At 43.5% G+C, this 72,089-nt stretch overlaps 1 protein-coding gene across 2 annotated transcripts; it reads left to right on the forward strand.

The window, feature by feature from the left end:
- Nucleotides 1–15,028: 15,028 nt before the first annotated feature.
- On the forward strand, nt 15,029–49,347 carry FBXO32 (F-box protein 32). Of its 2 annotated transcripts, XM_059902090.1 has the most exons (9): nt 15,046–15,755; nt 21,605–21,717; nt 22,574–22,623; nt 23,794–23,886; nt 35,651–35,744; nt 36,589–36,773; nt 42,290–42,472; nt 43,415–43,558; nt 43,986–49,347. In XM_059902090.1, the coding sequence occupies exons 1-9, from the start codon at nt 15,640–15,642 to the stop codon at nt 44,073–44,075; spliced, it is 1,068 nt and encodes a 355-aa protein (XP_059758073.1). In that variant the 5' UTR covers nt 15,046–15,639; the 3' UTR covers nt 44,076–49,347. The 2 variants fall into 2 exon arrangements, with proteins under 2 accessions (XP_059758074.1, XP_059758073.1); XM_059902091.1 differs by lacking the exons at nt 35,651–35,744; nt 36,589–36,773 and having other exon boundaries at nt 15,029–15,755.
- Nucleotides 49,348–72,089: the final 22,742 nt, after the last annotated feature.

Below are 72,089 nucleotides of genomic sequence, written 5' to 3' on the forward strand. Positions count from 1 at the left end.
AAAGGTTGCAAGCAGATATTTTCATAATCCTCACTTCCATCTATGTAAAACTGTGCCAACAACAGTCGATAATGTCAGCTCAAACATATTGCTTGCATCTTGGAACTCTGCACAGCAGGGTTTTGGGTTTTTTTTTTTAATGTTAAAAAGTGGGGGCGTTGCAAAGCTGGACTGATACGATGATAGACTGTATGAAGCTGGAAGAGAATGTAAAAGTCATCCACCCGCTCGTCTTAAAGGTGGGAAAAATCAAGGCGTCCTGGAAGATTTTAGTGACTTGGTCAAAGCTACACAGATGCTCCTGTCCCCTAAGCTGTCCATTTCTGGCTCAGTCAGAACACATTTGGTTGTAAAGGGCAGAGCCAGTGAAAAGTCCACAGGCAGGGCTGGAACTGGGGGATCAGATGACGTCATCACGACACACTCCCACTCTCTACTTGAGGTAGAGACTGTCCTGATCTGCCCAGGACTGAGGGGGTTCCCAGGATGCAGGACTTTATGTTCCAAAATCAGGTCAGTCTGGGATGAGTTGGTCACTCTAGTCTATCTCTTCAGCTGTGCTGTCCTCTCCATCTTCTCTCACAGAGGCAAGATGGCTGCAGGGCTATGTCCCACCCTCTCAGGAACTCCTGCAGAAAAGGACTATCTGAGTATCACCAGCAGGAGTCCTGCAATCCTCTCTGATTGGCCAGATTTGGGTCACATGTACTGAATGCCTCACTATATCCAAGAGGTCAGGCTTGTGCTCAGCTTCTCCTAGACCTTGTAGAGAAATGACTACACAAGACCACACACTGGTCACTATTTCATTGCTGTAATTTGATGCCCATGTGCGATGCCTGGAACTGCATAACAAAATATATGTATATAAGTGCATAAAAGATGATTGATACGTAGATGACAAACATATAAACAACTGTATAATAAGATATATAACCTAGCAACTGTATAACAAGATGGTGCTGGTGACCCTGTAAGAAATTGTTCCCAGGACCTAGATTTCAGATCCAGATGACATACCCTGACAAAGGCACTTTTTGCAATCATATGAAATGATGCTACAGGAGTTTCAACCGGACCTCACCCTGGACAGGCAGAAGCCCATCACCACAAATCCAAATGTATCTCCTAGGAGGAAATGGGGTGACCTAAAGAAGCAGTCCTCCCTTGGGACTTCCCTGGTGGCACAGTGGTTAAGAAGCCGCCTGCCAATGCAGGCGACACGGGTTCGATCCCTGGTCCAGGAAGACCCCACGTGCTGTGGAGCAACTAAGCCTATGTGCCACGACTACTGAGCCTGCGCTTAGAGCCCTTGACCACAACTACTGAGCCCATGCACCGCAACTACTGAAGCCCGTGTGCCTACAGAGCCTGTGCTCCACAAGAGAAGCCACCGCAATGAGAAGCCCGCGCACCGCAACCAAGAGTAGCCCCCGCTCGCAACTAGAGAAAGCCCGCGCACAGCAACAAAGACCCAACGCAGCCAAAAAATTAATTAAAAAAAAAAAAACTTTATTAAAAGAAAAAAAATAAGAAGCAGTCCTCCCAGTGCATCCTCCAGCCTGAAACTTCCTGGTCCACTTTGCTGAGATTGTACCCTTTGTGCTATCTGTAAGATTCCGGGTTGGTTTTGTCAAGCCCCCAACCCTGTCCTGTGGAGAAATGCTTCACCTGGGCCAAGCGCCCACCCTGTCACCTGTAGGTGAGGCAGTCCCATACAACACAGGTAAGTTATGTATCAAGGACGGCGTGCTGTTGCCAAAAGAAGGAGGGCGATGGATTTAAGAGTCCCAAAACAACACACATCCACCTCATCATTTCGTGCTGTTTAATTCTGCTGACTTTTCATATCACGGTAGTCCCCTCTTATCCACGCTTTTCCTTTCTTCGGTTTCAGTGACCCGAGGCCAACCTCCATCCGAAAATATTAAATGGAAAATTCCAGAAATAAGCAAGTAATAAGGTTTAAATCGCACATTCTGAGCAGCGTGATGAAATCTTGCATCATCCTGCTCCATCCTGCCTGGGATGTGAATCATCCCTTTGTCCAGCGCATTCCATCCCTTAGTCACCTAGTAGCCGTTAGGGTTATCATCAGATCAACTGTCATGGTATCGCAGTGCTTGTGTTCAACTGACCCTTATTGTACTTAATAATGGCCCCACACCCTGGCACACTGCTGATGGGGTGCACATTGATTAAGCCTCTCTGAATAACATTTGGACATCCCTGTCAAATTTAAAATTCCTATACCCTTTGACTTGGGAATTATCCTCCCAGGAATTTATCCAACAAATATTTTGGTAAGTGGGGAAAGGGTGTATATTCAGGTTAATTACCGTGGCATGGTCAGAGAGGACTGGAAACCAACTGTTAACAGGGGGTCAGTGAAATATATTGTCGTGTGTCCGCAATGGAATAAGACTTGCTCAAGGCATAAGGCAGCTCTGTGTTTACTGATGTGTATCTCTAATATACATCGGTAAGTGCAGAAGAGCAAGGTGAAGAATGGCCATATAATTATTTTGTATTATTCCTGGCATGGCTGCATGTAAATCAAACACTTGTAGATCAAATTGATTTAAATATTGTAGAAACTCTTTTTCAAGAAACACTACTACATATCCTTTGAGAAAATGAAGACTGCTTCAATAAAATGAATAAAATGAAAATGTTATGCTTCAGTAAAATGAAATCAGCTCCCAATTTGTATCACAGGGACCCAGCAGGTTACAAAACTCTGCTCAAATGGTTTAATTTAAGAGGTTTTAATGAAGGGATCAGTTACGGAGGTGTGGATAGAGTTAAAGGAGCCTTCAAGAGATGAGGGCAGCAGGAAGCTGTTGCTAGCTCTGGGTCTTCAAGGGCAAGGGGAGAAGAGCAATTCTGCAGAACCCAATGAGAACTGAAATCAGGGCGGAGGAGCTGCCTGGCAGGAATCAAAGTCATGGAAGGGTCGAGCTGATGGTGCCAAAGCAAAGAGGGAGTGAGGAAGAAATACTCTGACTACTATGACTTCCTCCCACCCTCTAATTTTTTTGCCCATAACTTCCATTGACCAAATCAAAATGGAACCCAGAGGGCAAGGGAGCCCAGGTAAGGTGATCTGCAGGGCTCAGCCCTAGGCCTAGAGAAGGACAGCACATGGACTGAGGGGAGGCAAGGGGAGGGATGCTGACAGTCCCCTGCATGATCCACCCTGTTGCATCCTCTCAGCATCCATCTTGCCCCTCACTCGGATGAAGAAACTCTCACCCCAGCATTACTGAGACACCAAATTCCATAAACTGCCCTGTCGTGGAAAGGAGACGTCAATTCAGTCACACTGTCACTTGGAACCTAAATTGTAACACACCCTTCACGTGAGGTAGCAGAAAGGCAAGCAGAAAAAGGAAACTGTAATTGATTAGATGAGACATGTATAACAACTACCATCCACACCTTTCGGTCCCCTGCTGATCAAGGGACTGAAATCGACAACCAAGCCTCCTTCTTCCACCACCCAATCCACCTTCTCCCTACTCTCAGCACTGCAGATGACTAGAGTTTTATTTACTTGATAGGATGAGTCAACCTTTTATTTCCATAGGATTAGAGCCCTTAGTGACTCAATATTCACTGGGTTGTCATGGTTTTTCACTAACCATTATTACTGTATATGAGAGTGCTAAGAAGTGACCCAGTGAGTCTTCTGGGCTCTGGATATGTGTTTTATTTTTTGCCTTTGTTGGGTAGCAGTAACCTAATTTTCCTTGATGATAAGGATCGACCCCCCCGGTCAACACAGTAAGCTTCCATCTGCTTGTTGGTCCAGTGGCATGAGGAGCCTCAAATGGCCAGGGACACTTTCAGCTTCAGCTCTAATAGAACTATGCCTGTGGTCCCTGGTGGAAACCAGGACCTCCAAACTCACCAACCAGGGATTTCAGGGATGGGAAGCCAAAACACTCTAAGTGGGTTGTTAGGTGTAACAGTCTAAAAATGAGATGGGGTTACTCCCACCTCCCCCTTGGTTCCATGGCCTTGTATTTTGGATATGGAGGAAACACTATATTTACTATATTTCACAGGACAGAAGCCCCAAACTTTAAGGACGTTATGTCCCGGTGGTCTTTAGGTCATTCTACAGTTCTATCAAGCTTCTGAGTGGTGGGTCACACAGTAGTATCAGCTAATTTTGTCAGCAAGAGGCCAGTGCTGTACTTCCTCTGCCATAACGTGAGTTCCTTGGTTATTTAGAGGTGAGATGGTGTAGGACACCAAGGCAGTTGAGGTCCCTTCAGAGTCCACATGGCAGCTGTGTTAAAAACCACTCAGCTATGCCTCTGGTCCCGATTCTCCTCTACATGGAAGAAGAATTCTCTTCCCAAGGTCTAGCAGCCTACTCTCTGTTTTATCCTCCCTGCTGGTTTCCTGTAAACTTCAGGAGGCGGAATGGTGTCATAGGAAAGCACGTGAGTTTTAGAGTCAAAAGTCCCAGATTCAAATCCCAGCTCTGCCCCATATGACCTGTGAGATTCTAACTATGCAGTTTCCTTGTGAATAAAATAGGGATATTATACCTACCTTGCAGGTTTTGGGGTGAATTAAATAAACTAATGTAGATTAAAAAGTCAGGCACACAATACACATTCAATAAACATTCCTCCCTCCCTCCTGCCTTCAAACTAAACTCCACATCTGAAGCATCCATTTTAGAAACTGTTTATAACAAAACATGTACCTTAGGGAAATTTATAAAACAATACCGGTTGAATTTTCTCTGCCTCAGCCTTGCTGCCCTGATGATGTGCGTGGCATAGATTTATAATAAAAATCTACAGCTCTCAGCTTTTCAATTCCTCATCTTTTACTTTCACACATGGCCAGCTCAGCATTCTTCTCTGTCTCAATGTTTCTAAATCTGCCAGTTTTGTGCAAGCCAAAATCCCCTGTCTGGGCTTGAGTCCAGTTTTCTCAGCAGATGATTTCTTTTGGTAAGCCCTAATACTTACAAATCATCCTCTGGTCTAACTCAACCCTTGGCCCGAGTTATACACGTAAGCACATGAGACTGTAGGGGGTTAGAGGAGAGAAGGGTGGAGGGGAGAATGTGTATTTGTGTGTGACCCAGTCTTTGAATAACTTTCCTGCATGGGAGTTCCATACTGTCAAGATTGTTGTTTGCAAGCAACAGAAATCAGACTATCAGGGTCCATAGCATTGGAAAGAGGCTGAAGAAACAGATGTGGAAAACAGGTGGGAACCAAGACAGCCCAAGAGGACCAGACAGCAAGGACCATGCAAAGCTGCTGCAACAAAGACCACCTGAGTCAGCACCCCTTCCAGTGATGCTGGCCAGGAACGCCTTCCAGTGAGGAACCACCAGCTTCCTTCCATCTTTCCCCGGGAGAGTGTGATCAGTCAAGTCTAAGTCCATGCCTGTCCCTGGCCTGACCACAGCAGGGAGCAAGAAAATCTGGTCCCCTTAGGTTCTGTATCTGGAAATAAGCACTACCTCCCACCAAGACACAGTGGGGCCTCCCCCTAAATCAGGGGGCTAGCAGGAGGGTGCTACTAACTGGATGGTAAATATATACACACAACAAATTTTCAACAGACATTCATTCACTTGGTTTTAGGCAATTTACAGTCCTTGGCTGACTTGTTTAAAAGAAAGTTTGTTATAACTTATTTGTAGTGAGAAAGAGCACTACATATATTTTGTAACATTTTTTAAGGCCTGAAAATGGAACATTTCATCTCATGGTTACAGGGCTGTGTGCTGTAACCACTGGCAGAGAAATACCATCTCAGATGGATCAGATACAAGAGGGCAAAAGAGAAGGGTCCCTCTAAATGTTGTTCCAAATAGAGTTCCTGCCTCCTTCTGGGCAGGTCTGGGCAATTAGAAAGAAGTCCTTCCAGAAACACAGGCGACCTCCCCCCAGGCAGAGGAAATACAGAGTTTGCTCTGTTCTCGGCCCTAAAACCAGTGAAAGTGAGGCCTCACGCAAACAATGAGACTCTAGTCCTCAGCCTTCCATCCAACCATTCACTTCTCCTTTCACCTAAGCTAGAATCTTGAGAGCCCTCCTTGGTGCTTCCCTGACTTCATCCTTTGCATCCGACCGATCGCCAAATCCTGCAGTGTTTGCCTCCTACACACATCTCAAGTCCCTCTTCTCCTCACACCCCCGCTGCCTCTCTCTTGGCTCTGATGCTCATCAGCTGCTGTCTGGAAACAGCAACATCCTCTAACTTGTGTCCTGTCTCCTGTCCTTGTGCTTCTTCCATTCACCCCTCTGACACCCAAGAGAGAAGTACCTACAGCAAAATTGACCCATGTGATTCCCCTGCTTACAGCTCTTCCGTGGCTCCCACCGCTTCAGATCAAGCCCAGGCTTTCCAACAATCCTCACTGAGCCCTCTGCTGCCTGCCCGCAACCTCTTCATCCCCAGCTCTCCTCAGTCCCTGCCTCACATTCTGACCTTCACCGCACCCAGTGCTGTTCCCCTCCTCTTGTCATTGGTCCATCTGTCTCCTCCACCTGGGTGGCCACCCCACTCCCATCTTTATCTCCATTTGCTTCATCAGTTCTTACTCATCCTTTAAGACCCAGCTCAAGAGCAACTCCAGGAAGCCTTGCCTGACTGTTCCAGGTTGACTTAGGTGCTTTATCCCTGTGTGTGTCCCAACGACCTCTGTGCAAACCTCTCTCACTGTACACATCACATAGTTTTAGGAGAACATATTTATGTGTCTCTCTCTCCCCATGGCCTCTACACCCCTGAGGGTCAATGTTCATCTGTGTTCCCTAAGCTGCTTTAGATAGAAGAGGACCAGGAACATAGCAAGGGTGTGATATATCCCTGCTGAGACAATGAATGAATGACGTTCTATAATAAACTTTACAGCCTGTAAAATGATCAAAAACAGAACGAAAGATAACCACTCCTTTTGCTTAGTTGACAGAAGAGAGAAACAATCTAATTTATGTGCCATCTCTTCAATAAACACACAATTTGAAGATGCTTAGCAAAAGCTTTTATGGAATACCATTTTTAGCAAAGCAGATGTTTAAAAGACTAAATTATTTCTTAAATTACTATCAACAGTAAATTCTGGTTGAAAATATTAAGTCCCTTAAGGGACTGAATTTCTCAGGCAGTAGTCAGAATGGGAAAGAAGATGAACATTCTGTACTTCTTTTTAAATTACTTTCTTCTTCCTGAAATGAATGTACTGTTGTTTAAAAGAAATCGTGGGTTCATTTTATTTTTATTTTTATCGAATAACCTGAGACTAACAGTAAAATGGTTTTTAGGTCACAGACCACAGTTTCTAGGCTACAACTTAGAAATTCAATTCCACATACATGGAGACTCCATATGTGCCCGCTATTGGGCATACATCAGTGAACAGAATCCACTTACAGACTTCAGCTTTCTGGGGAAAATAATGGCTAAGACAGGCAGAGATATACAAATCACCCAAGAAAAGACAGGAGAGAATTGTTTTTCTATTTCCCGATGAAAATTTGTAATTATTGTTATTGATCACCTTTCAACCAATGATGTCATAGAATAATTTAATGATCTCTATAACATGTACATGTACATAAATGTGAAAACTGAACACCAAATAGGTTAAGTGACTTCTCCAGGATTTGACAAATCAGTAGCTGACTCATATGAGGAAACACACTTAACATGACTAACAAACTTCTTCTCCAATAACTAGGGTTGACAAGTCCAAATATGCAGTTATCACAATTTGTCAAAATACAACAAACTGGGGCTTCCCTCGTGGCACAGTGGTTGAGAGTCTGCCTGCTAATGCAGGGGACATGGGTTCGAGCCCTGGTCTGGGAAGATCCCACATGTCGTAGAACAGCTGGGCCCGTGAGCCACAATTACTGAGCCTGCGCATCTGGAGCCTGTGCTCCGCAAAAAGAGAGGCCGCGATAATGAGAGGCCCACGCACCGCGATGAAGAGTGGCCCCCGCTTGCCACAACTAGAGAAAGCCCTCGCACAGAAACGAAGACCCGGCACAGCCATAAATAAATAAATAAATAAATAATTTTAAAAAAAGAAAAACAACAAACTGTAGATCTGCATTCAATCTGACGGTCAGATAAGGACTTACAAGGCACCTGATTTTTCAAATCTTCTGTTTCTCTAAGGATCCTCGTTGACTTTGAAGAGGAGTCTCTTTAAGGGCTCAAATACCTGTTACTGTTTTTCTTCTACTCTTTGGACCAAACTCACTGATGAGAAGTCCTGATAAAATCCAATCATTGGAATGTGTGAATCAAAGGGTTTGAATTTTACTTTGAAATTTACTTTTCTCAGGGACATTGGTCAGTAGAAAAGGTTAATGGAATATTCTAACCTTATTGGTTTGGTCTCACGGTACCCAGTTCCCAGGACTGCTACTAACCAGCTCTGTGTTCCTGAGTGAGTTTTTCTTCTTTGGAATTGGACTAGGTAACCTCTAAAAGTTTGTTCTGATTTTTATAAGCAGAGTTTCAAGTAAGTGGTTAACATACCTGAGCCTCAGTCTCTTCATCTGTAAACTGGGAATAAAACACCATTTTTCAAAGTTATGTGAATGTGAGTGATAATATAAGTAAGTAAATCACAAGACACAATGTCTAGATGAATTTCAGTCTGAGCTATTTTTGTTATTTTTTTAAATCTCAGAATTAAAATTTGCTACTCAGGCATTCAAGATACCATTTGAAGAATTATAGATAGGCTAGTTTTAACCAATTTCAGGAACTAATACTGTATTTAAAGCTTTACATCTATAACAAATGTAACAAAAATTTAATATAACAAATTTAACATTCACATTTTAAAATCTGTGGATTTTTTAAAAAACACTAGAAGTCTGGGCTATTGGTGTAAATGCTGTGGTTTTATTCATTTCCCTATATTATACAAAAGTTAGTAGTTTTGTCTCCAAATCCTTTTTGTTACTTATCAAAAGAAAAAAAAGAATTTTCATTAAAATTGAGCCATTGAGCTATAAAAGGAGGTGGATTATAGCAAAATGTCCTTGACCCTCTCTCAGAAACAGAACCAGGCCCCCATTTGAGGAATAGCAAATGATTCTCATTAAAGTAATGAGAATATTCTCAGTGACATGTGTCTGACTGATTTTAATTTAGTTGGCAGGACTCCTGGCAGCCAGAGACCCAGAAATAACACACAGCTGGCAGTTCCTGCTCAAACACAACTAACGGACGTATTTCACACTGTTTCAAGGATGCCCTACCCTAGACAGCCAGGGCACAAGGTCATATGCAAATTGCTGTGGCATTAAACATTCCTCGTGACAGCACTAGCAGGTTGCGAATACACTAGCTCCTCCTTTATCAAATTTACTCTGACTTGAACAGGGTGAGCCAACAGATTTGGTTGATTCCAGTCCCTGCCCAACCCAACAAGCTAAAGTTATTTTTAACTTACAACTACTGCTGTTAAGTATTTTTCACACCAAAAAATACCTTTTTAGAAAGAGAAACTATGAAAAAACAAAATATCATTACATTTCAGTGAGAAGTAGTCAGTCCCTCGGCCAAAGCTATAAACAAATGTCGTTTTGGATTAGAAACGTATTTATCATATTTATTATACTTACCAAGTTTTTCACAGTCCTTTCTACAAACAATTTCTCTAAACAGCCTTATGAGGTAGCAGCCAGGCTAAAATTTTGTCAGCTTTACCTTTGAAAATGTAGTCTTTGGAACAGAATAAAGCCCACTTCCATAGTTCAAGTGCAACAAATAATAACTAATAATATGTAAACTATCATTTCATTGTACAATTTGCTCCAATAGACACATTTTCCCATATCTGGAAATTAGCTAAGCGAGCTGGGCTCCATGCCCTCAAAACTTAAAATCTGGTGGGGAAGACATAAATGGACTTAAGCAAGTTTTGCATAAAGATAAATAAGAATAACTACTACTGATGTTAGCACTGTTATAGGTACCTTTATACATATTACTTCAATCTCACAATACCCTCTGAGGTAGGTACTGTCATCATTCCCATTTCACAAATGAGGGAAAAGGAGCACAGAGAGGTTAAGTAACTTGCCCAAGGTCACACAGCTATTTAAGTAGGGAACTATGATTTGAACCCAGTCAATCTGGCTCCAGTTGGGGTTGAAGGTAGACTTGGGTACCAGCCTGGGTTCCACCACATACTAGCTGAGTTATCCTAGGCAAGCTATTTAACTTTTCTGAGCCTCAGTCTCCTCATCTATAAAATGGGAATAATGATACTTAGCTCACAGGCTTTTGTGAGGAGTGTTAAACAGGATTATGTTTGCAAAGTGCTTGGCACACATCTTTAGCATGGCTAATATCTGCCATCAAGGTAACAAGCACATTAAAACATCTTTTTCTAGGATTTTGACCACCTTCTCTATTTGTCTCACCGACTGGTAAGGCACCATTTTTGGAGAATTCAGATATGCAGGGCAGGACTGCATATCTGAACTCTCCCACCTCCCTATTATGCGATGTCCTTAGAAATAATATGTCAATAGGTAAAGACATGGGACTAACAGCATCCCACAGTAGTTCAACATTTATTGTGTTATTTATGGTTTATCTGTCATGTACCAAGCACCATGCTAGGCACTGTGATGACTAAACCACTAAGAAACAGCCCTGACAACAAGGAGCTCACAGTCCCATAGGGGAAAAGCACATGTAAATAATCAAATACCCAGCATGTGATCTGGTCAATCTGTTGCACAAAGCTGTTCAAGAGTGGCAGAGGCTCGGTATCTGTGCAATGGAACTCATGGCCAAACTATCCTGTGCGTTGCTCAAACCATCAGGCCTCACTTGTCCTCCCTAGTCTGTGCCTTGTGAAATTCTCAGAGTATCCTTCTGCCTCTATATCTTGAGTCCAAAGCCATTACACTGATATTTTGTCTTTGTGGTTCTCAAATGCTCAGCCATGATAAGGATTCCAATTCCAGAGGCTTTGCAAAGTCAAGTCAACATCTAATGTGAAGGTAACTGGTCTAGACATGGCCTAGCACATTCTTTATCTTGAAGGGCTCAGCATTACAAGGCTTCCTAGTTAGAAACCATGTGTTGGAAGAAGTGTCAAGTTGGATTTTTAATGGTGTGGGAAATCTAAAGCAGTCACTCATACTTCAGTAAAGGCTGAGCTAAGATATGATAGCCACATTTTTTTTTTTTTGAGAAGGAGAAAACCAAAGGACTAGAGACAAACACTGAGGCTTCCTGAGATTAGTTCTTCCCCAAAAAGACAAGGACCCAAAAACTGTGATTTCCTACTTGTGCTTGAATCTTGAATCTTTCAAATTAAAACTTTCACAAACTTTTATCTACTCAACCCTTTGTAGTAGTCAGCTATTGACACAATAATTCTGTATAATAAAAGATGACAATAATCTCAGAAGCATTCGATAATAAACATTTATTTCTTGTTAACATAACTGTAGGACAACTGGGGTGTTTGCTCCATGTGTCACATCCTAGGACCAAAGCTTGAGGAGCAGTGGCTACCCCAGGTATGCTCTTGCCAGGGTGCTGGTAGAAGTACAAGAGGACTAGCCCAATCAGACAAGCGCACACATCATATCCTCTATATTCTCTGCTCACATCATATCCACTAGCATCCCATTGGCCAAAGCAAGTTACATGGCCAAGGCTAATGTCAAGAATCAGGGAAGTACCAACTTTGGACTATAATAGAAAGCTACAGTAATCAAAACATCATGGTACTGGCAAGAAAAACAGACACATAGATCAATGGAACAGAATAGAGAGCCCAGAAATAAGCCTATGCACCTATGGTCAATTAATGTACAACAAAGGAGGCAAGAATATACAATGGAGAAAAGACAGTCTCTTCAATAATTAGTGGTGCTGGGAAAACTGGATAGCTACATGTAAAAGAATGAGAAAAGAACATTTCCTCATGCCATATACAAAAATGAGCTCAAAATTAAAGATATAAGACCTGAAACCATAAAACTTCTAGAAGAGAACATAGGCAGAACACTCTTTGACATAAATGGTAACAATATTTTTCGTATCTATCTCCTAAGGCAAAAGAAATAAAAGTAAAAATAAACAAATGGGACCTAATTAAACTTAAAAGCTTTTTCACAGTAAAGGAAACCATCAACAAAATGAAAAGACTGCCTACTGATTGGGAGAAAATATTTGCAAATGATACAATCGACAAGGGGTTAATATCCAAAAAATATATATAAACAGTTTATACAACTCAATATCAAAAAAACAAACAACCTGATTAAAAAATGGGCAGACTTGAGTAGACATTTTTCCAAAGAAGACATACAGATGGCTAACATGAAAAGATGCTCAACATCACTAACTATTAGAGACATGTAAATCAAAACAACAATAAGATATCACTCACAACTGTCAGAATGGCTATTATCTAAAAGTCTACAAATAACAAATGTTGGTGAGGTTGTGGATGTACACTGTTAGTGGGAATGTAAACTGGTGCAGCCACTATGGAAAATAGTATGGAGGTTCCTCAAAAAACTAAAAAATAGAGTTACCATATGATCCAGCAATCCCACTCCTGGCAATATATCCAAAAAAATGAAAACACTAATTTGAAAAGATACATGCACCCCAATGTTCATAGCAGCACTATTTACGATAGCCAAGATATGGAAGCAACCCAAGTGTCCATCAGCAGACAAATGGATAAAGAAGATGTGATATACACACACACACACACACACACACACACAAATGGAATGTTACTCAGCCATAAAAAAGAATAAAATTCTGCCATTTGCAGAAAGGTGGATAGACCTAGAAAGTAGTATGCTTAGTGAAATAAGTCAAAGACAAATATTTTACTTTATCACTTATATGTGGAATCTAAAAAATAAAAATGAATATACAGTATATAGCAAAACAGAAACAGACTCAGAGAACAAAATAATAGATATTAGTGGGGAGGGAGGGGCCAAGATAGGGGTAGGGGATTAAGAGACAGAAACTACTATATACAAAATAGATATGCAACAAGGATATATTGTACAGCACAGGGAATTACAGCCATTATTTTATAATAACTTTAAATGGAGTATAATCTATGAAAACACTGAATCATTACACTGAAACTAATATAATACTGTAAGTCAACTATACTTCAATTTTAAAAAAAGAATCAGGGAGTTACATATTATTAAGAGGCCATGGGCCATGTGAGTGCACTACACTACCAAAGAGGAAAGAACTGGTAACCATAATCCCATTTAACACACTTTCTAAACAATCCTGAAAGGTAGGCATTTATAGGCTCTACTCTTTCTTGACAGCTGAGGAAACTGTGCCTCCAGAATTTGTCATTCATGCAGGTCAGACAGACAGTATGTTGCTCTAGCAGAAATAGAATTCAAATCTTCTGACTTCTATAGTTTCTACAGAGATGTAGTTTGCTGACATGTAACTAGCATGCATCTTTAATAATCACATCTCTTAATTATGCTCCCTTACAGGAATCAATTCTCTCCAACAAAGGCCAGACCCAACACTGTCTCATCTGTCAGCATGATCGTAGTGACTATCATTTATTTGGGACCTTCTGCAGTGTTTTTACAAGATATTTTTACTATAACTATGCTAATAAATTATTTATGGTGGAAAACCTGAATCAGAAAACTCTGGCTACTTGAAAACAGACTTTATTAAAAACACCTCCTTTCCCCTCCAACATGTACCCTCCCAAGGCACACACAATTTCTTTGTCTACTCTGAGCCTTAAAGATTGCACAGAGTCGGTGGGAAATGTTGATGGCTGCAGAGGAAGGGGTGTGGAAGAATCAAGGAATCAAGTGGAAGCTAATTATTGAGCATGCAGATTTTACTCTGTTGTGACCACTCTTTGCAATCTAATTGACAAATGGAACAGACTGCAAAGCATCGTAACTAGAAGTCATGAAGAACAAGAAGATACCCTGATGTCAGCAGCTTCCCGTATGTATTCACCTACTCATTGGACAAATAGTTATCTAAGGCCTACTCTGGGCCTTGCAAGGTGCTGGAGCTGGGATACCCCCAAAACAAGACGGTTGATCTCTCCTGGAGATTACATTCTGCAGAGAGTGGTAGCTTGTTACCAAAAAGCAAACAGGATAATTTCCGATTGTACTGTGGATTGTGAAGAAACTAGCCTTGTGACCCTGAGTAAGTCACTGGTTTAACCCTTCTCAGCGGCCCTCGGTGCCCTCATCTGGAAAACCAGAACTGCCACACTGGGCCCCCCTCCCGCCCCCGCCCCCGCCCCCCGCCGCGGTTTCAAGGATTAGGTTAATAAACTGAGGTCTGTGAGGGCCTCGGACTCCCGGGCATCGCCTCCTCACTGTGGACTTTTACCGAACTTCCTTTAGTCCCCAGCAGTCGGGAGGAGGCGCATTCCGGGCCCCTCTCCCTAAACGCTCACCAAAACTAAAACAAAACTCCTGGCTTGATTATTTTCCCAAGAGAGCCTAATAGCCCAGAGGATGCCGAACAGCAGGAAGGGGAAAGGGGCTTCGCGGTTCTTCGTAATAAAATCCCATTCCCCGGCGCCCTAGACCCGGGCCAGGCGCCAGCGCTGCTCGCTTAGGGTGCCCACAGTGGGGTGGAGGACTGTCCCTGCTCTCCACTCCCACCGCGCGGGGACCAGCTGCCGCCTGGCCTCCTTCTCCTCCCTTTGCCACCTCGGAGACAGGCCTGACAGCCGACTCTTTAACAGTCCTGGGGCAGGGTGAGGTGGGGGGACTGTCCCCCCGCCCCATTCCCGCCTCGCGGTGGGTCCCCTCCTTCGCCCAAGAGCGGGTCTAGGCAGCGAGAGAGGCCAAGGAGGCTGCGCCCTCCTACCCGGCTCCGGGCCGCGCTGTGCCGGGCCCCGGCTCCTGCAGGGGTGCTCTGGATCGCGGGGCTCGATTGTGACAGCTCGCGGTTGGGAAGGGTGCCGTCCTTTCTTCCCACCCCCCGCCCCGCAGCGATCCAGACGCCACTCGGGCCTCCTCCTCCCTGCACCTCGCCAGGCCGGGAGCTGCAGGAGGACGGGGCGCAGTTTCCCGAGTGCCCGGCCTCAATCTCGCGGCTGCAGAAGCTGCGCCCTGGGGGCGGGGTGGGAGCGCAGAAGGGCCAGAGGCGAAGGGGCAGTGGGAGCCCCGGCCCCGCGGCGCGGCTTCAAGTTTCCACCAGCAAGCGGTTGTGCAACAGCCAGAAGACCAGGAGCCGAGGGCGCCTTGGAAAACAAGCCGAGCCTATAAACAAAGCCACGTGGCCTCCGGGCTGGGGGGGCCGGGCTAAGAGCAGGCGCCTCTTCCGGCAACAAAGAGCCGCGGCCAGCGGCCCGGGATAAATACGGCGGCCGGGAGAGCAGCGCAGCACTCCAGCGAGCCCCGCGCGCCCGGCGACCCTCCACAGCGCCCCCCGCGAGCGCAGGTACCCCGCTCCGCACCCCCGATCCTGCAGCCCTCCACTCGGGTTCCCTGCAGCCGCGCCCTCACCGGCCCCGGCACCCCGAGCATCCGCCCAGGGCGGCGCGTCCCCAAGGCCGCCGGGCCAGTCCCGTCCATCACTCCGTCGCGTCCATCCGTCGCGTCCGTTGGCAGTGCCATGCCATTCCTCGGGCAGGACTGGCGGTCCCCCGGGCAGAGCTGGGTGAAGACGGCCGATGGCTGGAAGCGCTTCCTGGATGAGAAGAGCGGCAGCTTCGTGAACGACCTCAGCAGGTGAGGGGATCGCCACTAATTTCAGCTGCGCAGAACTGACCCGGTTGGTCTCCGGGAGCGGGTCGGGTGACTGGGACGCAGGCCGGGCCGGAACAGGGTGAGGAGGGAGCCCCTGACCAGAAGGATGGAAGTGAATTGCCCCGGTTTCTGCAGAGGTCGCCAGAGCACGGGATTCGGGGTATTTGGTTTCTCTTATGGTTCAAGGTCAGAGTCTCCAAGTGGGCACGACTCTTTACAGAACCCCGTGTCCCTCTGAGAATCTGACGACAAACGCGGATCTAGTCCCCAAACGCTAAAGCTTAAACACACAACTTCAGGGGTCCCCTGCCTTAAAGGACACCGGTATCGCGCGGTTTGCGGGTCGGGGCGCCGGCGAGTGGGCTGCACAGCTTTCACTCTGAGGTGGCGGGGCTCCGAGCACAAGTCTGGAGACGGGATTGCACACGGGTCCCGTCCGGAGCACCTCCAGGCTCTTCCCACGCACAGGCGACCACAGAGTGGGCAGAGAGGATGAGTAACCAGGAAGGGGCAGCCAGATGGTCCCTGGGGCACCAGCGCTTGCGGGCGGACTTGCGGAGCCATGGTAAGGACTCAGAAACAGCCGCGGAGGAGGGAAGGGAGGCGGGGCATGGATCCCACAAGCCTTCTACTTCTGGAAGGACGGCGTCTTTGCACCTGTTTCCTCGGTGGCCCTTTCGGTCAGTTTTCTGTGTATAGTGAGTGCGCCCCCATTTCAAGTGATGCCTATCACCTGCAGAAAGCCCACCTGGCTTGGGTGAGCCTCTGGACTCAAGTTCCACCTGAGCTCTGTCAGTCTGGTGGAAAATCCGAGGTCCACCGTGCCTGATGCTCCGCTTCGTTAATAACACAGGGAAGCAGCGACTAATGAGTTAGGTGGTCTGGAGTCCGTCTGTCATGCTCTCCACAGATGGCTTCCGGATCGCTGCCATTTGGCCCAGAGGGGATCAGTGCAGACCGCTTACCCTTGGGTGCCTTTATCCCGGGCCTTTGCTGAAAACCACTGCTCCACACCCCCAGACCTTAAATTGACTTCAGTGGAGAGTTCTGTACCTGGGCCAGCTTCCCACTCAGATTTACCAGTGGTTGTTTGGCTGAGCCCCTGGCACTCACACGAAAACTATCAAGGAAAAATCGTTATTGCCTCGTCCTGACCTCCAGAGCCCCACACCTGTTTGTGATTTGTAAAGCATCACCTTTTGTCTTCCAAAGGGAAAAAAATATTTAATCTTGTGCGTCTGCCAGGAGAGACAAGAGCACATTGACCTTTATGTTAAAGACACTTTGAAGCAGTCCCTGGGGTGTTTGGGGAGCACTATAAAGAAATCTTATTTATGGAAAACCAGATAATTTACAGGAAAATAAAAAGACCAACTGCTGTCACTAGACTCTTTTAAGGGACTCTAGTTACCAATTAGGCCTAAATTATTCTCCCTAGACTAAAAGCTTATTTTTATTTTAGTAGAGTAGAAACTTCCTTCCTTCCTCCTCATTCCTAAGAAATGAGGATCTAATATTTTAGTGCTTTATTTTTGTGTAACAGTTTGGATTCTTTCTAGGGAGGTGCAGTCATGATCTGCTGAGCTGTGTCACAGTGGCCCACCCAGATACAACTGTAGGATGCTCCTCAGCAGGAAACAGGCCATGGGGTTCAGCAGGAGAGGCTCAAAATGCAGAGCCTCTGGTTCGCATAAACATTCACACTGTATCTGCTCCAGGAGATAAGCGGGTATCACTCCTATTTCCAAGTAAATAGTGGTGCCTCTCCCTCCACAGTAGGGGAGACCTGGAGAAGGTTTTACCTCACCACAAAAGTTTAACCCAGGCTGGAATCAGGTAGCTTCCCACCCCCTCTCCCCTTCTTGAATCGCCTTTCTTTCCTCCATTTTCACGCTTTCTGAGCTAGAACTGTCACCACCACCATCATCACAAACGGTGATCAATACAGTGACCACCGGTGGCTCTTTGATGAGTCATTTGAGGAATCATTTGGTAGCTCCTAGCAAAGCAGCTGGCTGTTTGTTTGCAGAGTGTTTTTTTCCCCCAGCAATTGTAAACAATTCCTTCCCTACTTAGCAATGAGAAGTCTGCCAACTTCTTAAAAGCAGTTGGCCTTCTGAGACCTGGGTTTGTAGTCTCGAATATCCCCACTGTTTTCAGTCTTGGTGATGTTTCCCTGTGATGTCAGGTTTGCGCTGAGCGCCTGCCTACTCAGGTGAAGTTGAATGCCTCCCCTGTTAGGAGCAAAGAAGGCAGGCCCTTTTGAAAGGGAGGGAGCGGGTGGATGTAAAACAGAGGCCTGCAGGGGCCTCATGCACTTACTCTGATTCCACCTACCATTCTGTGAGCTGCCTGAACAGGAGAGAGGGATGAGGGTGCACTTGGTGTAGTGCAGCCTGGGGACAGTGTTTTTGTGTTGACCACAGTTTGTCTGCCCCAGCGTACCTTCTCTGGACTCTGCTGGCCATTCTCTCTGTGGTCCAGGGCCCTGTCCTCTTCCAGCAGCAGAATGTTACAAAACCCCATCACAGCTAAGTGCCCTGAACTGAGATCATGGGAGGGTTTCAGATAAGCTTCAAGCAGGGCCCCTTGTGAAAAAGTTGAAACTACATAAGATGGAAGAGGAATGGCAAGTGTTACATTCGAGGAAAGAGTTCGGCATGAATTGGAGCGATCCAAGAATGCTTCAAGGAAGTGACGGTTGAGCCACCTCGCATGCAGTCTTCCTCACCAACAACCCCCAATCTCGCCCCAGCCCACCTCCAGGATGAGTAATCTCAGCTCCCTGAGCCTGGGCCACTCTTCTGCAAGCCTGCAGTTGAAAACTCCAATGTTGCTTTCCAGTACAGCTAAGGCTGAACCAGGAAGCAGGAAGTTTACTTCAGTGCCCTGGATGAGTTAGTGCCATAAGCAAATAAAAATAATAGTTAAGATTTTATGAGTGCTTACTGTGTGCAAGGCACTGTTCTAAGAGCTACATACACTAGGCTGTTTGTTTTGCCAGAACAATCTGGTTACTAGCCATGTGAGCTTGACAAATTGGGTATGTATTGGAGCAAATTAGCATAGAACTCATTGGCCTTAATCTACAACTAAGCCCTTTGGGGTAGGCCACAGCTTTCTTAAATGGCCTGTTATTACAAATGAAATGAGAAATAGGGCTTTTTTTTTTTTTTTCCTTCCCTCCCTTTATCTCTGCTGCCAAATGGGCTTATTTTGAAATCTTTCACTTTTTCTAAAGTTGTCTTTAAGTATCTTCGTATGTGTGTGTTGACAGTACGGGGCTGGATGAGCTCTTTTTTCTTATTCTAGGCCTGTGCCTATAAAAATCAAGATTAGTAAGAACTGACTATAATATAGCAACTTTCTGGTTATTATTGAATTTAATGAAGAAAGCAGCCTCTTTAAATGGTTTTGCTTATTTGAAAAAAAAAAAAAATGTCGTGGTTCCTAAATGGTGGTGGCTTTTCTTGTTCAAAATTTCAGTTGTAATTTTCCACTGGCTTTGCATTTCCTTGAAATGGACATAATTGAACTCTCAAAATAGCCTCTAACTGAAATATATTATTGCTTAAAAGAAAACATATAAGCAGGCAACACAAATAAACCCCATAGCCCTTCCTTCCAGGCCCTACCTCTGAAGTCCAAAACCTATTGTCTAAGTGAAAAGTGCAGGGTTTCTCTTCGGTTAAAGCTTTTCCACATTCTCCAGTGGGAGAGCATCATCAATTATGTCAAATTCTTCTTAAACTAGCTTTGGAAATGAGTCACTTGGGCTTAAAGCAGGTTATTGTTGTTTCTGTGAGGAAAGCAAGTGCTCAAATTCCTTTGAGGAATGTTTTCAATTAGAAAAGAATAAGATGAAATATAAATATTTAACATTGCTAAGGAATGGTCACAATCTATGGCCCAGGCTCCGAAAACGTTCTGCTAAACCTTAAATGTGTGATTGAGAATAAGGCAGCTTCATTTTATGGTTCTCTCTATGTGGAACTCAGGCTGTAGGCTTTTGTTCATGGTGCATGTGCGAGTTTCCTTTAAAAATAAGGCTTCGTGTGGTATTTTTACACAAAATGGCCTAACTTTGTTTTCTAAAGCTGTTCTCAGCTTTGGTACATCATGGACCAATCAAGTGACTTTCCATCGTTCTCCCTTCTCCTCAGCATTGATTGAAATTTCTTAAATTAGCTCTAAGGGCTCAGAGTTCTGCTCTCCCTTTCTTCTGCCCCTCTTTTCCTGCTGACCTTGGTGCAAGTCAACTGATTGGTCGGTGGTTTTGTGCCTCTATAGCTGTGCAAGCAGACAAACACACACTCACGTGTGACACAAAGCTGGACCCAAAACATTCACCCTGGGCTCACTTAAGAAAGTGCCTCTAAGAGAGCGCATTTCTGCAGTAATCGCTCCTGAAACCTAAAAATATCCTGTTTCCCTCAATGAAAAGGAGAAGGCTAATGATATTAGGAAACTCAGTAAATGGTATTAAGCATGGCCTTCTGAGGCAAGATTAACAAATGACTGATTATCTATCAAGCCTATCCCTATGGGTCCAGAAACACTGAGTATATTGTTGGTAATGTCACGTGTAAGCATGTTAGCAAGATACTTATTGTACTTATTGAAGTGCTACTGGAGAGACCATTGTAGCAACAGGATACTGGAAACTGTCTCAACCCCTCTTTTTTCTTTTACATAATATCCATACAATGGAGAAGTGCAGGTGTACCTCATCTTATCCAACAGATGTAGGTCCAAAAAAGATATAAATTAAATCATATTTTAAATTCAGCAGAAGAACTCAGAAAATTAAAGGCCTCTAATATATGGCTGATGTAAGGGGAAACAAACCCTAATTGATGTTTTACTGGTTGGCATTATAAATCCTGCCTGGCGCATGCCCACGGGGGTTGGGGGGATCGGGGAACCTATCTTCTCATTGTACCTCAGTATTTCTCCTGCATTCCTTCTGTGGAAGCTCTTCAGAGATTTACTCTGAAATCCCATTGCATAATAGAATAGAACTCAGCCCCCCAAATGACAGCTCAGCTCAGCTTACTGAAGGAAATATGCCCCTGACCCAAGTTGAACTGCACATCTTTAGTGACCTGTGAATTGGCCAGTTCTGTCTTTTCAGCTCTTATAAAGTATAAGTTGTAAATACAGCTTGTTTCATTTAGGACTCAAGGTCTTCACCTCACAGCATGATGCCTAGTGTTAGTCAAGGAATTATATAAAACCTAAACAACTAGTACTGTACACTAAACATCTCCTAGAAATGCAATCTGTAAGTCAGATTTTTGTAAATGTTTTAAAGACACGGGAGCATGCTCGTTAAAAGCAGCTTGGGTACACTGTAAATAGGTGAATTGTATGGTATGTGAATTATATCTCCATAAAGCGGTATTTTTGAAAAGCAGCTTGGGGTGGATGTTTTTGCAAAATGAAAATATTGTGTATTATAGTGATACCAGTAACCATTCCTCTCCCTCCCTCCCTCCCCATCCATTCATCATTTTTGCTTAAAATAACGTTGTTGTACCCTGCACGGCTCCTAAAGAGTGCAGGGCTGTGTGTCAAATACAATGGCGGACACTGTTGGGAATTCAAAAGAAGCAGAAGCCCCCGTCCCTGCCTTCCACAGAGATGTGACACTATTTCATCCCCGAAGAGGGAAGACTGGGCCCGTACAGACTTCTTTTGAGTGGTTACTTCATTGTTTTGTTTGAGGAGCATGTATGTTTGTGTTTTATAACGCAGTAAGCTATTTATAGAAACAGCTCATGTTAAAGTCTAGTTGTTAGAGCTCATCCCTTCTTGTCTCTTATTCCTAGTTACTGCAGCAAGGAAGTATACAATAAGGAGAATCTTTTCAACAGCCTGAACTATGATGTTGCAGCCAAGAAGAGAAAGAAGGACATGCTGAATAGCAAAACCAAAACTCAATGTAAGGTGTTTGTTGTGAACTTGAGAAGAAAGCTGTTTGAATATCATTATGATTGGGTTTTGGCAGGGGAACAAATCACACCTCACATGTTTGGCATCCGCTTTCATGTTGACTGTGTCATTCACAGAGGTTACCCGGATCTTTGCACTCAGAAACCTGGCTGTGCATTTTATGAGTGAGATTAATGTATTCTTTACAGTCGTGTTTATAAGTCAGTTGCTAGTTGGGGTGTTTTTTCCCTGCTTGTCACTTATATTTGACAGTTAATTTAGTTACTATTCAGTGGTATGGTCAGCTGAACCAGTTCCAGTGTGTGCTTTCGTTTGGAACTGTGTTTTGAGGCTTTGAACATAGATTTGTTTCTCCCTCTTCCCTTGTATAAATACTAGTAACATTTCTAGATGCTGGATGTAAGTATGAACAGAGAGTATAAAGTTCTATTAATAAGCAGGAATTACTGATCTTTAGTTTATTCCATCTGTACTGCATGGTTTCTTCATATTATCTGTTTTATTTCTACTTTTTATGGCCTTGTTTAACTTGTAAGCTTGGCATTTAACACAAACTCGTACCTTGGGTATTAGATTTTTTTCTTTAATTTGGAGCTCTGGTATACTCAATCTGAGTATCAAAGACTTGAAGTGCTTCTGACAAAGTAAATTACAACTCCAGTATTTATACACTGCAGAAGTTAGGCATTTGCCTCCCCTTAGATTGTCAGTAGAGTCTTTGTACTTTTTTGTCAAAACTTTTTTACGCTTTGGAATAAATGAAAACAAAACAAGTTTAAAATCTTGGGCATGTTATAAATTTTAAAGCTGTGGGGTTTTGGGTTGTTTTTATTTTGTCTTTGTAGATTTCCACCAAGAAAAATGGATCTATGTTCACAAAGGAAGTACTAAAGAGGTGAGCACCCATCAGTTTATTAAGGAGTATGCTTAGCTTTATGCCTCCCCTGACAGGGTAGGGGCGAGACTGGGAAACTACTTCACATCATGACTGTCTTCTTGGATGTGGGTGGTGGAGGCCTGCAGCCCACTACCTTAGCCAGGCATCAGAGTTTGGGGCTACAGAGAGAGATGCAAAAGTCACTAGGTGGGCTCCCCAATCATTCAGTGAGATGATGTATGTAGAAATGCTTTATAAAGATTAATATTCCCATCTCAAACACACTATTATAAAGCTCTAGCCTTTCCCTCAGGACAGTGCCTCCCTTTTGTTCTAAGACCTCTTTTAGACTTCAACTCAATTCATTTTAGCCCTGGAAGGGTTAATCACTAAATACAGGAGAAGTTTTCGTGCTCACCCAGTGTGAGGCTGCATGAGCTAGATGCAGAAGAGAATAAGACACTGTAATATCTAAATTTGCATGGCACTTTATAAAACCCTTTTATGTACATTTTCCCACTGCACAGGCATTTGCTCAGATAACTAGGATACAGGCAGTATGACAGATTGATAGAATTTCTATTGCTGTCAGGGACCTTGGAGAACATCTAGTTCGCTCTGTGACTTGAGGCCCTGAGAGGGCCAGGGATACACCCGAGACCACCCAGGTACTAGGAGCAGAGCTGGGACTGAGTCAGGGCTCTCTACACCCAGTGCCTTGTGTGTTCACAGAGAAAAGACCAAAACTTCTTTGGCTTCCTCATGAAGCCTTAAAAACACTTCTGATGATCACAGAGAGAAAAGCACTAGAGATATGGCAGACAGAGTTGACACACATGGGGCTAATTCTTCCCCCAGGAGTATGTTACAGTGACCAACACACATCACATACCCAGCTCCCAACCTTTCCTTGACAGGCAAGTACAAGTGCGTGCAGAGAAGAAGGGCCCAAATGGTACACGTCACGACTTTAGTCACTGACTAAAGCAGCTGTCGACTGTACTACCCATCTTTGTGGCTCATGGTGGGGCAGGGCGCCAGGGGCCCAGGGGCCCAGAAAGGGCTGATCATGGCAAAGGAAAGCAGCAGATAGCCATAGGTTACCTAACACAGCCACCAAGCTTGTCAGCAGGGTCCAGGCAGATTTTTCTGGAAAATTACCTCTGCACCCCCTGTTTTCACATTCAGCGCCATGGATATTGCACTTTGGGGGAAGCCTTCAACAGGCTGGACTTCTCAACTGCCATTCTGGATTCCAGAAGATTTAACTACGTCGTACGGGTAAGTCTCTGTAGATTATCCAGACTCTCAAGTGGATTTGTCTTTTCAGGTTGTCTTGAAGTAGTTCCCCGCCCCACCAAAAAAAAAAAAAAACAAACTTTTTAGGACCCTGGGGATTTTAAGGAAAGCAGAAAATGGATTCCTCAACTCCCCCCTCCCCCGATGTACTGCAGGTTCCTATATGGATACTGAGAGCCACATAGGATGGATCCATCCATATGGATGTCCCTGAGATTGGCCCCCGCAGACAGGGGCCGCCGTAATACCTCACGTGGGCCACAGTGCAGGCAGCACAGGCTCTGGCAGTAAGATCAGCAACAGAGAATTCAGCAGAAAGCAAGTTGTAAAGCACCTTGGCTTGTTTTAAAAACTCTGTGCACCTCTGACTGTTCTCACTGTTCTTCTTGCCCGGCTTTAGCTGACTCTAGGTGACCCTAAGCCATTCTTGGTTTAAGCCTCAAAACTGGATGAGTTCAAAGCACCCCAGAACTACTTCCTCGTGACCCCCTTCCCCCACCCGCATGTAGTAACAATATTCAGTCCCAGGTTCACTTAAAGCTTGAAACTACCTGTTTGGCTCAGTTGCTTCCCATTTTAAACCCTATGTTGGAAAAAAATAATTTTTTAATGAGCTTTAGCAAAATATTAATGATGAAGGTAGTAAAGCAAGGAAGTCAAACCATGACCTTCAAGTCACTGATTCTTTTTAGTTGGTTGGTGGTTGTTTTTCTCCCTAAGCTCCCTTGTGTGTTTTTGTCAGTGGTTCTACCTGGGGGGGTAGCAGCTGTTTGGGTTTTAGGATCAGAAGTAGGAGGGAATTTACCCGCTGTGGGTGCTAGTTGGTTGGGTTTTTATTTTCTTTTTCCTGGGTTGTGCTTCTCGGTGCCATGTCATTGAGTCAGATGATTGCGAAGGCTCAGCCAGAGCGATGACATTCAAGCCCCCTTGAGGCCTGGATCATTCACCTGTCATCTGGGCAGATGCAGGGCTGGCCGTCCCAACTGACCTGATAAAAAATCCAGGCCTCTTGTAGGTTAGAAGCTCTGAGCTGAGCCCATGACCAGACCGGTCTAGTCTTCAGCTGAGCCCTTATTCCAGTCCAAAAGGGATGAAAATAAGAGACCTTCTTGATGAAATGTTCATGTCATTTCATCAAGACTCTGCCGCTTCTGGGAGGTCACTGTGGCCAGCCACCCAGTGCAGGCCGTTTGGAGTCAAGCCCGGGAAGATCTGGAAACTTGTTGCTAAGACTATGAATAGTTTCCATCCTCTAGGTGTTAGAGGAAGACACCCAGATCTGATGTCTTGATTCCAAACTGATCAGCATTTGGTCAGTTTTAAGACGGTTCTCCTTCCTACCTGTTCTCCTTCTCACAAGAAACAAAGCAAAGGAACAAGGATTCAAATAGTGAAAATCTGTTTCATGCAATTATGTGCACTAACACCTTTCAGCCTTCCATTAACCCTGTAAAGTGTAGGTAATTTTATCATCTCTGTTTACATAAACAGAGGTACAGTGAGCTAAAAATGACCTGTCCAAGGTCACGAAGCTACAGAAGGGAAGAAATCCGGATCTGAAACCTGGGCAGTCTAAAGTCCACACTCTTTAGCTGCTACAATGAGTTCCATATAAGCAGAGGATTGAAAGTAAAATGGCCTGAGGTCAGATCCCAGCTCCACGGCTTTCATGCTGTTTCAGCCTCTCCAACACTCACGTTCCCGGGTGTAAGATGGACTTAGAATAACCTAACTTCACAGGGTATCTGTGAAACTCAGTAACGTGTATGGAAATACTCTGCAGACCAGAATATGTTATTCAAAGTCAGCTACTAATACTTATTATTACCTACTTATCAAAATTGTTGTTTATTCTCCCTAAAAAGTCTTTTCAATTTGGTTGATAAAAAATGTTTTTCTACTTAAAAAAAGAAAAATTACCTGGGGAATCATGCCCTTTGCCCTTGATTAAAACTCAGCATAGGGACTTCCCTGGTGGCGCAGTGGTTGAGAATCTGCCTGCCGATGCAGGGGACACGGGTTCGAGCCCTGGTCTGGGAAGAGCCCACATGCCACGGAGCAACTAGGCCTGTGAGCCACAATTACTGAGCCTGCGCGTCTAGAGCCTGTGCTCCGCAACAAGAGAGGTCGCGATAGTGAGAGGCCCGCGCACCGCGATGAAGAGTGGCCCCCGCTTGCCACAACTAGAGAAAGCCCTCGCACAGAAACTATGACCCAACACAGCCAAAAATAAATAAATAAATAAACTTAAAAAAAAAAAAAAAAAACTCAGCATAGAGGACTTGTGTCTGACAGTATCTGATTGTAAAATACATCCTGAGCACATTCTCCTAACCTTTAAGTTAAAGAAACTACTGAATGCTTTCAGTTATTAGGTTCAGAAAGAGGGGGGATATTTCCATTTTGGAAAGAACAATCTTTTTTTCCCCTTCACTGTTAAGAGTCCTCTGTAATTTGAGAAATGTCATTTTTATAAAGAGCTTAAAACATTTTAATGATAGGCACCACGTTTTGAGGGTTTTCTTCTAAGGAACTTAAGACACTTCTCAAATATTCTTCTTATCCTTAAACCAACTTTGCAAAGTAGCTTGCCAGTATGTTATCCTCATCTTACTACTTCAGCTTAATGGTTTTTTAATACTACAATGATTCCTCAGTCCCAGTAAGAAACCGAACCAACTTTGAAGCCTTAAAATCTGTTTAACCTCTTTAAAGACAAAGTACATTTTTTAAAAAGGCGTCATGTTCATGCTAGCTGTCAATGTTAATAAAAGAGACATGTAGAGGGAATAAAAGGGATAGCCAACACTCCTATCTCAATGTTATGATGTTTTATCAGCATGAAAATTTTGTGGAACTTTTGGAATCAAAATCTGAATATAAATTGGAGAGGTTTTTATACAGCCTTTGTACCTTTTTTTAATTGGCTTCAGGCTACACTCATTGCCTCTACCTGCTTCTCTACACACCTCCAATGGCTTAAACATAGTTTTAACTGGGTTTTAAAGATGATTTTAAATCTTTAAAAGCAGTAACTTATGAAAGGCCATTTTTAAAAAATGGGTTTACACCATGCCTCAAGACCAGCACATTTTGGAAAGTCCCCTGGGGAGCCAGCGAGGATTCCAGGGGCTGGGCCAGTGGTGGGGTTAGAACCGTAACCACAAGAAAGCAAGTGCTGACTAACCCACCCAGGGCACAGACAGGCCAGCGGAGAGAGTGGGTCTCCAGTAAACACATTAGAATCACATCTGCACAGTAGAATCACCTGTAAAGCTTGTTCCTCTAAGGAAGCCCACCTCTAGAGCATCCGAGTTCATTAGTTGAAGGTGATGCCCAGGCACTGCTACTTAAGTTTATCCACCAGGTGATCCCAGTGTGTTTTCAAGTTTGTAAACCAGCTCAGAAACTACTTGGGAGCCCAAATGTTGTATTTTGCATAATGAGTTTTTAAACAAGACACACCGAGGCACAAGTGCAAGAGAGGGCTTTAACGCTTTAATGCCAGAATGCTCTTTGATCTGGTCCTCCCAGCGGCTCTCTCTATGGGATGAGAATGTGGCCAAGTACGTGGTAACTGTAGATGCTGTCTTCAGACCAGGAAGAACCTTGAATAGCCGTTTCCTGACCTGAATGAAGTGACCCCTGTGTGCATCAGATCAGGAAGGACAAACAGAAGTTTTCAACCCCACTCTCTCTGTCCCTCTGCAGCAAAGAAGAACATCCACAACCTAAACCAGTGCACATTTTAATTTTTTTCTGCATTACCACCCTAAGTCCATTTGAATGTTTCCAGCAAGATACTGCATTCCTACCGCCCCTAAAAGTCTTTTCCAAAAACATGTTTTAGTTTAAGTTGACTGGTGGTTTGGCAAATGAAAGGCTGAAATATGGCACGATGACTCAAATTCAAACCCAATGCCTTAAATTAAGGGCGTGCTGTTGCCAAGCCCCTGATGGGTTGTGATGTGTAAGGGCAGCCTGGCCCCTTCACCAGGTCCCTCTGCCGCAGTGACCTTGGATTAATTTGGTGCTGCACAGCTTTCCTCTGATGGAATGCGGCCCCTGCCACCTGGGTCTTAAAACTGGTGGGTATCTTTTTCCATTGAGACTAAGAAGCTGGGGTGGAGGGAAGGCGGCCAGCCATTCCAATGGCAACAAAATCAAAAGAACAGGGCGCAAGCCCATTTGAAAGTGATTGGCAGAAATGGTTGGGAATTGTGAGAATTCACTGTGGGGTATTAACAGTGAGGGCCCTGAGCAGGTCCCTGAAATGAATGGTGATTAGGCTGCTAGTGATTTTACCGAAGAAATGCTGCAGCTCTTGGAATTCCGAGCCTTCTCAGTCACACTAAGCCTTTAGGCAAGCAGCAGATCCTGCAATTTCTGGGTGCCCACAGAAGTGGGGGACACTCACAGACCTTGAGGGTGTGACCACAGGATTGGGGGAGTGCTTGCAGAAGTAGGGGGTACCCAATAAAATGGAGGAAGGCTGAGAGACCAGAATAGGGGTATTTTCAACCATGGACACCTGACAGTACATTAATAATTTAAGCATGTATTCTCAATTTATGTATATTCATAAATTCATTTGTAAATCATACACCTATAAAAGGTGCTGATAATGGTACCTACCCCATCGTGTTGCTATAGAATTAAACTGAGTTGAAACACATGAAATGCTTTTAGACAGTGCCTGGTATATGGTGAGCATCAGTTGTTGCTGTAACTATTGTCATCTTTAGGGTCCTAATTACAGGAATTAGAAAATATATGAAAATAGAAATTAAAGATGAAATAAAATATAGAGATTGATTATTTTACCACTTTTCTACCTGATTTTCTTTCCCATCTGACTTCGGAGACCAGAAGATCAAAAATGTGCCCATTTTGTATAAATTTTTTTCTTGAGGATTCAGAATTTAAATATATCCCACCATGAGCCCAGAAATATATTTTATACTAAAACTCTACCTTGTTTCTAGGCTAAGTTAGGTGCTTATTATACAGGGGATATGCTAAATTGGATAGGTGAGCTGCGTTTTAATTGCCAGTTCAGCAGACTTTTTTCCCATCCAAGGAGGGATGTTCCTGAGAGCATGTGACATTGCTCTAAGTTGCTCTGGTTGAGGGTGAGACAGAGGTTTAAGTATCTGTGAGCTAGGATCCGAAGGCCCCTCGAGTCTTCTAAAGGAAGGGCTTTCCAAAGGCAAGGAGGTGACAACGTCCTCTGCTAGGTCCCCATACATCAATATTGCTTCAGGTGAACGTTTTCAAATCCCTAAGCAGGTGTTTTCTATATTAAGTCCATACCATATACCTAGTGTTGCCACAGTCACTTGAGAATCAACTTAGACCTGGCCTCTGCTGGCCAGGAGTTTCTGGGCTACTCTGGGAGACAAGGTACAAGGTACTGCAGTAGCAAACTGGGTTTGGTCCTGTCTAGAAGAACGGAAGAAGAAGCACTGGAGGCAGCTTCTTGGAAGAGGTAGAACCTGAGATTCTCCTTCCTTGAAGGATGGCCAGGATTTGGCCAGGTGGAGAGGCAGGTAGAAGGCTTTGCAGGGACAAATGGCGTGAGCAGAAACCTGCAGCTGGAAAGAACAGAAGTGGAGGGGAGTGATGGTGGGCCAGGGGCCAAGGGCAATGTGACATCCAACCTTGTAGAAGTGTAGGGTGGGGGTAAGGAGGCTAGAGCAGACAGGGAGCCCAATTTAAGCAGCCTCATTGAGGCAGACAGAGCTGCTCAGATCAATGCGACAGGGAATAGGGCATCATTCTAAGTTCAGAATTTTCTGGAATGGATGGAAGACAGAGAGGCAAGTTGTTCTCAGCTAAGAATACAATTAATTTGTGTAAACTTGGCCCTCAGTTAGAGGGATGTTTCACTTGCAAATAATATTTACCCAATCTTGACATGCCTGGAGATTATTAATGTAGCAGAAATGTTCCCTCTTTCAACCTGTCAGTGTTCAGGCTCAAAGTCAGGACAAAACTTTCCAGGTTTTAATCTGTGTTATCCATTGAGTAAATAAGGGTCTTGGAAGTACGTGGCACTCAGTGCAGGCAGAGGCACTGCCTGATGTAACCAAAGGTTTATTGCAAAAGACATAATTTTCCTATGGGCACCCAGCTGGCATATTGAGCATGTGAGAAATGGCAGGGGCTTCTTGAAGTTTTTTCCTACCTTTGATAATCCTATGGCTTGTTTTCTAATCAGACATATACCTTAAACTGCAGAGCTCACTGTCATAGGAGATAGAAGAATCAGGGATAAGTTACATTCTTAACAATATTCTATGCAAGATAGAGTATGCTTGGGCAACAGCTGCATGGGCAACCTTGAACTAACAGGGAGAGTAGCTGCTGTTTTTGTTGATGCTTCTGAAGCCCCAGTTGCTTAGTGTCCCTTTAAATCTCTTTAAATATGTGTGTGTATGTGTGTGTGTGTGTATATATATATCTACATATATATATAGATATAAATATATGTATTTGTTAAGTGCCTGCCGTGTGCCAGGTTGGGGTAGAGTGGTAAACAAGATAACCCCTTCTGTCTTGAGGTTTCCATCCCAATTAGACAGTCAGCAAGCAAGTAAACAAGATCATTTCAGACATGTATAAATGAAAGTGAAGAACACTGAAACCATAGTAAGATCTAGGATGGTCCGCAAAGGGCTCTCTGAACAGGTGACATTTGAACTGAGACCTGAGGGGTGGGATGGAGCTGGCATGTGAAGACGTGGCAGGACAAAGGCTGGGAGGTGGGAATGAGCTGAGCCTGCTCCGGGAACCAAAGGCGGGCTGTGTGGACAGAGCAGGGCGAGCTATGGAAGCACTGGGCAAAATGAAGCTGGACGAGGGGCGAAGACCAGGTCAGGGAGGACCTTGCCAGTCATGGTAAGGAGTCTGGATTTTTTTTCTAAGGGCAAAGGGAAGCCATTTGAGGGTTTCAAGCAGAGAAGTGACGTGAGCTAATTTATTTTTAAAAGTCTGAATGCTATGATGAAGGGAAGAGATGACAGGAAACGCGCATTTTCTGCGGGCAAAGTGAGACAAGAGGGCAGTCTCCTCTCCCCATTCATCTTCCACGCACCACTTCAAGCTGAGGTTGATATCCCTCCGAGACTGACTATAGGATATTGCTTGCAACGAGACTTTTCCTCTACTCAGTATGTCTAAGACTAGCACGAGCCAAAGCTGAAGGGCAGGATGTGGTTTCAGCATGCGGCAACCACCAGCCCTTCCTCCCGTGGCCCAGAACCGGTCCTGTTACTGCACAGCTAGTCACTGCGGATCCGGTCGTGCTGGATCCCCAGGCGGCCCCCACGGTAATGATAGCCTGGAATTCAGGAGGAGCTGAGAACCCTCTTCTCCAACCCCTAGCCCAGTCCCCCACCCCGCCTCTCCTTAAACACAGCCACAAATTACTGGCACCTGGGCTAAACTTTGCCCAGCAGAAAACAAACAGCCATTTTCAAACAATCCGTTTTCCTCTGCTTTTTCTCGTGTGGCTAGAGGCAAAGAATCCAACTGGCTAAGTCATCTTGGTAAATAAATTGCTAGATACAGCCCTACTCCCCCTAGGCACACAGCTCTCTTGACACTGAAGTAAAATTAATAAATTCTGTCTTCTTTACCACTAGTTCCACACAATACTGGTTCTGGGTCTGTAGAGTTATGCTGATGTGGAAAGTAGACCTAAATGATTTACCCAAAGCAACTGCCTCATCCTAAATGCGTTATTAACCCTTTCTGGGTATTATTTCTCCCTTAATGTGAAAAGCTGATTACCGGTCCCAGTGTAATACTGATTTAAGATTTCCAGACTCTTTCCTAGAACATAACACTACATGGCATTGCTACTATTTTTAGAGTAAAGTTTGGACCTAGATGCAAATTTGATTGGCCTTGACAAACTGAAGTCCTTTAACTATCAAAATATATGTTCTCCGTTAGACATATCTTGGTCCAAGTCCTGGCTCCACCACTTGCTACTGCTATATGTCTTCAGGTGAGTTGCTTAACTTCTCTGAGCCACAAAATCCTCTTTTGACTAGTGGAGAACCCACTTCAGTGGGCTGCCTCTGAAGATTAAACAAGATGACACATGTAAAATGCGTAGCATGTAGTAAACACCCATTATTGCTAGCAAAGTTAGACTTCATGGTAGATGCAACTATGTAAGCCACAGAATGTATCAACATTAACTTTTATCAACAGACAGGGAGCTACTAAATATATCAGAAACATAATAAAAATGACAGAGAGGAATATGAAAATTTGAAAGCATTTAAGCATTTGGTTGACAATACATAAAAGTGAAATACAGGGATTCTAAAGGTCTCTAAACCAGCTGTACTTTACCCTACTATTCACTATGCCTTCCCTGGCAGTAATTCTACCTAGTAATAGTCTCTGTACTATGATTAAAATGAATGATAATAATTTATTGAGTATATTCTTGCTATCAGGCACTGTTCTGAGTGCTTTATGAATGCATTTCATCTTCACAGCAACTCTAAAGTAGGTACTATTATTATGTATGTTTTACAGATGAGGAAACTGAGGCAGGCAGTTTGGCTCTGGAGCCCTCACTCTTGAACCCTATCATATACACATATACACACACACACACACACACACACACACATACTCTCTCTCTCTCTATCAGAAATTGACAAATTATGGCCCAAGGGCCAAATCTGCCCCCCATGCCTGTTTTTGTAAATAAAGTTTTATTGGAACACAGCCACACTTATTCATTTACATACTGTCCAAGGCTGCTTTTGTACTACAGTTGCTGAGTTAATTAGTTGCAACAGAGACCTTATGACCTCCAAAGGTTAAAATATTTACTATCTAGCCCTTTACAGAAAAAGCTTTACAGAAAAGATAACCCTTGATATCCACTTTAAATTTCACTAAAAGATTGGGGTTCAGAAGGGGAAGAAATAATACCTTATAATAATAATGCCTTGTATTTGGTATTTCCAGTGGGTTTTTACATACTGATCTCATTTAATTCTCATAACAACCCTGTGAAGTAGGTAGTCTTTTTTTATTTCCACTTTAGAAATGAAGAAACTGGGGTTCTGGGAGGTTAAATGACTTACACCACAGACTAGATGGTAAACTCAGTGAGTCTAGGGATCGTGTGTCCTTATCCGCATCACCTATCACAACACTAGGATAGAATGGGCATGCAGAAAATACTTGCTAAGTGAATGACAACTGTAAAGGTCACCCAGCTAGAGCATCCGGGTCTCCTCCTATTCTGGGGTTCTCTCTCCTGACCCCAAGGCTGCCGGACAGTGAAAAGAAGGACTTTCTCTTGACACCGGAATAAACAGAAGGTGGTTGACGTGTCATTCTCCTGACAGTTGATCGAGTTTTGCTTCTGTATCTTTCTCTTCCTTAGTCAAAGATCATCTCAGTCAGACCAAAGGGCTTTTTTGTTTCCCCTCAAATGCATAGTCACAGCCTTGAGAATTTTTGTGTCCTTGTGATTGGTGCATTTTTAGACAAGATTGAAACTGATGCCCTCGTGAGATGGTAGTCACATGAAATGGGGGTTTTGGATGGATTTCAGGCAGAGCTCTGCCCGCCCTCCTCCCACCCCATGATGAGTCACTACCCTTCCCAGAGCCGACTCAAGACTTTTGTTTTCTTTCATCTTGCTTTGTGCTGGTCATGTGAGGCTCAGGGTATTAATAGACCCTGGGCTTGGCCTTCTGAATCTTGTTGTTGGTCAAGAAGATAAATGAACGGTTTGGCCAGTCCCTTTGTGCCATTTTTCACTCCTCTCTTGACTGTCACGCGCTGGTTGGTGACAGAGCTGAACTGGAAAGGCAGAGGACAACGTGTCTGGTCACCGCCTGTGGACGTGGCCTCTGCTGATGTTTTGACTTCTTGCCTCTCTTTGTGGGCATTTGGTCAGTTCCTGACGTCCAGCCTTGGATCACCAGTACTAATCTTAAAAACCAGCCTCAATCTTTCTTTGCCACCTTCCCCCAGCCTGATGACAGCATCTCTCCCTGTGTGTGAGAGAGATACATAAGCCAGGCAGGAAAAGATTTGGGGTCTTTTTTTTTTTTTAACTTAGAGTAAAATTATGTTCAGGAAATTAAAAGTCTGTCCGTGGTTTGACAGGCTCCTAAGGGGCTCTATGGGGACAAAATTTTTAAACAAATGCCTTGGAAGCAGAGGTTCTTTGAATTGCCTGGGGCTTTGGTCCAAAAGTTTCAGTTCTTCTCTGCAGCCCAATTTTTAAAATGTCACTTTGCTAGTTCCCTCAGCCTTGATTCCAGCACCCAGCACAGTGTCATACTTGGTGTTTACTGACCTGAAGTGAAGTTGGGCTGGGGCCTGGCCAGGAGATGAAACTCCCTTGGAAGGTTTCCTAGGAGCAGAGATACAAGCTTTAACATAAAGGGAGGTCCTGGGTCTCTAAATCTAGTTTACTGGCTCTAAGGCTAGTGAGTTTTACTTAGCCTGGTGGGTTCTGGTGCAATTAATTATTTTCACTTTATATCAACCTCTTTTGTTCGATAACTCTGTGAAAGCATGAAGTGTGTTAAGAAGGATCCCGCTGAGCCCTGTCACTCCTTGTGGCATAGTTGGTAAAGTTTAGTTTCTTGAGCCTCACTTTGCTCATCTGTTAACTGGGTTGAACCACATGATCTCTAAGACCCCATTCCAGTCTAAAGTTTCATTTTTTCAATAATAGAATCTTTGATTTTTTTTTTTAAATCTTGCCACATCTATAAAGAATTTTGCTTTTGAAGGGAAGAAAGATTATGCTAAGGGTGCACCAACTTAAATTATTATCTTTATTTCTTTTTCTTTGGTGATAACATGGGTGGTGGGGAATGGGACATACTCCTTCAGGAAACCAACCAACCTTTACTTTCTACCTAATTTATGCCAGGCACTGTGCTAAGAGTTTTATGTGCATTCCCTCATTTAACACTCTCACCAATCTTGGACACTCTAAGTATTACAAGTAGAGATGAAGAAACTGGGGCACCAAGACATTCAGGAATTTACCCAGAGTCACAGAGCTGATAAGTGGTCAAAGCAAAACTTGCACATAAGTCTAAGAGCTACAGGGTTCCTAGCCTCTAAGTAGAAATATGAGTATACACTGTATATCCCTGAATGTCTCTTTCTTCCTGTTATTGGCTTCTTTCTACAGAAAGTTAAGTGCAGTGAAAGATTCTAATTAACAGACATTTTTATTGAATGCTACATAAGCAGGAGATATCTGGATAAGAATTGCCACTTCCTTGAAAAGTGCCCATCGTTGCTGAACTTGAGCTTTTAGGTGCCTTGAGAGCAGTCCCAGCCAGTGGGGAGAAGTTCAAGTAGGGGTAAAAGAATTCCCGCTGGGAGTGATTATGTACAACTCCAACATCACAGGTCATAGGAGGTTTTGTTCCCTTTGGAGAACCTCAGCTTCACTTGCTGAAGTAGGACAAGTAGAATGAATTAGCCCTGGCTGAAGCCAACCTCTTTATATTTAAAAGAAAAAAAGCAATTAAATATTCAGCTTGATGCCTAGGTTTTGAATTACCCCCATTTGTCTTTTACTCAGAGCATCTGCTTTTTATTGCATTGTGGCCCTGCCTGCCATTTATCTCTCCCCGTCAGTCTGTATCTACGTGTCATGTGACTCAAAAGTGAAGATTAGAGGAGAAAAATATCTCTGTAGTCTAAGCCTGGCAACTTCTATTTTTATCCACAGCTGTTGGAACTGATAGCAAAGTCACAGCTCACATCCCTGAGTGGCATTGCCCAAAAGAACTTCATGAACATTTTGGAAAAAGTGGTACTGAAAGGTGAGCTCTCTCTCTCACTCTCTCGCCCCTTTTTATAGACCTGGGGCCGGGCAGATGGGTTTTCCAATGCAGTGGACATGTCATTGGATTTAAGGGAATGTGAGCGGATGGAAATGAATGACTCCAGATGCATTTCAGGGGTGCTGGATTCCAGTTTAGAAAGGAGGGCCATTCATGCTCATGACAAAGGGTGAGACCATCACCCTCCTGTCCTTGTGTTGGGATCATCCATTTGTCCTGCTCTAAGCCTCTCAAGCTTCTTGGCGTAGGCATGTGTCCCAACCTTGGCTGCCGAACCTCTAGATTCCAAATTCCTAGAAAATTGAGCTGTGTACAAGGCAGAATAGATCCATAGACTCTCTGAGCTAGAAAGAACTTTACGTCTCTGGCTCAACTGACTCATTGTGTATACGGGAGAAAGAGTGATTTATCCATAATCACACAAAGAGTCAGCCAGACTGGATGAGAATCCAAGCTCCTGACCCCCAGACCTGTGCTTCTGCCACTGATCATCTAAAAGAGACATCACTGCTGGGCAAAAAGAAGCTGCTTTCAGATCAGGTGAGCTATTGGTGCTGGTAGGACAATGAAAAGAGAAAGAGTCTTTGTAGAAAGCGGGGAGAAGAGAACAAAGAGGGACCTAGATAATGGAAACTCTACCCAATAACCTCGAGTGCAGAAGCTCGGCCAAGTGTAGAATAAACACCAGTGAGAAAGAAAACCATATCCCCAGTGGGTGTACCCAGGTAACACGAGCAGAGTAGAGAAGAAGAAAGAACCACTTGTAAACTATGGAGTGTTCTAGTCTCATAAACGTTACTGCTTTTTTTCTTCCCCACTCAAGTCCTGGAAGACCAACAAAACATTAGACTAATAAGGGAACTACTCCAGACCCTCTACACGTCCTTATGTACACTGGTCCAAAGAGTCGGCAAGTCTGTGCTGGTCGGGAACATTAACATGTGGGTGTATCGAATGGAGACAATTCTACACTGGCAGCAGCAGCTGAACAACATCCAAATCACCAGGGTAAGCCGGAGCACCCCAGCCTCCTCCTAGCAGGAACGGCTGCAGCTGGTTCCTCTGCTGGGATGCTGGGAGGGCTCGCCAGGACTTTAAATCCTCTCTGGTGATGGAAGAGTCTGGACAGTTCTGATCGGATGCTTTCCGTTGGGTGCTGAGGGTGGGCTGGGGGACTTTCCGATACAGGGAGGGTGGGAAGAAGAACTTGGCAGAGCAGGATCAGAGTATATGAACAATGACAGCCAATGGAAACGTGGTGGGAAAACTAGAAACTTGACCTTGGGGCCGATGTAGGCTATTTCACTGAAATCTTTAGTGGGATCTGGAGATCTCTGCCCATTTCCTCTTAAAGTACAAGTTTGTTTATAGCTTTAGGATGCTGCCTTGTATACAACAGAGCTGTGATGGCAGTGGCTTGGAGAACTGGCACCAGCCTTCTAAAACTCTAGTTCCAATTATTAATAGTTATGATAAAGGAAGGCTTTGAGTAAAGGCTGTAAACATACAGGTAGGAAAAGACATGAGCAATTCTCACTCAAAGCAAACAAAAAATCCCCACATTACCAGCTAAACTACTACCAGTAGTTTCTTTTGGCTTTTAAAACGTAAGTTGGCCCCCAGCTCTTGGCCTCTTAAGAGTGAGCAGGAGGACTAAGGCACACAAAAAATGTGAGAAAGACGCTGGTGTAATCTCTCAAGGCTCCCTAATGGACAGACACACTTAGGCAGCTCACGTAGCACTTGGCTGACTTATCTAATCACTGACCATGGCTGTCTTAAGTGGTTCCGGGACCCAGGCTGATAAAGTTTGGGTCTGCCCCGTCTCTCGAGAAAGAAACATGAAAAAACTTCTTTGACCTCTTTTAAATATTTCACTATATGAAGTTTGCAAAATGCAGTGTCCTTGACTTTACTGTTAATAACCTCTCTGTGCCTTAGTTGTTTTTTTCTTAACTCTGAAACAGGGAATAATTAGAAGTCTCAGAGTTCTGTGACTTCCTTAGAATCACGTAGGCTACAGTACACACACACACACACACACCCCCAGTGATACCCAACCAGCGATATAAATGAGCAAGTCCCATTAGTCCCAAGGGCATCTTCCCTCCAGCAACTTCGAACACCCATTTAGATGGTCACACTTGCCCAGAACTTGCCTCTGTTCTCTCTGTCCACCTCACAGGAGGCCCCCCTTGGCCACATCTGCCCACATACCTTGCACTTCCATGGGCTTACTTCCCCGAAGCCCCCCTCTATTGATCTACAAACTCTCTTGGGAGGTACCCATTGTAGTTGCTATAACTCTTCATGGAGTGAGGGTAAAGGGGGATCAGAGAAGCCCAGTGACTCTCCCCAAGTGACACAGCTATCGGGGCCAGAGCTGAGGCCAGAACCCTGGGCTTCTTATTCCTAAAACAGCAAAGCTTTTAACATCAGTGGTTTCCAAACTTTTTTTCAATCTAGCTTTCTTCCAACTATTTATTCAATGACCCAGCCTTTTGCAAACCTTTTAAATCCAGTGAAATCCTATGCAGGACAGATCAAACACTGAAGTTCATCTCATCCTCCCCTCTGCTCACGGCACCCCAGCCAGACCAAGCTATTCTCTGCACACTCTAAGCTTGGGCCTGCCTCAGGGTTTTTAAGCCACCTCCCTCCCTGACCATCCAATCTCCTGAAGCCACTATCATCTTACCTTCTTCAGAGCCGCTATTATGATCTGAAATCATCGCATATGTATATTCACTTCCCTGTCTCCTCCACTGGCTTATAAACTCCACAAAGAAAGGACATCACCGTCTTGTTCCCTGCTCTATTCCTTGTCCCTGGACCAGAGCAGATGGCAGTCAGTCAGTTTTAGTTGAATAAATAAATGATTGAAGGGGACGCTCCTCCCACCACCTACCTTAAAACTTGTTCAATGTTCAGAGGAATACAGTTGGAAAATATTGCCCTGTATTTACAGATGAGCATGAAGATTTACCAACTGCAGGGTCTGGGACTAGTGATTCAAATTCTCTGTGCCTCAATTTCCTCATTTGGAAAATGGGGGCAGTCATGCCTATCTCAATGCCCTGGTGTGAGATTTAATCAGGTAATATATAGAAAGCACTTAGAACAGTGCCTGACACATAGTAAGTATTGTAAATGCGTCAGCTGTTACTATTATGAAGGGCTCACTCTGTGGCAGGCACTCTTCTAAGTCCTCTAATGTATTCATTAACTCATCTAGTGACTAATTGTAAGTAGGAGTCATCATAATAGCTAATATTTACTGGCCACTGTGCTCAGTACTTCCAGGCATTGTCTCATGAGAAAAATCACACTGAGTGGTTAAGAACAATCTGGCCGGGCCCTCCCCACCAATAAGATGTGGGTTGAACCCAGGCCTGTCTGCAGAGGCTCTACTTTTACCCATGACACTCTACTCCCTCATGCCCTCCTTCCCAACCCTCCTTGGCTCTGAGCTACATTATTTTGAGAGCAGTGCTGGAAGGAAAGATTGAGAGAGAGAGAAGGAACTTAATTACTTCAGTCTGGACGGTATTTTAAAACTTACTTTTTAACAGTTTGGACCAAAGAGAAGTATGTTATTAACGTGAAAATGTTAAGGTGACATTTACAGTAATTGCTTTCTATTTGCCAAAGTTCTATCAGTATTTTCCCAGCAGATAATCTTGTTTTCCTTCAAAATTTCCTATCTAATTCTATGGAGCCAATTTTTATTGGCAAAAATAATTTATATAATAAAGAATGAAGGGGGAAAAAAACTAAGAGAACTGGCTTGTAGGGGAAAAAAATCAAATAGAATCATAGTGTCCTGTGAGCAAGGCAGAGAGAGTTTGGAAGCATGGGGGGTGGGCAGGATGAATATAAAAAGATTTTCAGCAAAACACTTGATAAGGGGAGCAAGAGTAACTTCTTTTTCTTTTATATGTTTATATTCAAATAGAAGAAGGCATGCAAGCAGTTAATCATTTATCAGGAGTAAGGACTCAGCATGGGGTCTGGGCAAGGATTTTGGAAAAGTTCAGGTTTGAAAATTTGAGAGTGAATTCTGCCAAGTGGACTTTAATAGGAGTTCATGTAATAATTGGCCTGGGAGTTTTAACCAAAAAAGTAGATGCTTTGAAGTGCTGGAAACAAAAAGAAAATCTCATGGCAGTTTTATTGGCTCATACGATCAGCAGCAGATGATAAATGACAAATAGGTCTAGGACCTTCTGCAGTCCGGCAAAGTCCTGAATTTTGCAAACAATTGAAAGTTCAGCCCAGCAGCCTGAGCAATATAAATTGTCGAGTCATAGACACTTCTGACGAGTCAGGAGGCTGAAGCTACTCCAAGTCTGAGATTGTTGGAGCTGGAAGGGATCTTCAGAGACTTCTACTAAGCCAGTTCATTTTGGACACAGGGAAACTGAGACCCAGATTTCCCAAGGGCACTTGGGATCCGGATCTGCGGCTCGTGCATCCCGTGTCCCTCCCATGCCACCTCCCATTCTTCTCCATCGTCCAACTTCCCAAGCCGCCCTGCCACTGCCCACCTTCCCTCTGCACGCCTGTCCTGCTCTGCGGAGACGCGGGAGGGAACTGCTGAGACTGTGTGTCCCCCTGGAATCCTGTGTGTTCCAGCCTTGATGTGCCTCGTACAGAGTTTAGTTCCCTAAAATTTCGAGGAGGGAGCTCAGTACTCATTCCCAGGATATTTTCCCCTCAGCTAAGGAAGGGTTTCTTCATCCTGTTTTGTTTTTTTTTGTTTTTTTGTGTGACCTCCAGAGGTGATAGAACACTGAGCTAAAAATGTCAGTAGTTCAAATTCAAGAGCTCACCCAGGACTAGCATGGGAAGGACAAAGAACCATGGTCTCGAGCGATTTGTGCTGACTTCTTATCCAGATGGCAGCAGCCAGTTGCTGTTCAAGAAATAGCAACAAATACTACTGAGGACCTTCTGTACAGATTGTTCCCATAGCACTTGGCGCTTACATCCTTGATGGCATTTAACCTTTGTCCTCTAATGACTTGCTTATATTTCTGGGTCTCTCGCCCATTGCAGCAGCTCCGGTGCCAGGCATAATAGGTACTCAGGAGAGGGGTTTTGTGCTGGGCTAGTCTGCAAGGGATACAAGCTTAGACCTTGCCTTCCAGGATCTGGGTCTGGGTGGAATAACATGAGCTCATCAGAATTTAAACATTAAAGGGCTTAAATATAAACTCAAGGATATGTAGAAGCAACTTCTGCAGAAGCTCACGATTAACTGCCAGTGTGTTCTCCACAGACCAATAGTTATCAAAATGTTCCATGCAGCCCTAGGTTTGAATAGAGATGCCTCAATGGATGATGGATCTTAGGCTGAAAGGTTCTTGACCAGCCCTTCCCAAAGCGTGCATACACGTGTGTGTACACACACACACACACACACACACACACCAGTATAGAGTCTTTCTGTTGTTGCTGTTTGTACCTATTGAATTATTTGACTTTCATCATTCCACAAATATTTATGGAGTGCCTACTATATGCTAGCACACTTCTAGACTCTTCTAGACATAGCAACGAAAACACACAAAAATTTCTTCCTCCGTGGAGCTTAGATCCTAGCAGGAGTGTTCCATTCAAGCTTCCTTCTGCAGATGGGTTACATGACATGACAATAAGGAAGTTGTTGCAAAAGGCACCTGAAAGAGATCCTAGGAATTCTAGGAAGATGTAGTGGCTAAGGCTTGAGGGAGTCACCAAAGTAGAAAAGGCCTTTCAGAGGAAGTGAGTTTGAACTGGATGTGAAGAAGAGTCACATATGGACAAGCAGAGGCCTGGGCAGAGTGAGGGCCTTGTGGGCAGCGTGTTTGGGGGCCGGTGAGAAAACCTACTTGGGGAGATCAGTGGTCACAAGGAGGTGGGCAGTGAGACCCGAGGCTGGAGGTGCTCTGTCCAGGGTAGTGAGTCCTTTGGGGAGGTAGCGAATATTGTAATTGAGTGAAGCACAGGAATCCGACGTGCACTATTAGGGGAATCTTTCAGAGCAAAAGTGTAAATAGATGAAGGGGATTCAGAGGTACAAACCTCCAGGTATAAAATAAATGAGCCATTGGGGCTGTAATATACAATATAAAGAATATGGTCAGTAAAACTGTAATCACTTTATATGGGGACACATGGTTACTAGACTTATCGTGGTGATCATTTCATAATGCACGCAAATGTCAAATCACTATGCAGTACACCTGAAACTAATATAATATTGTATGTCAACTACAGTTCCATTTTTTTGAAAGCGTAAAGCCTTGTGCAACTTAGGAAAATCCCTCTGGCACCATCTGCTGGAGCCGCTCCAGACTGTTCTTTGCGGGTCTCAGTCATGGGTCCTGTGTCTGTACTTAGAGTAGAGAGAATTGCTGCTTTGATCTCTGATCAATAAACCACCTTGAGGCTGGAGGATGAGGGGACAGCTGCATCCTGGGTGTCACCTGGTACATAGCTACTCTCTGCCCTGCAACTTAACATAACCCTTCTCCCCACAGCCTCCCTTCAAAGGCCTCACCTTCACTGACCTGCCTTTGTGCTTACAACTGAACATCATGCAAAGGCTGAGCGACGGGCGAGACCTGGTCAGCCTGGGCCAGGCGGCCCCCGACCTGCACGTGCTCAGCGAGGACCGGCTCTTATGGAAGAAGCTCTGCCAGTACCACTTTTCCGAGCGGCAGGTCGGTGCAGCCCAGTGGTCGTTCTTCCTTCTCTTCCTCTCTGCTCGCCACCCTCAAGCTGCCTTGGCATCCTTCTCAAACCCACTCTCCAGGGCTCCCTGGTTTGACTAGAAAACAGTTCAAGGAGTTTCTAAATAATATCTGTGAGATTTTGTTTCTGTGTTTCAATAGGAAAAAAAAAAACCACCTTATATTCTTAACCTAGTCCCATGTTACAACTTGCTCCAAAAAAAATTCATAAATTGGCACCAGTCCTTCTTTTCTCTAACACAATAACTTACATTTTTATGAGATTTTACAGCTAAAGGACTTTTACTGATGTTATTTCATTTTGTGTTAATGGCCCAGGGAAGGGTAGATATCATTATGCCCACTTCAAACGGATGGAGGGACTAAGGCCACAAGTGACTAAGTGACATATCCAAATTAGTAGAGCGCTCTCTAGGCGGGGAAACTGGCCTTGGATTTGAATTTGGGCCTTCTGACACCAGCTCTAGGCCTCTTTCCCCTCCGCACACTGCCTCAGATTTTTTTTCCAACTTCTTTATACAGAAGTGTGAGCTCAACAAGCTCTGTTCACGAAACCACTAATATTTCGATATAAAATAGAGCCATTGTGCCGAGCAGTCACTGCATCTCCCTGGAAATAATCACTCGAGTCTACAGCAAAGAAAAGATTGAAGTGGTTTATTGAGATCACCTAAACTTTCAAGACAATCCAAATGCAATTTAGTACAGGTCACCAGTCAGGCGTCATCAGCCACCTGTTTCTTTTAAGGACTGGTTAAAAGCTATTGTTTCCTTCACTAGGTAGAGCTCAGAAGCTACTTCTTTATATCTTTGCTACTTTTTCCCTAGCTGTTGCCAGGGTATAGATGAAAAAGGTGGAAAGGGGGCAGGAGCAGAACTTTTCTGAACTACTTTTATTTGTTTGATATTTAGATCCGCAAGCGATTAATTTTGTCAGATAAAGGACAGCTGGATTGGAAGAAGATGTATTTTAAACTTGTGCGCTGTTACCCACGGAAAGAGCAGTATGGAGACACCCTTCAGCTTTGCAGACACTGCCATATTCTTTCCTGGAAGGTATATGTCTTGGAGGTCGTTGCCACACATCCCCAGCCCAGCCCCTAAGAGCCAATGGCGCCAGCACTGTGTCGCCAAATGCTTTCCTGCTCTTCACTGTTGTAGCCCCCAGCTGAAGGTGAAGGTAAAACTGATTCAGCCCCTGGGGAAAGAAACTTTCAAAGACCTTCATTTCCTTCACCCCGCTGTGTTTATTTTTTTCTGCACCCCCCCCCCAAAACTCCCCCATCGCTCTGTGCACAGGTGCGCGCGCGCGCACACACACACACACACACACACACACACACAGCTCTTTAGTTTTTCCATAACACAGGGCATTCTTGACAGAGGAATGTTGTTTTGAGGTTGGGCAATGCCTTACTTAGGGTGCTACAAGCCAATGAGATGCTGCCGAGAATGCCCACCTAACCATGATGTTCCTTTCTAGGGCACCGATCACCCGTGCACAGCCAATAACCCAGAGAGCTGCTCCGTTTCACTTTCACCCCAGGACTTTATCAACTTGTTCAAGTTCTGAATCCCAGCACATGACAACACTTCAGAAGGGTTCCCCTGCTGATTGGATGGTTGGAAATACAGAGTTTGGATGCTTCATTTGTAAATAGTGTACATTTTAGACACTGGCTCAAAACTTCTGAGATAAGCCATTGAGAGGACGTTGGAGGGGAGAGATGCAGTTGCTGGCTGCGAATTTAAGCATACGGACTTCTCATTAGAATTGGTATGGAAAAGCAGAAATACTGTAAATAAACTATTTTTCCTAATGATTTGCCAGCAAGACTATACGGCAGGAATTCTATTTCATCGGTGAAAATGGAATTCTCTTGACGTTCACTGAGACTCTTGTACAGTTCCCTAGAGATGTGGGAGAAAGGGGCAAAACTCAAATACAAGATAGAATGCTCTTTGTTTACAATGTGAAAATGTGTTGAAAAAAAGAAAAAAGAAGAAAAACTACATATGAGAAATCCCTGGGCTTTGGGTTTTGATCTGGGGTTTGTTTTGAAAAGGCAAAGGAAGCACCACTCATCTTAAACCCGCATGGGTATAGGGCCTTATCTTCTGAAGATACCACACAATAGTCTACCTCGGAAAGCTACAATACTCGCTCTGACAAAAGTGCGTGGTCCAGTAGGCAGTCTCTGTTTTTCTTGTTTCTTCATCATATAAAAAGTGATTTAAAACAGGAAGAGATATTGGAGGCAATCCTCATCATGCTTCAGGCTTCCTTTTTAGACAAATGGGACACTCTTTGGGGTTGCCTCTTTTCTAGAACAACCCCAAAGCATCGATGCCTTTTTTCCTTCCATGTTGTAGCTCATTCGGGACAACATAAGGCCAATTAAAAACAGTTCAAGAGGAAATCCTGCCACAGAAAAGATGGAATTAGTCACCCAATAGCTGTGAAGACTTTCTTATTCCTGTTTAACTTCTTGGCTTGTCTGGGCTTCCTGGGGTATCTTCACGGATAAGCCTATCCCTGGGGACTGTTTGGAGCCAGAGTACTGATAAAGGCTTGTAAAACAGGTTTTACATATCAGCTGCTGTTCCTCTTGGTGGGTGACGAGTTGAGGAGTTTTCTTTACATGCAACACCAAAATTTAGTCAACCTGAGGTAGGGCTTCTTGTAAGGATGATAAAGTAAAGCCTGGCGTTCCAGCCAGATGGGGAGCCAGAGGTACTATGAGTTCATCCTAAACTTGCTCCAAACCCCAGGGGAACTTGCTAGGCCAATACCAGCAGGTAACTATGTGGAAGAAGGAAATCTCAGGACTTAAGGAGTCAATATTCCTGGGAGGGAATGGGGGATGTTTTTGTTTTTTACTTTTTATAGAACTTTGCTTATCTACAACAATGTACATATTTTTGCAATTGTATTTGCTTTCCTTTTTTTCTGGTAAATAAAGTGGCCACCCAGCATGACCTTGGCACATAAGTGAAGCAGAAATAGGAACTTGGTTCACATTTACGTTGAGGAGCAGTGTATTCTTAGCGGTTGAATTTGGGGTGACCTGAAATGGGGAGAGATGGTTAAGAATGTACAGAGACAAGCCAAGGGACCAACTAGTGATGTAGGACCCCTTCACGCCCTTCCCTCAAAGCACAACCCAAGTACCAGCATCCGGAAGGGAACTCGACCACTAGTTGATGCTCCTCACTTTGCAAGGTCTGTGCCTACACCAGGATTTCTTAATATCTTTTTTCATCACCACCCCCCTGAAGAAGAAAAAAGTAAATTGTTTATTTCAATTCTGAGCAAAAGTAAATACTGAAGAATAAGATTTTGTTGGGTAAGGTTGAGCTTCGGAGGGCCACAAACTACTGTAACACCTCTTCTCCCCCCGAGTCAAGGTCACACTGAGAATGCAGGGTCCAGACCATGGAATAAAAAGCTCTGTCTTCCATAATTCAGGCAGTTTCTCGCAAAGGTCTCAGCTTCCTTAAAGATGTGAGTGGAGCTGGGATTGTCGTTGCTGTGAGGGCTCTGGAACCTTTGACTCTGGCATTTTTTGGCGTTCATGGCCTTCCACATCTTCCCCCCAACTCATGACCTCCACCCCTCCATGCTGATGGAGCAGATGGAGACTCCGCGGCACCTTCAGGTTTGCAGTCCCAGAAATGTCGCCCGCTTTGACTGTCAGCACGAAACTGGCGAACCAGCGTCACTTGGACTGTCCGTGGTGCTCACGACCGCATAGCGTGCCCCAGGCAGCAGGAGCGTCTGTGCAAAACGACCCTACCACAAGGGATAGGCTTAACGGTCTTCTGAAATGTCTACCCAGATGGTGACTCGGGGCTCTCACCATCTCCTTTGGCATAATTGGAGATGGTGTGTGACAGAGTCAAGGAAAATTTTTAAGGAAAAGAAAAGAAGAAACCAACATTTGTGGTTCCCTTTCATTGGAAGAGGAGAATAAGGAAGGAAATGGCAGGTGGAGAGGGAGAGGGGAAGGAATAGAAGTGGCGTGTCTTTGATGCTGTGGTTTGTGGGAGGGCAGTGGGGAAAAAGAGCACAGAGGGTGTGAGCATCTGTGTTGGTGCCACTGGGTGGCTGTGAAGCATGGCCAGAGCCTCACGTATAAGTAAAGCGAGTTAAAAAGAAAATGCTTGTTCCCTGGGCACTAATCATCTATAGAATTTCTATTGGCAAACCCTCCCAGGACAAAGTGACCTAAAAAACAAAAACAAAGAATCTCTGTCTCAGAACTGCTGTTCTAAAAGCCAGAAGGGACATGATAATGGAAAGTGCTGGAAGAGACAGAATGCTCTACTGTCTTTGCTGTACCTACCTACCCCCACCCCAACTCTGTAGAGGAGAATTTAAAATTGATGTCAAATATGAAAGTAATCTGGACTTCCAGAGAAGGAAAGAGTTTTGTCCAGGACAGTGGAAGCCGAGCCACGGGGATGTTATGCTTTGGTTCAACACGCAGGTTTCCGAGCAACGATCCTAGAGTTTCTTGAGAAGAAGGCACAGCATTTGAGGAAAGGAGAATATGAGAAGCTTAGGAGGGCTCAACTTATAACAAGATGAGACATTGTAAACTAGATGGTGTTATTACTCAACGCTGTTACTTTTAGTGGATGGACCAGTCATGTGGGAGGATTGTGGCAGAAACTACAATGTGAAAACGTCCCCAGTTTTGAGATCAAAAGGGTCAGCTGTAAGGTGACCTATGTTTAGTGATGATCCATTTTATATTGAAGTGGCTCAGAGGAGATATTGATATTTTAGATGCGCTGCAAAACTGTCAAGGCAAGAACGGGCTTCACTTGGCAATGGTGAAGGAAGGTAATAAGTGTGTATTGCCTTATTGCCACAGTTGTCTCTTCAAAAACTGTTTGGGAGCTTGCAATTAGCAGAGGCTCCTTGTTTCCAGTTGTTTTTATGTGGGAGAAGAGAAAGAGCTTGGAATTTCATTTGTCTAAGCAAGTGGTGTGATTTACAAGAAGTTCAATCATTTCAAAAGTATATCATTCTTAGTGTTCAATACAATGTTTATCATAAAATAGGCACCTGAGTTTATATATTCCTGCCAGGCTGAAGGGCAATTATGTCTTGCTATGCAAACACGCTATTTTACGTGTGAATTTTTTTAACAGTAATTTTATGTGTGAATTTTTTTTAAACTAAACTCTATCATCATTTTCTATGTTGACATCTGTTGTTTTTTGTGTTTTTTTGTTTTAATCTGTTTCCAACTCTCCGAGTCTGTGAACCATCCTCTGACTGGATGCTGGCCTAAAATCCTATTAGTGTTTAAACAGACCTCAGAAATACCCTGAACCTCTAGGCAAACGCAGAGATGGAGCTCTTTGATATATCTTGGGCCCTTGATGTCTTCAACAAACAAGATCGTAATTCCTTTAAACTCAATGTTTTCTGTAGATGCTTTCTTCTCCGTTTTGTTTAGGAGAGTTTTCCAAAGGAAGGAAACTCCTCCCCCAGACTTGAGCGCTGGGAGGGAGGTTAGAAACGCTGGAGTCTGGCATTTCTTCTGCCTTTCAAAATGAGGTAGTGGGTCCAGAATATTCAGGTGACATGCCTCAACCCACCTGGCGCTCAGCAGTGGACCTGAGCGTAAACTTGGGACTTTCTGAGGCCTTGACTTTGTACCCCCTGCCCCAGCACCTTTTGTTGTGGCTGGACACACGTGACAGCTGAGCTGATTCTTCTCAAGACCTTTGCTGTGGAAGGCACGTTCGTGTCCAGTGTTCGGTGTCTGGCCGTTAACTTTTAAAGACATTTTAAGTCCCTGATTCTTCCTGGAGAAGTTAAGGAGTTGCTTAACATTGTTACAGACCTCTGACTCTGCTGTGAGTACGGCATACTAGTGAGTACAATCTGCTTGCCACAAAGTAAGCAGCATATTTTGACAAATTTATTTTTCCCTGGATAATTAGATTTTAATTATAAAGGTGGCCCCTGAGACAGATAATGGCTGAGCAGCAGCTGGCTTGCTTTCTAGAAACTGAGGTTCTGATGGTAACCAAGCAGGTATTTCCTCTCCCCTTAGACTAAAAGGTACATTTAATCCATCCCTTCCATCTCCCTGGTACCTGCTGTGAGATCCAATAAGCTTCTACCCAGTGGAAGATCACTCTATGCTAAACCTCACAAGCAAAGGGGGATTGTTCCATGAGGCAGCAAGGAGCAAGGGACCACGATATTCATGACTTTGTCTGCTAGACATTTTTCAAAGTGTCCTTGAACTCAGCAAACAAAGCTTTCTGAGAGATCTCTCAAAACTCAGGCCCTGCTCCGTCTGGCCAAAAGTGGATGGCTGCTTCAAAACTCTGAACTTCTTGAAACTCCATCTGCTACAACATTACTTCTGGAGTTTGAACATGACATTTTCTGTCTTTGAGTGTAGAAATGTTTGTTTAACTAATGATACACAAGTCTGTTAAACAGAAGGCTCCAAGCAGTGCTCTACACTTGAGAACACTTGGCGCCATCTTTATTCTACCGAGTGCCAATCACCCTAGCCAGAGGGGGTGTATATTAAAGTCCATATCCTAAGCTTTAGAAGCTTTAAAGTACTTTTTTAATTAAAAATACAATAGGGGATTGAACATTTTAACTAAAAGTTTAAGGTTAGACCAATTACATGCAAAGATGTTTATTTAATATTGTGTGAGCTGAGTCCTTCTGTATAAATTATTTGCACTCTTTTCTTGCATGATGAACTGATTTCTTTTTTTATAGTTGTTTGTACCAGACGGTGGCGTATTTTTGTAAAAATTTTTTGACACTGAATTGCAATAAATGTTTTTCCAACAACACACACTGGTGCATTTTTGGTGCATGTCAATTCAAGTTGGTTTTTTATCGAACTGAGTATGTTTATCTTTTGCTGAGTGAAAGTTATATTCCTTCTCCCAGAAACTTATCATCGTTGTAAAAATTTCTAGGAATACATAGAAAACTAAGCTTGCTGCTGAGTACCAACCTGAATCAGAAATACAGTATTATGCTCAAATGGGGTATTTCCACTTACTATTCATATAATAGAATGCTTTGGGAATAATGAACTTTAAAGTCAGTATTAATTTACTCATCAACAGACATTTATTGAACAGCTACTATATGCTACACTGTGCAAGGCACTGGGTATAGGATGGTGAACAAGACAGATGGGGTCTCTATCCTAATGGAATTTAGATTCTAGTGGGAAGGAAAAAAACAAGTAGGGGATGAATTTAATTTGTAATAAGTGCTATGAAGGGAATAAACAAGGGACTGAGATGCAGAATAACAAGGTGGGTTGGGGGTAGGGGGGAGCTCTCTGAGGAAGTGATGTTGAAAGGTGAGAAGGAGCCAGCCTCAGAAGATGAGGGCATGAGCATTCCAGAAAGAGGAAACGGCTTGTGCAAGGTTCAGATCATGGTCCTGTCACTTACCTGCAGTGTGACTTTTGTCACCTTACTTAACACCCTTCTCTGTGTCAGTTTCCTCGACTCTGTTGATAATAAATCTATTGCTATGGCTGTGAGGGTTAAGTGAGCTAATACATGTAAAGTGCTAGGAGCTGGGCACATAAAATATGAGCTCAGTAAATGTTAATAATTATGATTTCCTGAGCAGCAAGAGAGAGAATCGGGTTAGGAATTGCACTGCATTCCTAGTTGGGTATAATATGCTCAGGTGACTAACTCATGGATGACAGACTTCCTCGACACGTTTACTCTGGAACCTGCCCTGATCCTGCCACTAACTCTCTATCAGAAAATGACATAAAATGCACCTGAGGATAATTAGAGATTTTTTTTTTTTTTTTAACTCCCAACAGGATCACAAAATCTCACCATTCCCTACATATCCCATGCATTCTTTGCTCAGGCCGTTCCACCTGCCTAGAATGCTTTTCCCAGCCCCTCTGTCTGATAAGCATCAATTGCTCCTTAGGACCACCTCCTGGCTGAAGCTTCCTCCAACTGAGAAAATCTGTATCACTTTTTTGCATATGGACTTTGTTACACTGTAATCTTATTTGTACCTAGCACAATGCCTGGGCTGAATCAATGAATAAACCCACGCACAGATTCATAAAATGCTTTTGAAAGTCTCAGGACCACAAACTTACCCTGGGCTAGAATAAGAATCAGCGTGAGCTTACGTGCATACAACTATTTATAGTGCCTTGGTTAAAAATTAATGGTAGTTGAAAAAGTAACAAATGTGGAAACCTAGTGTTCATTAAAGTTTCTTTTAAGTTCAACTAAACCTTTACAAGTCTAGTAAATTTTCATACGAAATAAGAGGGCCTTTTATTACTGTTTGATAAACTCACACTGGACAGACTAAACAAGTCCCTTTTACAAACAATAAAAATTCCTTTAAACATTTTAAAGCTGCAATTATAACTCTAATGCATTTGCTTTTTTAAAAAATAAGCACTTCAAATACCTGCTCAAAGAAGCTTCAACCCTAATAAGCAAAACATTCCCAAGTAAATTAATAACTTATAAATTTAGTAAACATAAATATATCTCAAATTCTCTAAAAAAAACCTAACATTGTTAAAGTTAGTGAAATTTTTATACCTTTCCATTAAAAATCATATCTTACACTAATAACTTATTTTAAAATGGAAAGCACAAGGCTGCTATGATGGGCAGAATAATGGTTCCCCAAAGACACAAGGAATGAGATCGAAGTCTATAATCTGGAAAAGACAAGGAAACCATCAACCCCTAGAGCCTACAGAAGGGAACCTTGCCCTGCTGACACCTTGACCTTGGCCCAGTGAGACCTGTGCCAGACTTCTGACCTTCTAATGAATTTGTATTAAGCCACTCAATTTGTGGTAACTTGTTACAGCCATACAGGAAGCCAGGACAGTGCATCAGACAGACACTCTAGCTCTGCCCCTTCAGACAAACTCCCACGGATCCTTCTGCATGTCCCCCATCCCACGCTGAGTGAGGGTCTGTCTGCAAATGAAAGGCACGGCCTAAATCAGCAGCAAGTTATCTTGGCCGCCCTGATACGCGGACCTGCAAAAACTGGACAGAAGGGCTCTGCCTGTCGGGGACAGGTGTCAAGTTGCCTCCCTCCCATTCTACATGGGCTTCATTGAGGCTGACGCCAATCATGTTTGTACCCAAGAAGCATCACAGAGAAGCAGCATTTCAAATTCTCGCCAATGTTTAAGCCATGTTTATGAAGCAGCAACGTCCTGGGCACCGGAACAGCCATTCAGAAGTGTGAACCCAGCACTTGCCCTCAGAGAACTTTACCGACCTGGTCCCCAGGCGGGCAAGAGAGTGGATGTCAACCACAACATACGATCCAAAGTTCCGAGTGCCCTAGTGAGGGACAAAGTACCAGAGGAATTCAGAGAGGAAGAACTGAGTTCGTGCTTCTGAGAAAGAGAACAGTGCAGCATCAGACACAAGCCTACTGTATGCTCTTCCTGAATCAGTATGAACAGGGCCTCCTCCTTTGAAATCTGGGAGCCAGGGACTGTGGCTTAAGAGCCAGAGACCAAGACTTACCACCCAAGCCCATTTGGTGGTTTCAAATGGTTTCTTGAAAACAAAAAACAAAACACAAAACACTGAAGTTTGGGCAGATTTCCCTTTTGGAGAGAACTAAAGCTCTATGTATTCCCTGGGGTCCCAGTGCCTGAGCCTCACCAGTGTTCTAGAAAACTAACAGAAGCTCAAATGAACCCCAGACCTCTTCAAGGAGCCCTATAGTGGGAATGTTATGTGTCAACCTGGCAAGGCCATGGTGCTCATTTGTTTGGCCAAACACCAATCTAGATATTGCTGTGAAGGTAATTTTTAGATGTGATTAACATTTAAATCAGTAGACCCTGAGTAAAGAAAATTACCCTCCACCATGTGGATGGGCCTCAGCCAATCAGCTGAAGGCCTCAAGAGGAAAAGCCTGTGCCCACCCCTCAAGGAAGGAATCCTGCCTCCAGACTCGAAACTGCAGCATCAGCTCTTCTCTGGGTTTCCAGCCTGCCGGCCTGCCCTGCAGATTGTGGACTTGCCAACGCCACCACGACTGCATGAGCCAATTCCTTAAAATAAATAAATTCTATAGATAGACAGATTTTAAAGAACAAAATATTTTATTTTAAAGAATAAAATCTATCTCTATGTTAGGGGAAACACTGACCGAAGCCGCCCGCCCTGGCCAGGCAAGATAGTAGCCACTTGCATGAGTCATCTTACAACAGGAGGTCCTGGTAAGGAACGCAGAACTAACAAGCTACCATCAACCGGAAGAATTCGGGAAAGGTCTCAAGGAGAGAGGAGACGCCAGTCCACGTGTCCTACCAACCTCCCAGAATCCTCCTCGCTGGAATCCATCTTGGCTGAGTGATGCAAGCGCCACCAGGAAGGACCCTGAGTCAGAATGACTGGCCTGAGACAACCTGGAAACTAACCCCATTCCCATAAAACCCGAGACTGCGAGCCACGTGGCCCAGCAGTTCTCCTGGGTTCCCTTACCCTGCTGCTCTCCACCCGGGTGCCCCTTCCCAATAACGTCTCTTGCTTTGTCAGCACATGTGTCTCCTCGGATAATTCATTTCTGAGTGTCAGACAAGAGCCCATTCTCGGGGCCTGGAAGGGGTCCCCTTTCCTGCAACATCTATATATCTATATCTGGGGGAGGGGGGTACTATATATATCTATACAGAGATGGAGAGAGAGAGACATCCTATTGGTTCTATTCCTCTGGAGAACCCTGACTAATAAATACAAGCTCCTAGAAAGAGAACAAGGGCAAGGAAAGTCTAGAGGAAGGCTTTAGAGGGCAAGGGAGAAAAACCAGAGGGAGAGCAGAATCTAGTGGCTACAAGAGGCAGTTAGCCAGCTACCACATTGTGAGAAATAACATTTGGCAGATGCCAAAGAGTGCAAGGAAACAGTCACTCTTAACCCACATAAGAGTACTTGAGTGACTCCCCTTTCTTTGTACTTTTTAAACTTGTATTCAATTGTTTTAATTTTACTTTGCAATTTCGTTTTTTCTTAATTTCAAAATTACTCCAAGGAGCCCCTACTTCCTTCAGAGAGGCAGCAAGGCATAGTGAGCAAAGAATCTGAAGCCAACCTGCCTGAGTCTGAACCCTGCCCTGCCTCTTCCTGGCTGTACCAGGCACTGTACTAAACCTTGACCTGCCTCAGTCCTCTTATCTGTAAAATGGGGATAATGACAGTACCTACATCATGGAATTGTTGTGAGGAGTAATTGAGTTGCTGCATTTTACATGATTAATACCTTTTGTGTGGTCAGAGCAGTGCTTAAGACATAAGAAGCTTTACATAAACATTTGTTATTATTCATAAGCCCACTATCTTTCTTTTTTTTTTTTTTTTGCATTATGTGCTCTAGGCAGAAAAACCATGTAGCCTTCACTGTCTCTAAAGAGAAACATAATAACTAAATCAATGACCCCCACAATTCTAGCCTTTGCTTATTGTTTAAAACCAGTGGTCTCCAACCATCCCATCAATAAACATTTTTTAAGCATGAACCCAATATATGTGTATTTATTTATCTATCTATGAAGTATTGGCAGGCACTACTATCATTAATATTTCAAAGCATAATGCACACATAGGAGGACAGTCATCATGAGTAATAATGGACGTAAATCGATATTTCAAGTAGTTGTGATCATTATGAACTTTTTGGCCAAATTTTAGTCAGATCTCATTAGCTTATCATTAAGCTAATGCAGCCAGTGAAGAGCCATATTAGTGCTCACATTTGTCTGTTCCTTTGCATCTGCAATAGTAGTATCGTCATTCTGCTGTTTCTTTGCGAGAAACTAGGAAACTTCTTAAACCATTTGTCCATTTTGTGAGATTTTGTTTATTTAAAACTAGATACTGTAATCCATAAATCCATTTAGTCAGGCATACAGAAGTTACAATATGTCACAGTACACTGAAAACAAACGATCAACTTTGGGTATCACTGGCCTCCGCTCCCCACTGAGGCCACGGTGCCTTGGGTACTGACTGACCGCTGATGGATGGACAGAAAGGACCACTGTCAATCCAGACATTAAACATTTGTAAAGCTTTTGTGCTGGTTGTTCTCTTCTTGTCCCCGAAGATCCATTCTCCGCTCCTCTGCCTAGCTCAGCACCCTAGAAGACTGACCACAAAGGGCTGCGTCCCCCAGACTCTTTTGCCAGTTGGCATCTGGTTGGGTTTGTCCAATGGGAGGTGCTGGCAGAGACCAGGGCAGAAAGAGAAAGAGTTCAGGGTCCTTCTTGCCTGCTCTCTCCTGACTGGCCCCTGGTCTCTGGCAGAAGCTGCAGCCCTCCTCCACATAAACCCTCCTTATGGCTCCAGCCATCACGAGGCCCCTCCTCAAACCTGGGAGAAGTAATTTTCCTTGTTGCTCATCTCTGGGGGCCTCAGCATCTTTTGTGTTCCCTTAACCCTGCCCACACCTGTCTGAGTAGTCCCTTCAATGGAATTACACGAGATTATTTCCTGCCAGAAGCCTCACAGATAATTTCTTTACTTCTTACTCTTTAACAGAGAAATCAATGGAAGTTTTCTTTTTTTTTTTTCCTTCCAGCACCTCACTTTGGAGACCACTGGTTTAAAGAGCTATTCTGATGACTGAGCCAAATCACTTTTCCTGACCAGTGTGAATGGAAGCCTTAGATTCCCATCACTCTTTACTCAAGCCAACAAATGCAGGCTGAAAAGAGGTGGGCTCACAAGATGAGCCCCGGACAGCCGGTCAGCAGACTCAGCTTCTACTCAGGGCTGTCACAGCAGGGCTGAACCTCAGGGAAGTCACTTCTGTTCTCTTAACTCAGTTTCCTCATCTTTAACAGGCAGGTGGGTTGGATTAGCTAGTCTCTAGGTCCCTTTTAGCTCATATAGCCTTTCGTGATTTTAGGAAATCATATAATAGTTCAGAGGAAACGATGTTATTTTGTCTTTTTATTTCTTGTTATTTTTCCTTCAACACTCTCTCCATCCCCTCCCAACTCCCACAACAGGCACATATACACTCTTTATCAGTTAGAATTTTTCTTGGGTGAAAGTCCTTTAAATTTTATAAACTCCAAGGTAATAAGAAATAAAGGAAGCCCAGCTGCAACATCAATAATAAATTGAATCCTACTCTTTCCCAAATGCTTTCAAATACATTTTTAACTGCCATAGCAACCCTGTAAGGTAGATACAAGTATCATCCTCACTTGACAAATGTGGAAACTGGGGATGCTCAGAGAAATTATATGATGTGTTCAATATCACACAGTGCGGCAGGCTGGAGCTGGCTCATGAGAGCTGAGCTGAATGGATTCATCTTTTTCCAACCTCACACTCAGTGGCATGTTGGTAAATTAAAATCAGCCATAGTGGGGATATTTATACCTCAGAAATCAGCAAGAGCTACAAATCAGAGCTTTTTTTTTTTTTTTGAGAGAGAGAGCTGATTTTTAAACATTTACTATCACCCACTCTCGACACACAGTTACTAAACCACAGAGGTAGGTTTTAAGCTCAGATCTGATCCTAAACCTGGTGTCCTTTTATGACTCTACAGCTGTCCTTCCCACACAGCATCTAGTACGATATTTTGTGAAGAGTCTTTGTGAAATACATATTTCCTGCACCAGGTGCCCCGGGGTCTCCAGGCTAAACCCTCATTAGCCTTGCCATCCAAATGGTCTTTCTTTTAGAGGAAGACTTGCCAGCAAATAGCTGAAAGACTGCTTGGCTTGTGTTCATAACCCTGGCCCTAGTAGACGGGAAGAGATCACGTACAGAGCACAGCCCTGCATCCGTTTCCCTCCTATGTACGAACACAGCCCCCTCTTCCCCTCTCCCAGTTAGGATGCGCCCCTCTTTCTAGGTCGGGCATTTCACAACTCTGAAGTGCTTTGACATGAATGCAATTTTTTTTGAACTATAATTGATTTACAATATTGTGTTAGTTTCAGGTATACAGCAAAGTGATTCAGTTATGCATATAAATATATATATATATTCTTTTTCAGGTTCTTTTCTATTATAGGTTATTACAAGATATTGAATATATAGTTCCCTGTGCTATACAGTAAATCCTTGTGGTTTATCTATTTTATGTATAGTGGTGTGCATCTGTTAATCCCATACTCCTAATTTATACTCCCCCATTGCTTCTTCTTTGGTAACCATAAGCTCATTTTCTATGTCTGTGAGTCTGTTTCTGTTTTGTAAATAAGTTCAGTTGTATTATCAAAAGTGATATTATATGATATTTGCCTTTCTCTTTCTGACTTACTTCACTTAGTGTGATAATATCTAGGTCCATCCATGTTGCTGCAAATGGCAATATTTCATTATTTTTTGTGCCTAATTAATATAATTTTAACTTGAAAAAAACAGAGACGGGAGAAACCCTGAATTCAGGCAACCCTAAAAGCATGAACTTCATAGATTTAAGGACATTAAACCTAACAGAGATCTCAAGATGTGATCTGGTCCCGCTTCTACCACCTTCCTAAGGCTTTACAGATGAGACAACTAAGGGTTAGAAATGCTAATTATCTGCTGAAAACAGGACCCTACTCTGTAATTTGCTAATTATAGTAACAGGATGTTGAGTATCTCTTGTCCCAGAACTTTGTTGTGGGTTTTTTTTTTCCCATTATGTGTTAATTTTAACTAGTTTAACTATCACAGGTTACCTCACTTCCTAGTTCAGGGGACAACTGTTTTTTTCAAGTACTTCTCACAGGGGCCACATTCCTTAACTCAAAGAGCAGTTGCCTGGGCATATAATTGAGGAAGAAACTCTAGTCACTCTTTTTAAATTTCTGAACACAGTTCACAGAGTCATAGGTACAGGGGTGAAGGGACATACATTAAAGAAACACATTAGACTTTGTGGTCTATTTCACAGAATCACTTATGACATAAAGTGTTGTGTCTCCTATATTATCCCTGGAAGATTTTTTTTAAGTTGGAAATGTCCCTACTTTTGTTTTGGTTTTTTCCCAGCTTTTTTGAGATATAATTAACATATAACATCATGTAAGGTTAAGGTAAAACAACATGATGAATTGATACACACATATATTGCTAAATGATACCACAATTAAGTTGATCATCTCACTTAATTACCATTTTTTGGTGTCTGTGGTGAAAACATTTAAGATCTACTCTCTGAGCAACTTTCAAGTATATAATACATTGTTAACTAGAGTCACCAGGCTGTACATTAGAGCCCCAGAACTTATTCATCTTATAACTGAAAGTTTGTACCCTTTGACCAACAGCTCCCCATTTCCTCCACCTCCCAGCCCCTGTCTGTTTCTATGAGTTTGGCTTTTTTAGATTCCACATAAGTGAGATCATATAGCATTTGTCTTTCTCTGTCTACTTATTTTACTTAGCATAATGCCCTCAAGGTCCATCCATGTTGTCACCAATGGCAAGATTTCCTTCTTTTTTGTGGCTGAATAACATTCCATTACATATTTTTAAATATATTATATTAAAATATATATTTCATATGTAATATATATATTATATATGTATATATTTATATATCACATATTCTTTATCCATTCGTATGTTGATGGACACTTAGTCTGCTTCCGTGTCTTGGCTATTGTGAACAATCCTGCAATGAAGTCCCAGAACTTGGGATAAAACCCAGTGCAGAGGACAAATGGTGCCGAGTATCCTGACATCCTAAGTTCAAGAGCTGGAGCCAGCCACCAACCTGAAGGGCTTATGGAGAGGCCAAAATCAACTCGACTCCCTCCATCCTCTGAATCAGTGTAATAGGAGGAGTGAAGAGAAGGGAGGACAGTGCTCATGGAAAGAGCCTATCCCCTCGCCTACATCACAGCAGGGACTCCAGGAGAATCATTCATAAAGCCCAGGAGTTCCAGTGATCTGCAAGACTGGCATTTCATTCCCCTACAGATGGCTGCTTGGGCAACAGGCTTGTAACTGTTACCTGGACAGCGGAAGAGAGACTTGGAGAGGACACTGGCCTGGGAGATGAAAGGGCAGCGAGGCACCTTGCCATGTCCCCAGCAGCATACAAGGGTGTGCAAGTTTCCCCTGGGTGGAGTGGACACTAAGAAGGTAGCTGGGCTTGAGTCATCTCCTCTGCAACTCGTTAAGAGGGTGTCTCCCACGTCAGTGCCTGCAGCAGCCACTGAGGGGGCGGGGACTGAAGCGGGGTCAGGGGAAGAGGTTGCACAGGAGGCAGCTCTCCACGCCGGGAAGTGGGGGGCGACAGACTCCCAAATGGAATTCCAAAGGACTGGCTCTCACAAGCCACGGGAGCCCCAGCTTCGGGCACCTGCCCCAGAGAGGACCAGCTGCAAATCAGCTGGAGATACAGCAACAACCCGTGTAGAGAGGACGGAAACCTCGTCCTGGACTGCTAAGTAAGGCGAAATCTCTGCCTACTCCCCAATGCCACCCTCCTACCCCCCCCCCACCTAAGCTCCAGGAGGAGAAACAGCCACGGGGAAACAAGCAGCCGCTGTGCCCACAGCCTCCCCTGCACTGGCGGGGAGGGGAGGGGAGCTACGCAGGGAGTCTGAGAGAGACGTTATCAAATAAACCAGGCTGAGGCTCAGGACCGGACTGAAACTGCTAATAACCAGCAGGAACTGAAAAGCTGCAGAATTTGGCCTGAAGGTCATCAAGGAAGCTGTTCCCATGAAGCCTCAGAAAGAGCCATATAAAACAGTTGGGAGCCAATACTGAAAAAATATGTATTTTCATGTTGATGCCCCAAAGTGACACTTCTCATTAAGCTACTTCCAATGTATTCAATATCATCGCCTACTGTATGCCTGGTACTAGGTCTATTGAGGCAAAAAAGACAGCTAGAGTCATTGTATTTGAGGAGCCCACATACTTACAGGGGAGAGCCGGCATACAAACCAGTAATTTTAATATTATACAGCCAGGTATACATGAGGTTCAGCAAAGACACAAGAATATTTATATTGAATAGGCTTTTTCTGTGTTTCAATTTCCTCATCTATAAAACAGGAACAGTGACAGCGCCTACCTCATAGGATGGTTGGTTGGATTAAATGAGCTATTTTATGCAGAAAAGTGCCTGGCACAGAGTAAGTTGAACACTTGTTAGTAGTCAATATTGTAGTTATTATTGTTACTTTTATACTGAATAGCAAGGCACTGTTCTAAGCGTGCCAAATGGTTGCTTAATCTCAACAATTCTGTGAAACAGGTACTACTTATTATTCCCATTTTACAGAGAGAACTGAGGCAAAGGAGGATGAGCAGCTTGCCCAAGGACACACAGTGGAACTGCAATTCAAACTTAGGCTGTCTAAATCCAGAACCCGCACTCACTGTGTAACATAGGAGTTAAGACTGCCCGATTTTGCTGGGCACTTCCAAGAATGCAAAGGCGAAAGTACTTTTTCCAAAACAGCAACCGATAAAATGTAGTCCTAAAATAACTTGCAACGAAAAAAGTCTGGCTCTGGACTCTTTAAAAACATTCGCACAAATTTTTAATCCAATTTTAAATTTGAAAAGGCAAAAATTATCATGGGGTCCTGTGCATGCAGACATGAGTTCGCTGGTCGATATGGCTGGGGCCCCTCCTGGCATGCTGATCTGTCAACACTGCCTCTGGCTCTGCTGCAGAAAGCTGCATGCTGCCCCTCGGCCAGGTGCCTGTTGTGATTTGGATGCCAAGCCCTCCAAAGGGGAATTTCAGGTCCTCAAAATGCAGCCTGGACAAGCTAGGCTTGCTCTCCACGTTTATATAACCATCCCAGCTCCAAAACAAGAGATGCCGGTACTCTGCAATTACAGGCTTGCAGGCCTCTCACTGGGGAGAGACAACATGGGTTATAGCTCCATCTGCCTGTGGGATCCAAACTCTGTCTGGAAGCCTAAGAAAGCTCCATGAAAAGCTCCATGAAATAGCACCACCATTCAAAACATCCTTTTTTATTAAATAAACAGAATTTGGCTGTCCCAAAACTGAGCATGGCTGTAGCATTGTAAATGATATCATCTCATCTGGGTAGCATTTTGTTAAAATTGAGAGGCTCCGATAAAAGTTCCTAGCCACAAAACCCACCCTTCAAACATGTTCTTTAATCAAGAACAGCAAGAAAAGAGTTCAACTTGAGAAGTATTAAAAAAAAAAAAAGTTCATTAACCCACACTATGCATCAGGATTCCAGATATCGAAATCTTGTTTCTCTTTTACGCACTAAATTGTGAGCTCGTGTTCACTGTTCCCATGGGGGGTTGGCGATCCCAGCTTTCAATTAATTCTACTGCATTTCATCAATCCTAAGATTAACATTCTTTTCATTTTTCATATCTTTGAATTCAGGCTGCATCTTACAATCCACGGCATCTTAGATATAATGGAACACAGACTCATGATTGAAAAACATGTAGCCCATCAAGTCTACTTTTAAATCTCTCCCTGGTCAGCCCCTCCTCTCCTTCTCCACTGCCTTCCCCCCGACTAGGGCTCTCAGCATCGCTTGCCTGGAAATTTACAAGAGGTGCTTAACTTGTCTCCCCATCTCCAGCCTGAACCCCTCCAACATATCTACCTTGCTGCCCAAGAGATCTTTCTAGAACACATTATCTAATCATAGCACTTCCCTGTTTATAATCATTCAATAGATAATTGTCGAATCTGAATAATAGGTAAATGAAGATTCTTTTTGCCACTTCTTCTGATTTTAGGTAGGTGTCTTAGTCTCAGGCTGCCATAACAAAATAACACAGTCTGGGGCCTTTAACAACAAAAATTAATTTTTTCACATTTCCAGAGCCTGGAAGGTCCGAGATCAAGGTCTGGTAGGGTCCAGTTTCTGGTGAGTGCTCTCTTCCAGACTTGCAGACACCCATCTTCTCACTGTGGCCTCGGATGACAGACACTTGACCTCATTTAATCTTAATTTCCTCCTAAAGACCCTATCTCCGAATACAGTCATGTTGGGGGTTAGGGCTGCAACATGTGAATTTCAGGGGGGGACACAATCCAGCCCATTGCAGTAGGTTTGAAAACATACATAATAAAATTTGTAATGCATCACCCAGACTATTAACAATGGCTACCTCCGGATGGGGGGAACGGGGGTGGGTGAGCGTGATTTCAATGGACCCAGAAGAGAGCAGTGAAAGGGGACTTTCACTCTTATTTTTTTTTAAATAAATTTATCTATTTATTTATTATTCATTTATTTTTTTATTTTTGGCTACGTTGGGTCTTCGTTGCTGCACGCGGGCTTTCTCTAGTTATGGCGAGCGGGGGCTACTCTTCCTTGCAGTGCGCATTGCGGTGGCTTCTCTTGTGGAGCACGGGCTCTAGGCGCGCAGGCTTCAGTAGTTGTGGCACGTGGACTCAGTAGTTGTGGCTCACGGTCTCTAGAGCACAGGCTCAGTAGTTGTGGCACACGGGCTTAGTTGCTCTGCAGCATGTGGGATCTTCCCGGACCAGGGCTCAAACCTGTGTCCCCTGCATTGGCAGGCGGATTCTTAACCACTGCGCCACCAGGGAAGCCCTGGACTAACTTTTAATTCACATCATTTGCTTTGGAAACTTGCTGCATCCCACTGAGGGGCAAATCAGATCTTAGAAACAGGTGCATTGACATCATTTATCTGCACTATAAAGATATGAGGCAAAACCAAAGAAGTTTTTGAAGGCTACGCCAGAGAGAACTCACAAAAGAGAGGGCTGAGATAAGCAAGGGCAGCATGCCAAACGTCCTACTTTATTATAAGCTCCAGATTAGGCGCAAACCACTCAGCTTGACAACCTGTAATGGGCTGGATATCTTCCATTTGCTGCTCCAGATCCACTCTCCACTCCTCTCCACCCTCTTTGTCACCTGAAAGGCTGACCCGTGCGAACGGCATCTGTGGATCTCTTGCCTGTGGCTTCTAGTTAGATCCGGCCAATGGAAGGAAGACAGAGATCTGGAGGCAGAGGCAGGGTGGAAGGCAGCTTATTTACTCCTGCCAACACCTCCCTGTGGTAATTAACTACCACAACCCTAGAGGCGTAGAGCAGCACACATTCATTATTTCACAGTGTTCTGCAGGCCACAAGTCTAGAATGGGTTGGCAGCGCTGGTTCCTCCTGGAGGCTCTAAGGGAGAATCCACTCCTTTGCCTTTTCCAGCTTCCAGAGGCTGCCTGCTTTCCTAGGCTCTTAGCCCCACATCTCTCTGACCTCTGCTTCCACCGTCGCACTTCCTTTTCTGCCTCTTGAGTGTCCATCCTCCACCCTAGAAAGGATGCTTGGTCCCAATGGCACTCTCATCCTGTCTAGCTCATTCTCCACGCAGCAGCAAATCAGATCATGTCACTTGTGTATTTAGGACCCTTTGGTGGGTTTCCGTTACACTTAGAATAAAACCTAATTTCTTACCAAGGGCTGGTAAGGCCCTCCATGATCTGTCCCGCCTATCTTTCTAGACTCATCTCACCCCACTCTCCTTGTTATACTCCAGCCACACTCACTCTCTATCAAGCCCTTGAACTTGTCAAGTTATTTCCCCACCTCAAAGCCTTTGTACTGTTTCTTCTTCCTAGGCTCTTTCTTATCATCAGGGCTTAAATGTCACGTACTCAAGGAAGCCTTCCTTTAGTTCCCCATGCAAAGTAGGGTCTGACCTTCCTCCCCCATCCCAACTCCATTATTCTATATTTCAACCCTTCGATTATTTCCTTGGTGGTGCCTATTACAATTTGTAATGATTTCACTTGCTTGTCTTTTTTAAAATATTTATTTATTTATCTGGCTGGGTCGGGTCTTAGTTGCAGCATGCAGGATCTCCATTGCCACGTGTGGGATCTTCGTTCTGGCATGCAGGCTCTTTAGTTGCGGCATGCGGGATCTAGTTCCCTGACCAGAGATCGAACCCGGGCCCCCCTGCATTGGGAGTGCGGAGTCTTAACCACTGGACCACCGGGGAAGTCCCTGTTTGTCTTTTTAATGTATTCTCTACTAGACTGTAAATCCATGAGCACAAGGATTATGTCTTACCTAATATTGTATCCCTAACATCTTGAGTGTGACAAAGCAGACCCTTAATGTAATATTTGCTGCGTGTGGTATACGGCCATTTCTCAGACTCTAAGAAGCAATGGTTAATAAAGCCAAAATTGTAGACTTTATTGCTGTGTGAGCCAGTTTCCTTTACTTGTTTACGAACTCTCTAACCTGACCAGCTGATGCCATCTTGTATCCCCAGCCCCACTATAATGCTGCAGGTAATAAATACATTAAATAAAAATCCTTACCATCACTATTCAATTCACTCGATTCAACAGCTACTTAGAAGCACTACACACTGTGTATCTTACAAGGAGAAGGGTGAGGGTGAGTGTCATCATCTACTTGTTTTTTGTTGGGTTTTTCAAGTTTAAATAATTTTTATTTGAGCACTGATTTTACTAAATGTGATAGATAGTTCAAAAGGTGAACTAAATTTACAACTTAATTTGTTCATGTAAATTGCTTTCAAAATACATTGGAGCTAGATGTGTATATAAGATTTTACATGTGTTTTGGAAGAAATCACACAGAAGCAGCTGCCTTTTTCAATAAAAACTTGGCCAGTTTCACATCTCTTTTCATCAGTCCACCACAGTCATGTGATTTGAGAGTTATCTGGACCTTGTTGTACACATTGAACCACTCCAGGTGATGATTCATCTTCTCTGTTTGTAGGGCAACTCAGGACATAAAGCCAAACGCCTTGGATAGTTACTCCTCCTTCTCAGACTTGGCTTCCTCACATGGGAGGAAGGGGGTGGACCAGTGATGTGTGTGACCCACTGTGTGACTCGATGACCAGCATAAGGAGATAAGTGCTGTGTTCCCTGATTAAAATTTTTGAAAAAGAACTCTTTGTAGATGGCCTCTCTCTTAGTTCCGACCATCCTGCTGCTTTAAGGTCAAGTGTAACTCGGTGCCTCTCCTCTGCTATCAACCAGCGTGCATCTGTGGACTTCATGGCCGCAAAACAGAGTGTTCATCTTCTCCATCATCGAGTTATTTTACATTTCTTCTATTAAAGAATTCCGAACTGCCAAATGGGCTCATGGCCACGAGGCTCTGGCTCCTGCCTCTCAGTGCAGCGAACCCTGTTTGTTTTGCCGTTGTCGCTGCTGTTGTTTATCTGGCCGCGCCACAGGGCATGCATGATCTTAGTTCCCAGACCAGGGATCGAACACGCGCCCCCTGCATTGGAAGCACGGAGTCTTAACCACTGGACCACCAGGGAAGTCCCCTGTCATCATCTACTTGTATTGAAGAATAGCATTACTTTACTTATACATGTAAATAATAGCAGGAATTAGTTACGATGCCTATTATGGGCCAGAAACCATGATAAATTTGTTATATACATCATCTCATTTAATCTTCAAAACAGCCCTACTACAGTATAGCATACCAACTAAGAACATAGGGTCTAGAATCATATTGATTTGGGTTCAAATGCCAGGTTTGCTACTCTTGCAAAGTTCCTTAACTTCTCTGTGCTTCCATTTCTTCATGGGTAAAATGGGGCTAATAGTAATAGCCACATCTTGTTAGGGTCGTTGAGAGGATTAAACGAGATCACGTATGTGAATGTGCTTAGTTCAGTGCCTGGCACATAGAAAGCATTCTACAGATGCCAGCTGCTTCTTCTTAACTTGCTCTTCTGGGGAACACTGTATGTCCTACAGCATCACACGATGCGACCAGCACACAGGGAGGGAGACTGGGTTAGCCAGGCTGAGTTCCTGCCCTTTAGAAGCACACCATCCGAGACAGCTGTGAGCACACACTCAGAATTCAGAAGACAGCAACATGTTCCTCCAAATGGCTGTTCATTTCATAGGCCAAGCCCAGTAAACCCATGTTCTCATTTCCTTTTCCACCAAAATAGCTATCTCTGGTCCCTGAAGAGGCCTTGGATTATTATAGTTCCCTAAATGCCCTGAAATTCTCAGGAGAGAAGGAATGTTCTTTTTTTTTTTTTAAAGCAGGCACAGCTTGGAGCTAGAAGACAAAAGGTTAAATTATCTTAAGCTACAACAATGTAACTCATTTCCTGTTTTTCTCAACTGTCTAGACGCAGATCTCATAAGCATTAGCCATGAATCCCACCATCAGGTTAAAAATAGAAGGTTTAAATATGAAATGCTCTTGAGGGGAAAGATTGTAGGTTTCTACCTTCATCCGCAAAATGACTACTTTGAAACAGGATATTTTGTCTTTGTTGTTAGTTTTTCCATAAGTTCTGTTGAGCTGTATTTCAACAAGCAGGAGTGGAGAACACCTTTTTTCTAAAGAATATATCTGCCCCTTGTTGAAGAAAATGTAATTTTCCCCATAGATTTTTAAAAGCCATCTGAAGACATACCTTATAGCAGCTTCTCTTAACAAGGAATGCGGTCACACTTACTTTAAAAATTTCATGTTATTGTGCAGACCAACATTTAGTCCCAAATAAATTTATACAATATTGCATATAAATCTGACGTTTTCTTCTTCTTTTATATCTTCTGCTTCTATAAAGTTTGTCTGATATTTTGTTTATAAAATATAATTTTTCTGGAAAACATATTTTTAAGAAAACTCCTTTAATAATCCCTGAGCAGTGCTACACAGGTGTGGGGGGATCTACCGTGACAAGTTTCCCAAATTCACTGGACCACAGAGCCCTTGCATCCTGATGAGCCTATTAACACCTCCCAAAACAGTATCCCATGGAATACCAGTTTAGGAAACACGAACTGGATACCTCTATGATTTTTTTTTCTGTTTTCAGAATTCTATGAGGTTAGGTCTCTTCTCTAATAACCTCAGCTATGTGAATCATAACATAAAACTGAAAGTAAACAAGTACTACTGACTTTATTTCAAGTAAACAAGCAATATTGTAATGTTCTCCTTATTTGGGGGAGACGAATAGAAGCGTAGCTTGCAGATACTCATGCATTTACTTTAGAATGAAAATATTCATTATGGCTTTTCATATTTATACAGATTCATACTGAAATAAACGTAGATGTGTGTGTGTTAGTATACATACACATATTTCCTAGCTCTGTCCACTGAGAGGACCTAGAAACAATGACACCCCAGTAGCAATGAGCACACCCACCACCAAGATCGTGGTTTCTAAATCCATTCTCCAACAGAAGGAACTAGTACTTTTCGGAAAAAAGGTTGATTCCAGGGTTGGGGCAAGGAAAATGCAAGATGAGCTTAGAAAAAGAAGGAAGTGCCATAACGTAAGATGGTACACACAAATGATAGAGTATGTTGAAAGGATACAGGAGCCAAGCTGATTATGCTCCTAGTGGCCAAAACTGGAACAATTTGAGCAACAAAATTAATAATGATAGTATTAGATTATAACCCATAAAATAAAATGTGTATAAGCTCATTCTAATATAAATAAGTGGGGGAGAAGGAACAACTCTTCCCTAGAGAGGAATTCCAATTAATAAATATAGTCATGAAGGAAATAGAAAATCTCCAGTAAGCAAATACCACGTTAGTAATTGTTGCTGGCAAGAATCCTCCACAGATGCTAAAACTAGTGTGCAAAAGTACGAGAAACAATATATTCATAGTCTCAAAGTATCTCCCCAAGATATTTGTTAGCTACAAAAGGTAAAACAGTAACTTAAAATGGAGAAACCTGACAAGTATCACTTTAACCAAGAGGTCAAGGTTAGCAACACCAGTTATAAAATATATTGGTGTCATGTACCTCCTGATATGGTACATGGTGGAAGATGTAACATTACTTCTGAGGTATCCTTGCCGAAACTGCATTACCTCAGTTTAATCAAAGAAAACACAGACAAACCCAAATTGAAGGACATTCCACAAAGTAACTGATGAGTTCTTTTCAAGTGTCGAGATCATGAAACACAATAAAAAACTACATTAGAGAAGACTAAGCTAGTCTCATCTCATAAATTCACTGGATTGCTATAGGAAATTGGAAAGTTAAACAGGAAAACAAGCAATTTCAAGTAAGATCTGTAATTTACTTAATAGTATTATATCAATCTTAATTTCCTGGTTTTGATCATCATACTGTGGTTAATTAAGATGTTAACATTAGGGAAAGCTAGTGAAGCATATACAGGAATTCTCTATACATATGATGAGATGTGCTCATCATAAACTATAAAAAAAAAAATTTTAAAGAAAAAGATGAGGTCATACTGGAGTAGGGTGGCCCTTAACCCAATATGGCTAGTCTCCTTAGAAGAAGAGGAAGCAGAAACACACAGGGAGAGGACAACAATGTGACTTTGGAGACAGAGACTAGAATGATGCATCTACACGCCAAGGAATGTAACCACCAGAAGCTAGAAAAGCCAAGAAAGGATTTTCCCCTACCGGTTTCAGAGGGAGCATGGCCCTGATGACACCTTGATTTCAGACTTCGAGCTTCCAGAATTGTTAGAATTTGTGTCAGTTATTTTAAGCCACTGAGTTTGTGGTACTTTGTTATGCATGCAGCCCTAGGAAATGTATACAATTGCTTTAACAAGGCTAAGTTTACAAAAAGGTCATGTTTCTGCCCTCCGAAAGTTTGCATTACTAAATAAACAGATACAGTCAACATAGGTACACTTTTAAGTATCTGTGCTGGTTATTCACCATTTACACACACTCTCCTCCATTCCCTACCTTTCTGTGTGGCCTGGAGGGGCTGATTCTGAAGGACTGCAGTGTCCAGGCTCCTTTGCCCTTAGCTTCTGGTTGGGTTTGGCCAAAGGGTGACAACAACTGGGAACTGGAGGAAAGGATATGGAAGGTTGGATATTTCCTGCTCTCTCCCTGCCTCAGTGTTCTGGCAATGTCTTCATCTCTCTACTACTACAGCTCCTGCTGGGCCCCCTGCCCAACTCACAACTGCCACCTGCAGCTCTGAGATCCATGATACAACTTCCTCCCCTGCTCCTTCAGGCCTTGGCGCGGAACAGCTTCCCTCTGCTGCCAGCCCCTGAGAGCCTCAACACCCCTATTGGTTCCTTTTATCCCTGCCTATTACGGGCTGCTTCTTTCTGTCCCCGCCCCCCAATTTCATATGTTGAAGCTCTAACCCACAATGTGATGGTATTTGGAGGTGGGACATTTGGGAGGTACTTAGGTGTAGATTAGGTCATGAGGGTGGGGTCCGCATAGTGGGATAAGTGCCCTTTTAAGCAGAGCAAGAAAAACCAGAGGGACTTCCCTGGTGGTCCAGTGGGTAAGACTCCGCACTCCCAATGCAGGGGGTCCGGGTTTGATCCCTGGTCAGGGAATTAGATCCCACATGCATGCTGCAACTAAGAGTCTGCATGCCACAACTAAGAAGTCTGCATGCTGCAACTAAAAGATACCGCATGCCGCAACGAAGATCCCATGTGCCGCAACTAAGACCCGGAACGACCAAAATAAATAAATAAGTATTTTTTAAAAAAAGAGAGAGACCAGAGCTTTCCTCTGCCTCCATGCAAGGAGAAAGAGGGCAGTCATCTGCAAGCCAGGAAAAGAGCCCTCACCAAGGCTCTGGTCTTAGACTTCCCAGCCTCCAGAACTGTGAGAAATAAACATCTGTACTTTCAGCCACTTAATCTATGATACTTTTATAGAAGCTCAAGCTAAGACACTGACTCACCTGGGTTAACAGTCCCTTCATTAAATTGTCTTCAAAATCCTGGCTGAGTGTACCTTAGATTTTCCTTCCAAGACCCTGACTAACAGATCGGCCATAATGTAAAACCAAACAGATATAAACCCGGCCAATGCTGGACTCTGTCAGGGTGACTCATACCTGCAGTTTTCCCTTCTGGGCAATGGATTTTTTAAATTATTGTATGAGTTACAAGGGTCCACTCAGGTCCATCCAACCTAGAAAACTACCTTTATGAATAACTCAAGAAGTGCTTTAACTCTGGGCTCTAGGAAGACCACAAAATAATGCATTAAAAATGATTATAACATTGTAAATCAACTATATGCCAACAAAAATTTTTTTAAAAAGTGACTGGGCCCAACACTCTACAAAATACATGCCCAATTCTCCTCAAAACTGTCAAGGTCATGAAAAACAAACAAAGATTGAGAAACTGTCACAGACTAGAGGAGACTAAAGAGACACAACAACTAATTCAATGTGGTGGTATCCTAAACTGAACTGTAGAACAGAAAAGGGACATTACTCTATTTTCTGTGTTTCTTGAATGGAGCACTTAGGTTATTGAAATGAACCTTTGGTTTCAACCAGAGTGGGATACGTCTGGGGAGACCCTGAGAAATAGCCCTACGGAGAGCAGCTTCAGATGGAACACAGACTCCTTCAGACATCTGGACGTAAGCCCCAGCCTTAAGCCCTCATCCCTTTCATTCTCCAAGCTACAAAATGGGTCCATCTCATCAGGTATTAACCCTTAGCAAAGAGCAGTGGGCATGAAGGGTATCTGGGGCCACGGTAAGAATAAGCTCACACGGGCCCTTCAGAGCATGGACAGCATCTCACAGTCTCTTTTACCTCTCCAAATTCCTAGCAGAGGTAGGGCCAGCACACACATTTTTGTTGATGCTGCTAACAGAAAATGAGATTCTACACAGAAACACACATAGCAGGCAGGCTATACAACATGGATGAACCTCAAGGGCACTATGCTAAGTGAAATAAGCTAGTCACAAAAGAAGACAAATACAGCATGATTCCACTTATATCAGGTATCTAAAGTAGTCAAACTCACAGAAACAATAAATAAATGGTGGCTACCAGGGGCTGGGGAGAGAAAGGAAAAGGGTGTTGTTCTTCAATGGGTAAAAATGTCCATTTTGCAAGATGAAAAGGCTCTACAAATCTATTTCACATCAGTGTGAATATACTTAACACTATTGAACTGTATACTTAAAATGGTTAAGATAGTAAATGTTATGGTTTTTTAAAAAAATAAATTTTGAATTCATTGATATTTGGGGGTTGGGGAGAAGGCATATTTCCTTGTTTGGGGCCTGTGCTAGAATCTTTGTCTCCCAAGGTCCATTTCCACATCATCTCTTGACCTCATGGCCATCTCCTTGCTCCTGGTCCCTTGCTTCATTTGTTTACCTCTCACTCATAGCCCTTGAACCTGTCTCTTGTATTCACTGATCATCTGGACTTCACCTCTCCCTTTCTTTCTTGTCCACAAATCCTACAGGTTTTGGTCTTCTTCTAAGTACGCCCGGGAACCCCCTGGAAGCTGAATGTGAATAGCCAGTAATCAACTTATTAAATCAGACCCTTAACAATATTCTGTATTCAAGATATTAATGTCAAGTTTAAAGAGATTGATAAAACACCTAATGCAAAAAGTGCCATATTACGAAAGCACTTTAAAAATTATTCCAAACATGAAATAGCATTTAAACTCCATTATACTAACAATCTTATGATATTAACTTCCACGCATTATCTGGTGGGAATGTAAATTGGTACAAACCTTTAGAAAAGTAACTTGGCAATATGTTTTGAGAATCATAAAAATATCCATGCCCTTTAACCTATTAACCCCATTTCCAGGAATTTGCTCGAAGGAAAGTATACTATAAAAGAAAAAAAAGGCTTATGTATAAAAGATGTTTATTTCCAAGTTATTTATGTAACTGCTGGTGGACATAATCAAAACATACTTTGTTTTTCTCCCACCATCCCTCCAAAAATTTATTCGAGGGGGAGTGCCAGTAGGAGGAAAAAAGGAGCTTGTCCTTGACTCCATATGACAACTATTGCAGGACCCTGCCTGCTCTGGTCGCTTCCAAGTAATGACAGTCTGATGTCACATCAAGTCACAAACATGGTCTTAAGAGAGTAATTCAATGTGTCAGGTCATTATATTAATCAACAATTCAGTGTCATCCCAACGCTTTCCTCCCCCTTCCCAGCTAGAGCCAGCAGTTCAGTGACAGGTGTCGGGGGGAAGGGGGTCTCATATGCAATTTCTTCTCTCTTCCACTACTCTTTCACATTCCCTCCCCCACTCACTAGCTGCTGTTTTGGATCCCATGTCAAAGTACCAATGGTGTAGAGGTAAATGGTTACGTCTGGAAATACTTTAATTGGCTTGTGACTGGCACCGTCGTTAAGCCGACTTCGTGCTCTCTGGGCTTCGAAGCTATAAAAAACTGCCTCTTGCTTGTGCACTTTCCATGGGATCTTTGGAGATCCCCATCTCTGGGGACCTCTCCAGTTTTAATTCTCAGGACAAAGGAGAAGCATTCCCTCCCAGCTGCCACTACCCCCTCTGCCCCGGGCTCCCTGGCAATCCTCTCCATTCAGACTTCACCATTTGATTTCCTCTCACCCTCCCAGAAAGTCTGCTGGGCAGGACTTAAAATGACTCCCACTGGGACTGGATAAACTATATATAGGTATACGATTAAATACTACTAAGCTATAAAAAAGAATGAACTATTGATATGCGCAACAACATGGCTGGAACTCAAGGCTGTTATTTCTGCTGAGTGAAAAAAGCCAATCTCAAAAGGTTACACACTGCA

The sequence above is a fragment of the Balaenoptera ricei genome, chromosome 17 (genome assembly GCF_028023285.1).
Source record: "Balaenoptera ricei isolate mBalRic1 chromosome 17, mBalRic1.hap2, whole genome shotgun sequence".
Classification (NCBI taxonomy): domain Eukaryota; kingdom Metazoa; phylum Chordata; class Mammalia; order Artiodactyla; family Balaenopteridae; genus Balaenoptera; species Balaenoptera ricei.

Coding starts and splice junctions, on each gene's coding strand:
- FBXO32 (XM_059902090.1), top strand. CDS start 15,640: ATGCCATTCCTCGGGCAGGACTGGCGGTCCCCCGGGCAGAGCTGGGTG. Junction 15,756..21,604: donor TTCGTGAACGACCTCAGCAG/GTGAGGGGATCG, acceptor TCTTATTCCTAG/TTACTGCAGCAAGGAAGTAT. Junction 21,718..22,573: donor TAGCAAAACCAAAACTCAAT/GTAAGGTGTTTG, acceptor TTGTCTTTGTAG/ATTTCCACCAAGAAAAATGG.